The sequence below is a fragment of the Microplitis mediator genome, chromosome 5 (assembly GCF_029852145.1).
Source record: "Microplitis mediator isolate UGA2020A chromosome 5, iyMicMedi2.1, whole genome shotgun sequence".
Lineage (NCBI taxonomy): Eukaryota > Metazoa > Arthropoda > Insecta > Hymenoptera > Braconidae > Microplitis > Microplitis mediator.
This window is the reverse complement of record NC_079973.1, coordinates 24995000-25054186: the sequence shown is the minus strand read 5'-3', so window position 1 is coordinate 25054186 and position 59187 is coordinate 24995000. Positions and strand designations below refer to the sequence as shown.

The following is a 59187-nucleotide window of genomic DNA, read 5'->3' as shown; positions in this document are numbered from 1 at the left end:
CTTCAAAAATCAGGGTGTGCAATTTTTAAAATAATTTACTTCCTTCAAAAATTCAGTAAATCGTTTTTCCAATGAAATTTTTTCTCAAAATTTCGAAGAAAAAATACAAATTTCAAAATTTCTTCATACGAATAATTTAAACCCTAAAAAAAAAGTTACCAACCTCAACAATTTTTATCATCGGAACTCTTAAATGCCCGAATAAACTGACCTTCCAGGACATTCGGCCATTTATACCTGACGTCCAGCCACGTTCTTACATTCGCCGCGTATCTCCATCGCCCATGAGATTTTTATCTGCCAAAGATCCTTTCGAACTATCGATTATTTAATACAAGTGTAGGCCCACTAAGTTGACAATGCAGCTGCCCCATAAAAAAAATACATTTTTCAAATAAAACTAGAATTTTATTTATCGACAGCCTGAGCCGCGGATTACAGGATCCGGATCGTAGCAGCTCTGTCTCACGGTCCCGCACCAGGTTCATCTGTAAGCTGTCTTCTTAAAAAATAAAATAGTTAATCTCGCTAAAAAATAAGTGAAACTGGTATGACAAGAGGATTGATAATGAAGATAGGAAATAATTATTCCTTCCAACGAAACACGTTACACATTACACGTTGCAACCTCCTCACCTGTTCCTATTCATTTACAATAGCTTTTGGCTCGGCTCTTTCCCTTTTACACAACAATAATATATTTATTATACATTCTACAAATGTAAGGATACTTACTGTAGATAATCATTTTTTTTATGTACAAGTTAAAGAGAATAAAGTTAATGTACATTAAACAGTTTGTACATGAACACGAACATTGTATGGAGCAATAGATCCAACTTGGAGTTGTGTATTGGTGAAGGCTTTGATCTTGTGACGAGATCTTGCACGAGGTTCTGATCCCCATCTGTGTGCGACAAACGGTAGTACAGTACTGTATACTTATATATATATACATATATATAGGTTCATATATTTATGTGAGTGTGTGTACAAAAGTAAACGTAGTGTGGTGGCAAATAAAGCAGCTGCTTCGGAGCTACTGGTACTGCTGTTATATACCACACCATCGGTCTCATGACACGCGTCCATTGTCGGAGCTTCATGGCAACCAAATGAAAAATCGTCCAGCACGTTCACCTGGTACTGTGCAGTACCTCTGCTGAGCAGACCTGGGACCAAAGCAGCAGCTTGGTAGATGCTCATACTCAAGTCTGCTTGGAGATCGAGAATAGAATTGTGTTGGAAGAGAGACGAAATGTGCTGTTGGTCTTGTATATATATGTATACTTTCTATCCAGTTTACGGGGATTGAAAAAGGATACTGTGGAATGATGAAAAAATATAAAGACGGCTGGTATGGAGCTCGTGAGACCCCCTTAGCTGCTATTGGATCTTGTATAATCGATCTTCGGGTTTGTCAACTCACTCTTGGACTATCAGCTTTTATTTATAATTATTGTCGGGGTTTATAGAAAAATTTATTTGCCTTCACTTTTTTTTGAGTTCTTCAGATTGTATAATAGTTTTTTTTCTTGAATCGTCATTAATAAAAATTTTCAATAGAACTTTTATTAAATTTCTAGTTAATTTAAAAAAAAATATATTAAAAGTTTTGAATATTTAAATTAAATTAAAATATATGAATAAATTTTGCTCAGAAAAAAATTGTATTGGACCGAAAAAAAAATGTTTAGATGAGAAGCTAATATAGATATTTATTGATGTGGGTGGTCAGGATATTAGCTCGAAGAAAAAAGGGCAAAATAAAATGAGCAACCCCTCAGAGAAATGGGGAATAGTGTCGGTATTGAGAAACCTCGTCGCTCTCGATTGAAGAGGGCACGCGTGTAAAAATTGGGGGCCGCGCGATCCCCGATTGAGAGTCTGCACACCTAGAGTAGCAGTAGCAGGAGCTGAGTTTCCGGTGTACCAAAAGCAGTCACCCTCGCCATGCCCAGGGGTCTGTCGCAGGGTTCCACTGACTTCTGAGTAGACTTAATGTACGTATAGGCGACCCGTATACACATTACACACAACAGTGTCGAGCCTGTTGCTGGCGTGCCATAACCAGCCGCACCCTTTTTCCAGAGCACAAACCACCGACATGCCGTAAGTCCTCATGTAGATTACGCAAGAGCCACAGCAAGGTGGCATACGGACTCAACTCAACCCCTTTTCATTTCGTCACAAGTCTAATCGTCCACCTCATCCACGAACACACACATTTCCACAAACGCACACAGACACACGCACACATTAGTCTGTACTCGATTGCACCTGGAATTATTATTATTATGATTATGCAGAAAAACGCACAATTTTTCTTGCCTTCTTTGAACCCTCACAGAAATATATATTTATATACATATAGATATTAAATATATTTCTGAATAGAGGAAAAGAGAAATTTAAAAAGAAGATCACGGGATATTAGTCGTGAAAAAGACTCTTGACTTTTTACTTTTTAATCTTTGTAATTTTTGCTTGAATAAATAAAAGTTAAGAAAAAAAATAAATTCACGTTTTTATGAAAATTTTTTCTCTGGAATGATAAAAAAAAATTTTTTACACTGCTGACAACGATTTTGGTGGAATAAAAAATAGTGATACAGGATTTACATTTTGACTCGATATAAATTTGTTGGAGTTAAGTTATTGTTATAGGCGAGATAAATTAAACGACGCGAGATGATGGATAATTTATTTAATAAAAATTTAAAACTTGGGATAAAGTAACATCTGTAGCTATAATTCAGCGTCTTTTGTTACCGGTAATAAAGTGTGCCGTTGGATTTACTTTTTAAAATTAAAATAATTAGGGCGTTTCTGCTTTCGTCTTTCTGACCTGAGATGACCGAATTTTATTTTCGGTTCCACCACATGTTAGCCATGCTTTTCATTTATATTTTTTTCATCACCTTCTGGTGATTTAATGGACTAATAATTTATTTTTCCATTAAATTAATTTTTAGAATAAATAATTCATGTTTATTAAACAAAATTTCACAGAAATTTTGCAAGTTTCAAATAAATTTTGAATTTTCCAATGCGAAAAATTTTAGTTACTCATAAGCTTTCGGATTATTGTACCCTGGTAAAATATTTGGCCGAAATCACGCCGAAATTATAGAATTTTTTTCAAAGAGGCCTAATTTCGACCGAAATGACGCTGAAGCCATCGAGTTTTGTTGAAAAAGGCCGAAAATTGTCTGAAAAACCGCCGAAATTTGAGTATTCTTCAAAAACAGACTAAAAATTCGCTAATTAATTGAGTCGCTCTATTTCCGGTCTTTTGTAGACTTAATTATCGGTCAAATTTCGGCCTTGCGTTCACTTCCTAGGCCTTTGTTGGCCACTTTTCGCCCGAAAAAAATTTTATTTTGAATTTGGCTTGAAATTTTTTACCGGAAGGAATTATTTGCACATTTCAAACAAAAATAAAAAAAAATGATCAAACGTGACATCTTTTCCAACGACAAAACAACTTATCACCATCCCCAACTACTTGGGAATATTACACCGATGTTATATGTTGTAAGATCGACTTATCGCGATCGATAGTTATAACGTTAGTTGTTCGCAGTCTCCAAGGTATCGGTGATGCTCGTTCGTAACATCTGCCGTAGTCTCGGGGGTAAAATTTAAGCGTTACGAGAATTTCTACTATTACATTGTAGATGTAACACGTTCATTTCATTTCATTTCATTTATTCTTATTATCGATCGCATCTACACCGTCATCACCATCATCGCCATCATCGCTATCACATAATCTCCATTACGCAGCCTGTATTCTTAACTTAGCAAATAGAATTATTCATTTTTATTGCCCACATAAAGATAAAGATAAGGATAAAATAAAAGTAATAATAAAAATCACTCTCAATGGTGCTTTGATGTCCGGCAGATTTGTGGCGAGGGAAAGGTCAGCGGGCAGCGTAATTCCAATTAAGATTGAGGACGAAAGGAGTTAAAGTTCGCAGCCGGACTCGCCGTTGGTGTCAGTGTCGGACAGGGACAGGGACAGGGACAAGGACTCGAGCTTCTAGTGACACGGGGTCGGTTGGGTCTTTCTTGGCGGGTTAGATTGTGAATGGATGGTCATGGAAGTGTGTTACAGCAGACTCTGGGTCTTGTGAGGGTGTCGATTCGAGGCAAAGGCCAAGGGCGCTGGACGATAATAGGGGATGATCACCCTGTAACACGGATAGTGTGGTGATGCTAAGGGCTTTAACATCATCACACTGTCCGCCTTTACATCTACCACATTATTGCCCCATTTTCTGTAAATATATACCCCTTATGTAACATATATAAATTGATACATATTTATTTATATTTTATTGATTACAAGAACATTTTTAAATTCAATAAATATGATTATTAATTATGAGGGGAGGGCTGGGAAAAATGAGGTATCCAAAAAAATTTTTTTTCGATGGTTCGAAATTTTGATTTATTATTTGGAAATTATTTTTAAATAATTCTTTTTAGTTCAAATGGTTTATTTTTCTGCAATTCCATTTTGTCTGCGGAGGAAAAAAAAATATTTTTATTAAAAATTAAAAATTTTCCCTGAATTTGGTTTTTGCGTCACTATATTTTGTCTGACCCTCTGCTAAATAATTGAGTTTTATGACGACAATATATATAATATTAACAATTATAGTCAGATCAATTACATCAAATTGAATAAAAACTAATCACTTAATAACAACAATTGTTTATTAAATAAATAATATTGATAATAAACCAGATGGAACTGGAAGTAACAGGAATTTGTGGTTGATTTGGTGAACCCAGAGAGAAATTTATTTGGTGTTAATAAAATTCATTGTTATTTATTAAGCGTTCATCAAAGTTACGTTCAAATCAAATTTCATTAGCATTCAATAAACCAATTTTTTATGTGTGGTTAATTTGCTGTTAATTATTTACATCTCATACAAATTTATCAATTGCTGATAATTAAAATAATCAAAAATTTCAAAATATGCGCTTTTATTGATACTTTCAATAAATAAGTATTTCGGTATACTGTAGTAAGAATGACAGACGAGATGGATAAAAAGAAAGTGCGTAGGTGGTTCAGTGACAGCTTGAATTATCCCTCAAGGCCAAAAAATTCATAGTGTGCCACGTGCCACGTGCCGTGTTTTCCGCGCCAACAAGGACACACGTTGCTCTTACACGTTTTCCTCTTTTCCTCTTTCACTCATCCACTCATTGGCCCCAGCCCCACCCGGTTACCTATATACTTACTCTCCATTTCAGCTGCCGGTACCGAATTTTCCGGAGCTTTTCCGCTCACTATTTTTCTTCCTCAAGGTTACCTCGCTTAAGCACACAGCAAACGAGTGGCTTTCGCCGACCGGTGGTTTAGTTTAGGTAACAAGAATTAAACACAACTTGGAAGGATATCCACAGCCGAGTGCGAGGGTCAAAAATGACCTATGCTACGCGGAAATTAACCCATTTATATAAATGTAAATATAAACAAAAAAAAATAAAAATTTTTATGAAAATAATTTTTTTTACAAACTATTAATTCAAAATTATAAAGTAAATATTTACTCAGGTTTACAAAATTTTATTTTTTCCTGTAGGTATGGGAAAATTTTTTATTTATTTTGCTTTTCTTTTTATTGGGAAATAAAAAAATTTAGTATGAGGTCAGAGTTACCTTTAACTGAACTAAAGGTCCTGGAGGTATACAAGGATCAGTTGCCGAGTCATTTTGTCCTTCACAGTTGGGAAATGGCCAGCAATTGATACTTTATTTCCAGGACAACAGAGAAGAGTCAGATGGGCATCATTTCCCGAGACGATTTGTGTTAAAGTGCATGAATATAAATCTATTGTAAATAATTCTTATGCGTGTCCTGCTGGGTATCCAAGTATCTGAGGCTTCTTATCCATTTATACACGTCACAGTTTAAATAAATTGTTTAAATTTTCTTGCTGTCGCATCAGAGGTCTTGCCAAGCTCTATTTTGGCAATCAGAGCCCCAGGGTTTTATATTTACGGTACGCTCCTGCAACGCTGCCATACAGAAAAGAATTGTCGGCTTATATCGATCGCTCAGATATTAAGTATATATCGATCCAAATTTTTCACACCCTCGGTACACAATTATCACCTCTGTTTATTTTTAAAAAAATACTCAGCTAAAACTTCAAACATTTAAATCGGCAATTTGTAAAAAAATTTTTAAATTAAAAAAGGGCTCATGCAAATTCATGAGAAAAAATTATTCAAATAAATTCTTGAATCGATTGCTAGAATAAAATAAAATTATTATTCCCAAACTTTTACCACTCAATATTTCACCTCCCAAATCTCCTTAGACATTATCATATATACAATATTACATAATAAATATATCCACAATACTACATGAATTCGAATACTACATAAAAGTAAGCTTTCGTAAAATATTTTCTCCATACTCGAAACCCAGGTTCTCTTCCTTCTTAAATAAAAAAAAAAAAAAAATGTGTACAGTAACATAAAGTAAAAAAACCATTCAATATTTTACGTTAAAAAAAAAAAAAATAAAATTCCGCAAACGACGCAACTGCGTAGTAAATCAAGTAGTTCTAAGTCACTCATAATGATTTTTTTTTCCGAGGCGTACGCACACCCGCGCTATCCACCCCCTCCTCCCCCTTTTCCCTTCCCCGGCACTTTTATTCTGTCTTTGTCTAAATTTCTCGATGGGGTAAAAAGAAAGTAAAGGAGTCAGTCACGTTCAACGCATTGAAATATATACATATATATATATACATATATATATATAACATGAGGCCACACATCTTGCATATCATAACATACTCTCATAACTTTTTAAACTTTAAAAAAAAAAAGAAGGAAAGAAATCCTCTGAAAGTAAACGTACACACATAAATACGCCATTTTGACTATTGCGTACGTGCGTAAAGAAACTTGCTTACACAATAGTATATGTACTCTTTCACCCTTATATTGCGTGTATATGTATATAAAATATCTTCCCCTTAGTTACTCTCTCTTCATCAGTTTACTTGTGTAGTAGTGCAGATACACAAGCAAGCTCAAGTCTCCTTCTCTCTCCCTCTCTTTCTCCCTCTCTCTCTTACTATTACTGGTGTTCGTCACACAACGCGCTGGGATTCTGCGATCAATGCGTAGCCACGAGGTTACCATGGTAACCAGTGCGCGTAACGCAACCTCGTGCGCCAAGTTAAGAGAAAACGTTTGGGTTTGGGTTGGCTCCAGCATCATGCGTGTACGCAATAAAAAAAATACATTACACTCAGCCTCATTTAAAATAAAATCTTTACTCTCTCTTTCTATGCAAGAGAAACTTAAGCCCTTTTTTGCAAAACCGTTTCCTGTTTCTTGTATTTTTTAAATTTATTGCAAGTTTTAAAAGCTTGTGCGCGCGCACTTTTGAATTTAATATGAGTGCCATGAAATCATCCCCTAACTTTCGTGGCTGGTGTAAGACTCCGATGGTCGCTTCCACGATACTTTACACTACTTCTAACATATAATACTATACACTAATATAAGATCACAGGGTTTGTACTGCACGAGACGGTGCTTTTAATGTACAGAGGAACCGGATAGGTTCTATCGATCGCCCGCCAATTTACACATCTCGACACTTAAATTTATGCTGTTATTTTTCTTCAGGACTTTACTTATTAATTTTTATCATGTTTAAGCCTCTGACGTAAATTAAAGCTTAATAAAAAAAAAAAAATAATTAATGTAATTCTAAATATTAATTTTAGATTTCAGAAAAATGTCAAAATTTATTCACCTTAGGAATTTGTATAAAAATTATTAAATATATATATTTATGTATATGTATATATTTTGAGGGCATATAGAAGCAGAGAGCAAGCATCAGTTTTGGAGTGAATGTCAAGAACAAATGTCATGGGCGACACAGGGCGCGTGGGCAGCGGTTTCGACGGCGATCGATGCCCCGCAAATTTCTACTACGGAAAGACCACGTGGACTTTTAGTAGGGTGTTTTTATTTTGTGGTAGCCGCCGTGGATAGTAAACAATCCGCAGTCGCCAATCAAAATTTATTTATTTATTCAATACTTTTACTTGTTCTATTTTCGTACAAATTTTCTAAAAATAAAGATAGCTCGTCAATTGCTTGATTATTTCTAATTATTACTAATTACCAATTTATTTATGTAGTTATTTTTATATTTATGAAGAACTAAGCACAATGGGATGTCTGACCAAGTAATTGTTTTTTCGTAAATTTGCTCACCGTCTGCACAATCCATTTGTGTCTATTTTGACTGAAACCGTTGGTATTTTTGAATAATTTAAATTTTTGAAAATTATCTCCACCTAATTATGACCGGAAGCCTGATAAAAATTATTTTTGACTAAAAATTAAATTAAATTTTTAGAATCTCTTCGAAATTCCCAATAATCAGGAAGTAATTAAAAATTTTTTGTGTTCAACAAATTGTCGGTGCCCATTTTTTTTTTTCAAATTTAAAATTTATTTAAACTGTTCACTGCTGAGTATTTCAATGGCTGGCAAGTTGTATGTGGGTTTTAAAAACGTAACGGTGTTGGTGTCGACAGAGATCGGTGGCGGGTTGACAAACACGGTCTCGAACCCAAGCCTCGTTCGAGCATCAGAGCATCAGAATCAGTTGTGACAAAGTCACAAGCAGTAATTATGAACGATAGTAGGTAGGGTAAAGAGAGGATATAATTGTGATTGATGGAAAGACGGAAGGAGAGGAAGGGGCTGCAAAGAGTGAGGGGCAGGAGATGACTTCCTTTTAATCTCAGCACAGGGACCAACTCTGTTACGAGCTATAGCTGAGTAATATAACCCTTTGCCCTGGTGTCGTCTGACGCTGACGGTTTATACGCGAGCGATTCTATTATACTCGGATCGACGCTTTACCCAGACACTTTGCTGGCCGATCCGATAAATATTAACTTTTTATTATTATCTCCAATGAATTTATCTGTTTTATATTTTTTTGGCTTAAATTTATTCTCGACTTGAAACAATCTATGAAAATTTACTTTTAAACCAAATGATTGATGGGGAATCAATTTAGATCCCTTATTGTTTTTATCATTGCGTAATAATAAATAAAAAAAAAACAATTGCGTAGATAGGAAATATATATTCGGCGCAATATATTATACTATCGTACTCCCTCTTTTCTGACCCTCACGCAAAGTTGAGTTAAATTTTCCTCGCAACGGCTTTTTTCCTGCTCTCATTTCTCTTATCCTCTTGTGATGTCCTTGAACGGGGATTCCAAGAGATCGACGCAGTTTCACTGTCATTCACGGCTTAACCCAAATATTAAACTGCCTAACGCTATTCCCGTCCTTATCTCTCCTCAATTCCATCTCTGCTCCGACAATTTACTTTTTCATAGATACAACTCAGATTTATTGTCTTCAATTTTTCCTCGGCTACTAAAGAGCATTTGAGAACTGATCCCTCCAGGTGTACCGGTTATTCTACCCCCGAATAATTTACAATAAATAGAATGTAAAATATTTAATCAATCGGTTCAATGTCTTAATTAAAAATATATTTTCCATAAGTATTATTGAATGCCTTGACAAGGAGCCCAGATTGGTCTGAAATAAAAAAAAAACTCGACAATTCTTAAGAAATTAATTTCACGTGAGTTACTCTTTGTTTGAGTAACAAGTGCTCGAGCTCGTAGCGACTTAAAGTCTCACTAAAAAAAAGTTCTTGTATCCGAGAAAGCTCCAGGAACTTATTTTACAAGAGGTCGAAGTGAACGCGCTCGCGCACAAGGGCACTCGACAAATACGCTCTTACACTGTAAGAACAAGCAAAAGTCCTCACTACATCACGTCCTACATCTTTATATATATGTATATATATATTTATTCGTCCTCTCGACTTAAGGCGAACACACCAGCACTTGCAGGATGTAATTGTGCAGGTATATATACCAAGTGCGTAACTTGCTAGAGCCTATTAGTACGATAGAGTAGAGCACAAAATATCTCAGGATTCACTCTCGTTCTCTCTCTTCATCTATATATATATATATATATATATATATATATATATATATATATATATATATGTAGTGAGTGAAGTAGAGTATTGCGTAGGGGTGCGCGAACGCATATAATGGAAGCCCTTCAAGCTCTTCCTCACCCTCTGACTCCCTTGTCCACCGAGTATATTCACCCATATGCATATATATACTAACAAACCCCGCTATATATGTATATATAGAGTTACATGCATTGTGCAATATCGGCTGTATGCACGTGCACATTTTCTCTATCAGTGTTCTAACGACGATAGCGCTGGCGATGAGTGTACATCATACGTTTTTTCACTTACTCCGGTATGCGTATTTACCCTCGTACCCAGAAATCCACCCCTCTGACAGGTGGGGGAGGTCTTATGAACTGATGAATGCAAACACGCATAAGCACAAGTGCATGCTATGTGTAAGTAAATCAGGTATGAGTGCCATTGCTTCCATGGAAAAACCCGCGCAATCTCAACTCTTGGATTTCATTGGCTAAATTTTTAAAATCGATTATTATTTATGTTATTCCTAATTAGAATTTTTTAACAAAAAAATTAACGTAGATCGGCTGAATATTTAAACTTTTCTGCAAATTTACTTTTTTTAATTCTTGTATAAATATTTTTTAATGGCCTACGAATTATTTGTACTTATGAATCATTCGTATAATATCGAATATCAAAATTCGATTGAAATTCGAACCTGTAGTTACTATTTAATTCGAATATTACGAGCGCGCCCTTAAAAATAATTTTCAAGGGAGCCGGGAATTGGATAGTCGACAATAGATTTATATAAGAAATATATAAATAATTAATTTAAATTAAAATTATTAATTGAAGTATGTGATTGTTGAGAATGCATCGATAAAAAAATCGTTCATAAAAACCACTGCCGGAGAAATGAATACTTATTATATATATTTTTTTAACGTCAAGTATTAATCGTCCTATTTTCCAAGCCTTTGATGATGATGCTCATTGGTTTGTTCACCTCATTCTTAAGCACTGTAGTATCTGCGGCATCCCCTGTACTGCGCTGTGTTATAGTTCTCCAAGTCCTCGGCTGCGTGGGGATGAAAAAGATTGTGCGAGTGAAGTGGCATCACTGAGACCCGGACTCAAGCACAGAGCGTCCATCTAGTGGAAAACTGACGAGAGGGTCGCCAAAGTAAAGCACGGCCACGGAATCGCAGAGGTGACCGATGCGTAATAAATAAAAAGCCGGGGGTTTTTCACCACCAACACATACATATATAACATATATTGTTCGAGTTATGTGTCACTCGTATCCTCTTTTTTATCTTCTAAGTGAATTTTATCGTTCACCGAGTTTTTCCGTACGAGAAGATTTAACCCGATTTTTTTTTCAATGTATTCTATTTTTAATTTCAATGCATAAAAAATTTTCACATATCATTCATTGATTTATTAATTAGCATAAAAAAAGTTTATTTATAAATAAATTTTGCCGTAAAAAATTTTTTTTCGAGTGTTTTTACTACAATTGGTTTTTTGTTTTTACGCGATAGTTAAGAAAAAAATATTTTATGTAAGCGGTTGTACAAAAATAGCCAAAGACACCACTGGCGCCATCTCTCGTCGCGGTGGAAAATTAAATCTAAATTCCTCTTGAGTCAGCAGCTGCTCGCATTATCAAGTGAGCTAATAATCTATCGCTATATTTTTTATACCCAGCGAGTTTATGAAGGAAAAGTTAAAAGAAAATGAAAAAACTAATAATGAATAATATAGAAAAATAAAATGATTGATGACACATCAGTTTAGGGATTGACTTGAGTTGAGGGGGTGACTCATTACAAATTATGACTGTTTTTGTTGGTGTAAAGTTGCCGAGTCAGCCCGGTGCTCTAATGTTACAATTATGATTATGATTATGAGTATTACGGTGATAAATATTAACAATAGGGCGAACGGTAAAATAATTTAAGTAATAGCAGACTTATTGCAAGAAAGCAACCGGTTTAGTGTCATCAGTCATGCATTATTCATCTTCCGCTCGACACCTTTCTCTTGGGCCCAGATATCCGCGAGTCATTGCACTGTCTACACTTTACGGGAACACGTTCTACCGGAAATGCATTTTTTTTTAAACTTTTGGATGGACGAAATGTCGTTACGCAATATGAGTTTTAAATAATTATTTTTTTTAGTCAGAAATGTGCGGAGGCAACTTCTTTGACAAACTAGACCATCATTAGACATCTGACGCACACGGAGTCAATTGCAAATTGTTTGAAACGGGGGTAAATTCAAATTAAATTTGAAATTTTCTATTACGCACGTAATTGTTTTGGAGCCGGAATTATTTCTACTAAATTTTGGACTCCGGAGTCCGCGGAGTTTAATTCAATTCCGGGTTTTCGTGAAAATAATTATTTGAAAATTAATTTTGGTTGAGTATAAACAGAGTAAAATTAAAAATTAGGAGTAATTTGACATGAGCATCCATGAGGAATCCAAAAAACGTCCGTGTAAAGACGGTCACCGGAGCCCTCTAATGCCACTAAACGTTTCTGTACATATTGCTGTTCACATTTACTCGAGTATCCATCTGGTAAACTGCAAATTCCATCACACGTTGTGGATCTGAAATTTTTTGGATAAATATTTGATTTTCTTGGCAAGAAAGCTGAGGGAGTGGAATCTTTATTTGTTTAAAACTTACGAGCAAATTTCACTTTTCACTAATTGTGAATAATTGTCACGTGTTTGCGGAATATTGACGATGTACATCCAGTTTCCTTGATTGTTTAATCCAGCCCGTGGCGTAACGTAATGCGAATCGGTGGGACAGAGTGTTATTGTACGGGGATCCGTTTGTCGTTTCTTGTAGTTTTTTTTTTCCAATTCTAAGAAGGGATTTTCGCGACGCGAGCGTCCTGGGTTTTCACCACTTTGACGAACATGCCTGCAATTTAAATTTATTTAGTAAGCAAATTGTTAACTTTCATACATGAATTCAAACAACTCTGGTATTTAATTTTAAATTTAACAATTTTCATTTAAACTAAGAGTTATTTTATTAAAAAAAAAAATAATATTTCAATTATTTGAAACCATACATTTGTATTATTACTGTTCTCAGCTTCCCTATTCTATCTCGTCAGTCATCATATAGCTGAGGGTATTCGCGTATTTTGGGCAGAAAATATTTCATGTTCAGAGAAGTTTCAAAATTCCACTAATTCGCAGATGAAATGAATCGTACAGAAAAAAAAAACATTTTAAAAAACCGGTAACTATTTTTATGGATCAAAATAATTAGCGATGTCTATTTAATTGCCAAAATTTTTTTTTTGTATTTTTTAAGAAGTTGAAAAATTTTTGAATGGTCGAAACTTGAAATCGATTAAAAATTTTGATAATCATAAATACAGACTTCAAAAAAATTTTTTTTCTGTTGATCAAATCAAAATTTGACTTGCGATGTCATGCAAAAAAATTTTCTCACTATTTTTGGTTACTTGACTTTTGTTTTGATTTTCCAATCTAATAATTCCCGAAATCGACAAACATTTGAAAAATAAATTACCTAGATGATAGCCATGGATTTTGATTAAATTCATAAGGATTTGATTGCCTAGAATTTTCCGTTTCCTCTTTTTCCAAGACATCCGCCGTGAACTGGTTCTGTGACGCAGATGGCGCCGGATATGCATATCTGAGAAAAATTTTTAAAATCAAACCCGAAAAATGAACTAAAAGACGAAAAATTTCTTACCCCTTCTCTGAAGAGTTTTTCATCTGATAATTGGACACCTGCGTCGAAAACGGATACTGCGGCAATAGCGTTACTGGCTGATAAAAATTTTGACTTTCCGGTTTCGGGTATTCGTATCCCCCATAACCAGGCTTCAATTTATTGGTATTAAAATCGTACTGCGACTCATCTTTCAGTATCGTCGCAAAATTGTACATACACTTCTCGACCAAAAATTTAATAAGCTGCCTAAGCAAAAAAAAAATTTATTTATTAACAAACAAATATCAACAAAAATTTATTTATTGCCATGCACAGGCCATTAATATGCAAATAAATTTTTTGTAACAAAAGATTGGTAAAAGTTCGAGAAAGTATCCATTAGCAAGTTATAAATCTTTTGCATAAACATTAGATAAGTAAATATAAAAAAACCCATTTCATAATTCAGTCACACGGAGCATAAACATGTGGAATAAAAATATATATATAAATAAATGTGAGCTAAAAAGTGAATTGTCAAATATTATTACCACTAAAATTTGAATTAAGCTACACATATATATAAAAATATATAAATACATGTTATTGAGCTTGTCTTTTATAACTTTCTCTGGACACATATAAGACAGAGTAACGTCAGAAGGTCATATTTCACATGTTTAATTCATAATCCACGCCTGTTTTCTAATTCGCGCTGTTATTTATAAGCACACATGTTATGCTATATATATGTATATATATTACCATCGTATTTTTTTCACAACTTGTCTACTTCTATATCCTATTTTATTTATAAACCAACATAAAAAATGAAAAAAAAAAAATAATGAACATAAAAATTTAAAATTACATGACCTCCAATTCAAGTATTTTTATTTATTCGCAACACAAAACCATAATAAAATATTTTACCTTTCTTTTTATTGCGCTCACCTCTTATTATATTAAACACAATGAGCATATACTTAAATCTGCGTACAAAAACTTTGCAAACTTATTGAATGCCCGAAAAAAGTGAGTCAAGTTCAAAAAGCAAATTATGAAAAAAAATAAAAATTAATTAGTTAGTGGTAAGAGAGGTAATTAAAAATTTCTTTGTGCTGGTCAGGTGGAAAGACTGACCTACTTAAATTGTCTAATTGTTTAATTGCGGAATAAATGAACCGAGAGCGAGTAATTTATAATTATTAAAAGTAAATTCTTACTGAGGATAATGATCGAGAGTTTCGCAGAAGGTTTGTCCAGGCTTGGCGCAGCGAGGCGTGTGCCCGGGCGGTGCAGGCACGAAGGGCTCGTAACGAGGCTGATAGGGGCAACCGTAAGAGCCACAGGGTTGCCGCCAGTTACCCCTCGCGACATTCGCCACCAGCATCTGTAATACGGGACAGCGATGAAGAAAAGTTGCGTGATTGCGCTCAGCTGAGCATAAATTTCGAGTGACGGTCCAAGATCGTTATACGGCTTTGCTCTGGCTTTGCGATCACCACAAATTAAAGACTTACATTTCAATTATTTTCATTTGTCGAATAAATTACTGTTATTTCAATGGATTATATTTATCTTGCTCATCAATAAACGCATTTTTATTTCATTTAATTATACTTATTATTACCCAGTACACTCACTCTCTAATTAAACTTACAATTTTACCCTCAAAATTAGACCTCAAAATATTTCAATTAAAAATTTTTTTTTCTGTTTAAAATTTTAATTTATTCAGAAATTTTTTTGTGAAAAAACTGACGATTATTTGAGTTCAAATTTAGAGCAAATAAATTTTTGATTTCAAATGTATCTGAAGATCGGAACGTTTTTTCGCGCAACGAAAACGAAAAAAATTTATGTAATTTGACTGCTGAAAAGTGATTTAAGGGTAATTGCCGTGATTAGGGGTGGCTGAAATTTTCAGCTGACATACTAGTACTTATGTGAACCATCTTAGAAATCTAGATCCAGTAGTTTTTTTACTTTTCATTTCGTTCTTTTATTTTCATTCCGAAAAACGTTGCGATCTTCAGGTACATGATTTCAAATAAAAAAAATTTCAATTTTTAATTGAAATAAAATTTTTTAAAAAATATCGATAAATTACACCTATTATTTTTTACAACCATAATTATCAGATTATTAAACTCAATGATGTAAAGATGATTTGAAGTTAATTTTAAAAACCGATTGCCATTAAAACGCATGCCATAAAAAATATCTACTCTCTCTAAACAAAATAACAAAACTGTCTACAGACCGCAGGCCTTTTAAAATACCCGGAGTCTATCGCGTTGGAAACGATTAAAACGTCCTGTCAAACAATCACCTCTACTTATAATGACAACAAAAACAGCAGCTACAACATACAGCAGTATTTAATAAAAAAAAAATGAAACCGTAAATACACTTTTCTCTACTTTCAAAAAAATATTAATTATCTAATCATTAATCATAAATCATAAATTATAAATACGTAACGTCGCGCTCCGCTGGCTTTATATCACTCTTACAATAACTTCGTACAATCTTCATCATTACTAAAAATCATAAAACAATAAAATCCTTACCATAAATATCAACACCGACTCTAAAAGTCCCATCATAGTTTTCAAAATAAATTATTATTTTTAACAACAAACTATCAAATAAATAATAATCATAATTTATTGCACATTATTCAGCAACTTGTCACTTAACAGGAAGTTAAAAGACATCAAGGATCAATAAATTAACATACTACTAATTACTCACTTATTTTTATTTTATTTTACACGCAAAATATTTTTTAAAAATTATTTTGATGACAAAAATTTTCTACCGGTTTTTTATTAAAACTCATTACTAGGCTATGGAAGTATCAATTTTTGAAAAAAATTTTTTTTCGCGTAATTTTAGCAGACACGTGGTTTTGAGCTCAGAGAGTGAGAATAAAATCGACTCGCGCTCAAGAGGAAGAGGATAAGACTGGAGGTTTTTCGATTCTACGATCGCGGATAGACATATACTAAATGTTTAGTTACATGAGAGGTGTACGAGCATGTATATATATAAAATAAAAATTAGGAGGGGCTAATAAATATAATACAATATACTTTCACTGATCAATCTAGCTAATGTATGTTTTTTTTTTTGTCTTTAGTTACTTGAATATTTAACGAGTCATAAATGCCCTCGTATTTTTAAAATCGCCTGAGGCTCATACTAGTGATGCGTGACCTTGTTTTATTTATTTATTTAATTATTTTTTTTTAGACGAACCGACTTAATGATTCAATGAGTGAAAAAAATCTTTAGACTTTGAAAAACTAAAAAAAAAAAAAATAAATAGTAAATGATAAAAAATAGCGATTTTTTCAAACATGACATAAGTAATAAGTAACGTGATGATGACTGTATAGAAATATTTGATTATCAAGTTACAGATTTTTATGTGACAGCTGTGCATGCAACTGCTAGATCTTGTTTAGATATAATACTTTACTGGTATAGTTGGGAGCAAATGAATGGCAAATGATTTATTTAAGATTTTGTTTGAATTCTTGACATTGGATACGGCTTTGATTTAATATTTACTGAAAAAATAGCTTTATGTAATGGAGGATTTATAGTTATAGCTGAGATCAAACTTGGGAGATGGGATTTAAATGGAAATAACTTTTTGTTGAAAGAATAATTAAGATAAATCTTTTTATGATGTAAAGTTACTGGACTGTTAGTTTGTCACTTGTTACTTTTACATTCGAATTTATTTGAATACAATGCAAGACAAATGTATTTATAAATCTGATTAATTTTTATCGGTGATCTTTAGTTCTTGCTGTTGAAGATTCAAACGGTTGGTAGTTTTAATAAAACCCAGGAGTGGAAATTTTTTTTTGATAATTTAATTTATAAAACTTTTTTTTGAATCTTTTAACGAATGATTTTTAAAAAAAATATACGAATTGTAAAAATGACAATTAGTTTTTTTCATCAGAAATAAAAAAAATCCAGATGACCCATTTTGCCTCATGTCCACTTTGCCTCCTCGTAGTTAAAAAAAATTTGAATCTATTGTTCGTTTTAAATTTCATTTCATAAAAAATTTTAATGGCCCATCTTGCCCATACCTTTTTCAAACAGTCGAAAAAATCGTCGCAGGAAAATTTTAACTATAATTAAAACCTATGGAAGCTTTGAAAAATTTTATCAATAGAAAAGAAATTATTAATAGATCGGAACAAATTTTTTTTTGGATTTCCAAAATTTTGAATCGGTCTCTACTTCAAAACTTGTTGATTAATTTTACTCATAATTAAATTGATTTGAAATATTTATTCAAAAAATAAGTAGACAAATTTTCTTTACAATCAGAAAATAATTTTGAACTGTATCAACATAAATATATTCATATATATGCACAATATATATACATATTTTGTAACTAAAAAATATTTAAATATAAATAAAAAAATTATATCAAACACAACATTACAAAAATATTTCAACAACATATTTTTATAAATATCTATAAAAAATATATATAACAATAGAGCACTATTTGTACTCAACAGAAAATTCTTCATAAAAAAAATTTTAATTATTATACTTGTAATTTAATTTCGCACGATATACTTTCGCCAAATAGTCTCTGACCTTCGCGACTGGCTCGGTGGCCAAAATTTTCGTCTTACCGAAATCAAAATAATGTTTGCACCCAAAAGCGTGGCGGGTTAGCGGGGTTTCGACACTGATCGCGTACGGATAGTTCAATTGGAACCAATGCTTCCGTAAAACAGTATTCAGTAGATATTTAGTGTGGCTAACAAACACAAAATTGCACTCGCAACAAGGAATCGAGTAGACAACGCACGATTTGTTGTAAATTGTCAGCCGATCTTTGTGCCCACAAAACAGCCACGACAAATTATTATTATTTTTGAATGTTAGCCTAATATCAAATTTACGTAATGCGATTTCCAGAGACTCGGACAAATGTTTAACGTAAGGTAAGCAAATGTATTTTTTGTCAAAGTTGTCTATTTTTTTGTCAAAATAGTTGTTCCTTATTACGCTACTTGAATTTCTACAAGTATAATTATTTTCTTCAGTAATTCTACCCTTTCGGTGCATGAGTGACACGACGCGTTTACTGACAATAGTCTTAATTAATTTCATTGGGTAATTATTGTTCAATAGTGATTGTCTTACGTAAGCTAAGTTTTTGTTGTGATATTTGTTATCAGATAACAGTATCGCCTTGTCGACCAAATTTCGTATCACGCCGATTTTTTGCATCAAATGGTGATGAGACAGATAATTCAAGTACCTTCCGGAAGATGTCGGTTTCTTGTACCAGTCGAATTCAATGCCGCCGGTTTCGTTGCGTATCAAAGTCAGTTCTAAAAAATTTATCCGCGAATCAGACTCGCGCTCGACCGTAAACTGCAGCCGATTGTGGTAACCGTTAAAGACCTTGAGTATCAACTCAACTTTATCTTTTGGTAAAAATACCAATATGTCGTCGACAAACCTCGTGTATAGATAGACATGAGGCGCCAATTCACTTAAACACTCATCTTCCAAATCCTCCATGACCATATCCGCGGCTATCGGGGACAAAGGCGAGCCCATTGCGGCGCCAAATATTTGTTGGTAGTAATTGTTGTTGAACAAAAATGACGATGAGGTGAAACATAACTCGACTGCTTCGATGAATGAGTTGCAGTCGATGTCTGTGTAGCGTTTTATTATGGACCAACGTTTTTTTATGCCTTCTTTTACTAATTGGAGAGGCACGTTTGTGAATAATGAGACTACGTCCATTGAAATCATTATATAGTCAGCTGGTAATTTTGAATTGATGATATTTCTTTTCAATTCTAGACTATTTTGCGTTGTAAATTTATTTTTTTTTAAAGCTTTGGTACTTGCGCCAGGTGACGGATGTTTCAGAGTTTTTGCAAGTATTTTCTGTAAATATTGTGCTAGTTTGTAAGTGGGGGTGTTTAGGAAGGAGACAATGATACGAAATGGGACGTTCGGTTTGTGGATTTTCGGAAGTCCATATGCGCGGGCTATTACACCGTCTCTTGATTGCAGATGATATTTGTCGTGAGATGAAATCAATCCGTCTTTGAACCAAATTTTCACTAGTTTATTAACGCGTGACTGAAGATAACTCGTTGGGTCGCATTGTATCGGACGGTATGTATAAGTATCATTCAGCAGAATCATCATTTTGGAAATATAAAACTCCCGGTCTACTACGACGGTTACGTTCCCCTTGTCTGCTTTGAGAAAAATAATCTCTGGGTTTTCTTTGATGAATTTCGACGTCACGCGAATTTTCCACGACAGCTCACAGGTAGCGTTGCCGGTACGACAATAATTCTTTATTACTTCTGTGTAAGCGGAACGCACGTCGATTTTCTCCTCGTCGGATAAGTTGATAATTTCGAGTTCCAAAATGGTCATCAAACGCTCCAATGGAAACCGGTTGTTACGGCAGGGAATCCCGAAGTTCTTACCCAGGCATGCTAAGTCCAGAACTTCTTTGGGAATTTTCTGGTTGGTCAGGTTGATCAGCCATTTTGATCGGCAGCCATCTTGTCTAGATAATTTCAGACCGTTGTCATTTTCTTGTGGAATTTTCGGGTGTGCGTACTCGAGTGAATTTCTCAGTGTCTGCACTAAATTTTTTTTAATCCACGTTGTTTCGCACGGTGGCATTTTTTTTTTTTTTAATTCACTGGAAAATTTTAATTAAAAAAAATTCTAGTGACAAGTGATAAAAAAAATTTATAAGTATAAATAATAAAATAACTTACACGATAATTTGTAAACCACTTCACATTATTATAAATAAATTTATATAATAAATATATATATTAATTGTTTTCTACTGACAACTTGCAGAACAATCGACGCCATTAACTAAAAGAATGTGGACTAATAAAATTAAATGACAACAAAGTAATGAATATTAATACTGTAGATATATAATCGTTTGTTTACATTTTCAAATACTTTGTATGCGCACTCACGGAAACTCAACAGCTGTCGGTAAGGTCGCAGTGAAACAAACAAAAATTTGGGGTTATGGAGGAACAAAGGAAAAATGAATGAAACAATGATCAATTGATATTTAAAAATTATTTATTACGTTACATCATCAAAAATACTTAAGACTAAAAAAATTGTGGTAATTTCAGTTTGAATTTTAACTTTTAATTAAAATACTATTGAATACTCGGAAAAAATAGTTTTAAGATACGTAATAATTAAATGAAGTAAATATTTAAGGAAGAACTTAAATTAAATCCCATTGCCATTTATAAAAAGTTATTCATCTTGTTGTTGATGCAAACGAGATATTTAAGGTGCCTTAGATTAAAACTATCTAGTCTAATAACTATTTTAAAATACAATGGAGGGTAAGAAAAATATTATCAAATTAGCTAATAAACTCTTTAAATTCTTCATCGAAAGTTTTCAACTTTCTCACACGAAAATTCGTATTTTCTTTAATACAAATAACAAATAGCCTTTAATATTTTATTATTGATAAATTTACCAGCTTAGAATGGTAATTTTTTTAAAAATTATTTTTTACTGTCAATTTATCATCAGTCTAATAAATCGTTCCCGACAAATTTTTAATTGTTTATTATTTTTTAATGCCATTTGACGATCGGGAATGTTTGGATTTCTTGAACAATAAATTAAATCGTCTATATTTATAGTTATAATTACCAATACGTAATTACAATAAATAATTGAGGTATTCCTTCAACTTAAATTTCAGCAAACAAATTATTAGTTCATTTGTAGAAATCGCGCAACAGGATTCCCAAATTATGTTGCCGCGGGCACATTTCAGTCGATGAACTGATGAAATTAAAAATGAATTGCATTCGTTATAAAATTTTTCATTTAATGGTCTCGTAAGTCGAGTCTGTTTTTATTTAAAAAACAAAAATAATAAAAGTATTGACTTTTAAGTCATAGATGAAGGAATACCTTTGGAAAAGTAAATTAAATGAATAACTTACTTATATATATGAATGTTAATCATAAAAAAAAAGAATATAGTTTAATAACAAATATATATATTAATAATTTTACATCTGCGGCAGCTGGTCGATGGGCGTAACAAATTTGAAATCTTCTGGAAACAATTTAGCCGCGTAGGGGTACATCAATTTGTAGGATTGTCTGATAGTGACATCGGCGACTCCGGCGATGTCACCGATTTCCTTTTGTGACTTTTTGTCTTCCGAAGCTTGAGAGGCCATGTAAATAGCCGCCGCGGCGACGGAAATCGGCGATCTGCCGGGTACAATATCGATCTCGACGGCTTTCTTCGCGATGTACGTCGCGGCTTTCTGTACCGAGTTGGGCAACTGGAGATTAGCACAGAAACGCGACATGAAGTCCCCGGTGGTTATCAACTCGACGCTGGTCTCGAGCGCTTTGAGAATGAGTTTGAAACATCTGCCGATTTCTTTCTTACTTATTTTACTGACCGCGCAAATTTCTTTGAATGTCCGGGGGACTCCGGCCTGACGACACGCGATGTACAGGCAGGCCGAGGCAATCGCGTCGTTCGAACGTCCTTTTAAATTTTTACCGTCGTGCACTTGCTTGAAAAGCGCCTCTGCGCGATCTACTATTACTTTCTGCAGGTTTATGCGGTCCGCCATTCCGTTTATTTCGCGGAAGGCGTTTATTAACGCACGGTCAGAGCTGCTCATCTGGAAAAAATTTAATTTATTATTGTAAATCGGCTATTGGTTACTGATTGGTCATAAGAAGGGACAAGATTTTTGCCTAGATTTCGAAATGAATGATTCAAATGTTTAATATTACGGCGAAAATATTGGTCTTATAGAAAAACTTTTGAAATAAAAGTCGTAGGAAATTTATTTTTATAAAAAAAATGTCTCTTATGATTTTTTTATACGATCAGTATTTTCACCGTAATTTCAAAATTGAGATTCATAATGAACTATTCAAATTTTTATTAATTACGAAAATCTTAATTTTGAAATTACGGTGAAAATACTGATTGTATAAAAAAACTTTTCAAACAAAAGTTGTAGGAAATTTATTTTTATAAAAAAAATGTCTCTTATGTTTTTTTTATACGATCAATATTTTCACCGTAATTTCAAAATTGAGATTCATAATGAACTATTCGAATTTTTATTAATTACGAAAATCTTAATTTTGAAATTACGGTGAAAATACTGATTGTATAAAAAAACTTTTCAAACAAAAGTTGTAGGAAATTTATTTTTATAAAAAAAATGTCTCTTATGTTTTTAGTCATAAGACATAAGTGATCGTTACTACGTACTGTGCGTCTATTTTGGTAACGTGGAGCTCCGAATGAGTCAAATGATGCGGCGCCAGTTCCTGGACCAATCATCGTTGATAAATCGGAGCCACTCAACAGTGGATTTTCAGGACCACCAACACGAGATGGATCTACTCCTGATTTTTCATTGCTGAATGTTCTCCATTCAGAACCGACATCAATAACTCTTGAAAAATAAATTTTTCTTTGTTAATTAGGAAATATCAGACTTCAAATCATAGGAACACAAAATGCTATTGTATACCCGATCAGGGACCTAGTACTCGATCATTTCATGAATTTCAATATTTATATTTCGGAAAATTGAGTAGATAGGATAGAGGTACCGTTTTTGGTCACTTTAGAGTCAGTTTTGGACACGTGAAAAATTTAAATAAATTAATTCGTAAAAGACACAACAAGATAATTAATTTTTCAAATACTTTTGTCCCACTATTAAAATGGAAATTTTATATTACTCTTTTTTATTAATTAAAATGAAGTATTAAATGTCCAAAAATGGAGCAGTGGCCACAAATGGTACCTCTACCCTATAGAAATACAAAAAATACATGAGTGATCGTGTACTATGTCTCTTACCTCATATATATTTTTTTTGTACGGATAAGATATGAGTGAAAGAATAAATTAAAAAAAAAAGTAATTTAATGTGATTATGAAATTCCTGGAAAAAAAGTTTATCTAGAAGATTTAAAAAATTTATCAGTGTATAGTCGGTTGATTTGAAAGAGTTTAGACTTTTTGATAAAACAAGAAAATTAATTAATAATTAATTCTACGTGTAGTAGACATCCTCGAATTTCGAAATCAAAATAAAAAAATCAATATTAATATAGAGCTGTAAAAATTATATAGATTGACGTGTGGGATAAATGATTTTATCAAAACTTTATCGAGAGATCATGTGAATAAAAATGGACTTTGCTCAGCGTGAATTCTAAAGCCCATTGAATTCTGGAAAACGGAACAGGAAACGAGGAAGGCAGATATTAATAGTCAGTAGGACGAAAATATATCTAAGACCAAATGAATGTTAATTATATCCGGTTGGTCTTAATCTAGAGTAATTTCCTAGTATTAAGCAGTGAAAATATTTAAACTTATTTTTACCTGTCGCCAACTACTAGGCCGCATTTAGAACATATCATATCACCAGCGCGATAATCTTCGATCAGAGGATCATCCGGATGCTCGTAACAGCAAACTTTATTAGTTTCATTCCTGAAATACATCATATATTTTTATTTCACTCATAATAACAATAATATAATAATTGACAATATAATAAATGGACCTTTAATTAATTTTATCGATTAATTTTCAATTTTGTATGAGTGTGAATGTAGCAGACATCAGATAAATTCGAAATTATAAATAAATGGAGTAAATAATTAATGATCCTGAAGTTAGCAGACAATTGACAATTTTTGAATTTTTGTTTTTTAACAAATCAATTGCAAAAAAATAAAATAAAAATATGCACATGTAGAAAATTAAAAAAGCTGCAGGTGGAATTTTTTTAATATTTTATTTTTTTTTTTTAAATTCAAAATTTATTAGACGTCGGCTAACTTCAGTATCATAATAATTAATAAAATTAAATTTAAAAAAAAATACGCATTTGAAAATTTTCCAAATTAATAAGTGCATGTTTTCGAAATATTTTTTTAAAAATTATTTACTCTATTTATTTATAATCACACTCAAAATTTTGGCTCTTTTTTTATGCCTGAATTTTTTTTTATCAAATTTAAAAAAATCTTACTGGCAATAAAATTTTTATTACCAATAAAATAATTAATTAAAAAAATAAAAGAAATAAAAACTAACAATTTGATAAAAAAAAAAAAATGTAAGTAATGAAAATTAATTGCCAATTATTATTATTATAGACATAAAATTTAACAATAGAGACAAGTAATTAGAAATGTCATTTAAAAATTACAAACAAAACATAACCTATTTTTTAAAATACAAATATTTAAATATTAGCATGTAAGTAATAAAATTAAAGGTGTTTTTATTATATATTTAAATTATGAAAGTATAATAATAAGTGCCGTTAATTTATTGAAGGCTAAAGTAATTAATCCTGTTTTCGGAGAGTAAAATATTGTTTAATTACAACAAAGGTCCAATAATTAAATGGGTTAGTGATGAAATACTTTAACCTTGAATTCATTGGTTTGTTACAGTAATTTACGTCAATTAAAGCAGTAATTAATTATTGGAGATGTTAAATTTATATCTAATTCATGTGAATATCAGTTTTGATAATAATAATAATAAGAATAGTCTTTTATTTATTTACCTTGAGCTAGCCATATTTTACGAACTGTTCACTGTTAGTTTTTCTAAGAAAATGGTGATAATATGGATGGACAGGTTAGTATATACTGTAGTATACTGTCATATATATTTCATATGACATATAGATACGTTCAGGAGAGTCGGTAATCAAGGTCTCGAATGCTGGTTATCAGTAATGTAGATACCAGTGTATTTTCTGTCGTTTGAAAAAACGCGGGCTTTGATTTAAATTCAAATGTTGAAATTTTATGACAAAGAAAATCAAGAGGCAAAAATAAAAAATTGCTAAATTTAAGTTAACAATCGGTGACATGATTTCTAATAATTGACTTAAATGTAACAAAAAGTCATCGATTTTTTTTTCGTATCGCTTGGAAAGTCGCAGATATTGCGAAATTTTTTTTTTTTTTTTAATTAACGAATAAAATTACGGGAAAAAGTTTAGAATGCATGTCAATTTTAAAAAAATTTTTTCTACTTATGCTGTAGAAAATTTGCGGAGTAAATTCGGAGTAAAATTCAATTTGAAGTGGAGTTTATTTTAATATATATGATCACTCCAAAAATCACTCTGCTGAAAAGACGAGCTTCCTGTTTACTCTGTATGCGGAGTAATTTTTTTTAACTCCAGAACTCCGCGTGACAGAGTGAACTTTGATTGAAACAAAACCCGCAATCACTCCGAATTCACTCGCAAATTTTTACAATGTACAAGTTTATTAAAATATTTTATTAAAAAATATATAAATAGGAAACTCCAGTAGCCATCTTAGTCAAGATCTTGAAATCACAGTATATACACATATTATATTTCGCTGTATTCTTCTTGACTTGCTCAAGATTTGCTCGAGAATTGATCAATATTGGAAATCATTTTACTAGGAAATATCCCTGATTAAAAAAAATGATTAAAAATTATTTAAAATGATTTGTTTTTTAATCATTGTAAATACTTTTTAATCCTTCAAATCATTTCTAATCCTGTCTCTTATGGACATTTAACGTGTGAAATCATTTTTAATCATTTTTTTTAATCAGGGATCATTGACAAAACGTAAACTTTAAAAATTTCGTGATAAAATGACTTCCAGTAAAATAAATTACAAGTATTATTTCATTCCGATTGATAAAATAGATATCAAATTTTATCTCTTATTTTATAATCTCATAAACGTCAAATTCGCCTTAGATGATTTTTTTTTCGCTATCGCGATTAGTTATTGATATAAGTATATATTTCCAATAAATACAGTTATCTTGAATTGTTTACTTACAAGATAAAAAACATGTGTATTTAATCACTACGTCAGTGTTAACAAATTTTTACGACATTGAAATCGTGGTGAAATTTCAGAGAAATTAAATCATTATCTACGTAAACAATTTTCCGCAATCGGATACTACAGTAATTTTTTTTTTTTTTTTAAATATAACGCAATATCTATACAAATTTATAATTTTAATCTCTAGACTTACAAAAATAATTTTTGCATAAACTAAAAACGATTTTAATTTCCGAACTTTAATTTATGAACATAAGTATAAATATAAATATTTATAATTATACAGACAGAGATAAGAATTTAAAAATAATTGATTTAAATAATCAAACAATAGTATAAATCTAAACAAGTAATAACCAGTTAATTCCCACAAAATAATTTTTTTGTCTCAATAAAACACAATTACTATTTACTTATCAGTTAATTTATCTTATTCGCGTGCCGGCGCATGCGAACTTTGTTCATACATTGTTTACAAAAGTTTTATAAATAATATATTTTTAATCATTATTTTAAATTTATTACAAAGTAATTCGAACAGCTGATAATTCCGTCTATTTCCAATCACTGTTTATTTTTCCTGATTAAAAATCTCAAGTTATGAGAATATCGCCGTAAAAATAATAGATTAATATTACAGGATAAAAAAAACATATATATAAAAATAATAGATTATGTTCGCTAAGTTCTGGGGTCAATATGTCTCATCTATCGATATCGTCATTATTTGGGGTCATTAATTTATATGAGGAAGGGATAATCACACGTTTGTGTATATATATTTCAAACAAGTGATACATTTAAAGGACTATTAGAAATTAATAACCGAACTGGAGCTCGTAATTTGCTCTGTGATATTTTTCTCTGTATTACATAAAATTTTTAATTAGCTCTTTACTTCAGTGCTTTATTAATTGATATATAATATATATATATATATATATATATATATTCGTTCAAAATGAGTAAATTAGGTGCATTAGCTGACGATTCGTTATCAATAATGGGGAGAAAAAATATTTATTTGAATAATCGCGAGTTAAAAAAAAACTATGGTTTAATTAATAATAAAAAAAATTCACATGCTTGGAATAATTTACAATTAAATCTTGTTTCTAAACATGACGATACGTAAGTAAAAAATTTTATTAATTAGTGAAATTATTTTTGAATTAAAAATTAATATTTAAATCGATGCGAATAATTTGTAGGAATGAATTAATTGATGATACTGAAGTTAGCAGACGTCTAATAATTTTTGGATTTTATTTCAGGCGGTAAATTATAAAAAAAAAAAATTTTGAAAAAATTGCACCTGTAGTTTTGTAAATTTTCTACATGTGCATATTTTTAGTTTTCGTTTTTTTCCAACCAATCCGAAAATTTTTAATTGTCTGCTAACTTCAGTATCATATTAATTATACGTTTTTTAGTTTCATAAAAATGTTATTTATTTTTAGGGATAACTATGAAATAGGAGCATACGGTTACGGTAAAAATAATGTAAAGCTGCTTTACGTAAAACGCGAAGACAAATATCGACACGAAATTCATGAATATGAAGTCGATACTCATCTGCGACTGGGATCACAAAAAGACTATTTGGAGGGCGACAATCGGGACATAATAGCCACCGACAGTCAGAAAAACACGGTCTACATACTCGCTAAAAAATACGGAATAAAATCCCCCGAAGAATTCGGAATATTGCTGTGCGCTCATTTTCTGTACACTTACAAACATGTAGAGGAAGTGCACGTTAACATAGAGGAATATCCGTGGATGCGTCATAGCGTTAATGGAGTCCCCCACAACCACGCTTTCATTTTCAATCCTCAAGTCATAAGACACTGTCAGGTTACACAACTCCGAAATGGTAAAACTTTTGTTTATTTTAAATTTTTAAATAGTTTAGATAGTGGATGACCGAGATTTCACTTTTATTATATTTTATTTTATTGTTTCTTTGTTTACTCTATTTTTAGAATCTCCGAAAATTCGTGGCGGCCTAAAAGATCTCCGTGTTCTAAAAACAACGCAGAGTTCGTTTATCGACTTTATACAAGACGACTATCGAACACTGCCCGATGCAAATGACAGAATATTTAGCACAGTAGTATCAGCTTCTTGGGATTTCTCGACTGCCAAAGACGTTGATTTCGACCGAGTCTGGACCACCGTCAAAAATTGCATTCTAGAAAATTTTGCCGGCCCCCCTTCAACTGGAATTTCTTCACCCAGCGTTCAAAATACTCTTTATTTAGCTGAGAGATGTGTGTTAGATAAAATTGACCAGGTAAATAAAAACATAAGTGCTTACTATTTATCACAATGAATTATATATAAGTAAAAGTAACTTATTTATCTATTTGTTTGAATAACAACAGATTAAAAGCATTGAAATGCGTATGCCGAACAAACATTACTTAGATCTTGACATGAGCAAGTTTCCCAAACTGGTTGAAGGAGAGAACAAAGAAGTCTATCTGCCAGTTGACAAGCCTGCGGGAATTATTTACGCACAACTGAATAGAAAAGACGTTACCTCGAGGTTATAGTGGATTGAGTAAAAAAACTATAGATCGAATTATAATACGAAGAAAATAAACCCAAGACATGTAAAAATAAAAACCCACGTTTCCGGAGTCATATCATGGAAATACCTGTTTTTACAAATATTATATATAAGTTTTCAAGTATTTAATATATATTTAAAATACGCCTTAGGTAATAACGGATGTTTGTACTCTTTTTTATGGTATTGACAAAATATTAATATATATACATTTTTTTATTAGTGCGTGCAGTATTTTTTTTTTTTTAGTATATTTTGTACAGAAAAAAATCAATTGTTAATAATAATGAAGTGATGAGACTGTTATTAATTAAATTATCATTTTCCTCTATTGATACTTGAGCAGGCATCCGAAATATGGAGTTATGTAAGATCAAAATTATTTTCATTAAATGCCGACAGTAGGTTTATTTTATTTTATTCAAGGCGTCTGCGGGTTAGTAGCGAATCGGCTGCAATTATGTAATTAAACAGTAAAGGAACAATGATTGTTTCACTTTTTGTCTGGTGTTTATTTAGACTTCGATACATCGATTAGGGACTCTACATATTTTTTTTTTAATTTTTAGATTATTTGTAAGCCTTTGAAATATTGCGCTCACACGATCGTAATTTTTTTTTAACTGAGAATTTTTTTGAAAACATTTTACTACTGAGTCATTTTACTAGCAGAGATTGAAAATCAAATGGAGGATTTATTTAATTGCGGATTGAATCAATACCCGGGAGTTTCATCACGAGTTAACACTAGTCTTATTTGAAAAAATATTATTATCATATTTTTACAGAGAATTAAATTTTTTATGACCAATAATTTGATTAGAAAAATAAGCGACAAAAATTGACGAAATTTTGGGTCGCTTGAAAATTTTTTTAAAGGAAATCTTAATTTTAAACGTTTTTCCTTTACTTTTATTTTGATATTTCATATGTTATTCGTGACGATGCTTAAAAAACTAGAAATATTTTTCTAATTGTACATAGTTATTAATAAAATGTATAAAAATTATTTATATGCATTAAAAATTTTATTAAATACTCAATTCTTCTTTTGTAACCATATTGTCCTCTCTCGAAATGTTTATTAATTTTCTCAATATATATTACCAGTATTTCAAATCAAAAAAACAAAAAATTATTTTCACAAGCTCAAAAAATTATTTCAGATCAACCGAAAAAAAAATTTTTCTTAATGTTCGAATTCCTGTTTAGAATACAAACGAGAGGAAAAATAAAAAAGTGAATCACAACTTGACACTAAAAAATCCCTACCTAAAACTCATTATACATTATGTCCCAATTCATATGGAATTTGTTTTTTTGTCCATGCCCGATTTCTACATACATCCTTTGACACGCCCGTTTTAACACGACGACTCATCACTCTACAAACATCATCACACGTCTAAGTCAAAGTGAAACTTGGAAATATTTGACTTCCACAAATAACGAGATGTCATAAGAGCGCGTTACTTGCACTTACAGACTCAGTGCCGTTTTTTCAGTCCCCGTGTTCAGATCGGCGGCTTTTTTTTTCACCATGACAACAAAAAGAACGATCTCAGTATACTCAGTCCTCACTTTGCTGTCAATATTACCGACATATTTTATTAATCCAACCTCGGGAGTTAAGTTATCGAGGCTGGAAAATTTTGACACTTGTGGCGGAGAATTTTCCGGCTATCAGTATTCAATAACGAGTCCAAATTACCCCCATAATTATTCAGAAAATCAAGATTGTGTTTACAAGTTACACGGAAGTCCATTTGCTAAGTGCGATCAAATATTTCACATCCAGTTTTTAAATTTCACATTACGGTCGTCAAAAAATTGCGAGCTGGATTATCTGACAATCGAAGATCGCAGTATATTTTGCGGAAGTGTCGCCGGTGTAAGAAGTTATCCAAGTAAAAATAATACCCTGACAATTCGTTTTCACAGTGACAGTGGCTCCGACAAAGGATTCAAGATATTGATAACGACTTTACCGTGTTCTAATTTTCAAAATCAGTTGACAACTCAATCACCTGAATCAGTAACAAAACATCCAAATATTGATTACGAAAAAGTTTATCCAGTTTATCGGCCAAATAATGTTTTTACTTCCGAAGACGTTAAGCCTAATAAACAGTTGTCTTCTGACAGCTCAAAAATTAATAATGACCAAAATAATTATTTTGAAAGTTCGCCAAAAATAACGGCTTATTTTTACGAACCTCCAAATTTTGATTCTGAGCCGCTTGATTCATTTGCCAAGTTATCAGAAAATAACAAAAGTAATAACAACAATGTAAGTTTGAAACCTTCGACAGAAATTTTGCTTCCAAAATCCGAAAGTGCTTATTATTCAAACATACAGAATTTGACATCTACAAAGACAAAGTTAATAAAGTCTAAGAGTACGAATGTTGTTGATAACAAGAGCAGGAATAATGAAAAATTAATAGTAGTGTATAATTCATATGGTGTGCCGGCAGGGAAACCCTACGCTCCATTACCCGGTTACTCGCCAGCTCAAATTCAAACGGGTGAAGTGTCAGAAAACGAAAGGTATAATATTGATTGTGATGGTAAGATAAATATTCCAACTAGAATCCCATTACCTGAACAGACATTTGATGATCCTCCAGTGTTTGATATCAATTATCCATCAAGTGTTGCTTTACCAGGAATAAATTCATATCCTGCGACTACTTACGGCGCTCCTGGATCACCAATTCCACCACCGCCAGCTTATAATCCACCATTTATTCCAAGTGACAATGATTACAATAATAATGAAAATAACAACGGCTTAGTCGACCCACTTTTGATTCCACCGAGGCCTAATTTCGATGGCAATATTAATTTTAATAATAATAATAATTTTATCCCATCACCAAATATTGAAAGCTCACCAGAATTTCGTCAATGCTGCGATAATCAATACAACTTTCAAAAATTTCTGATCGTTAGTCCAGGATTTCCGTCACTATCTGACTCAGCGAATTACTACGATTGCTTTTACAAAATAAATCCTCTTCCGAATGCATGCAGACTTCGATTAAACTTCAAGTACTTTAATTACGGGAACGATGATCCGTTTTGTTCTAATGGATACGTAGAAATTGACGGACGGAAATATTGCGGCTGTAAAACAGGATTATCTTTAGTGACCAAGGTAATCAATTGCACGCCAAAATTAATTCGCGTCCGTTACTCCGGCTATCCGCGGACGAAATTCAGCGGATTCGTTATCGAAGTGACACAAGAACTTTCTCCAGCTTACAATTATCCATATCTATCACGGAGCAAAAAATCTGCTGAAAATTTGACAAAAACCGAGATTTTGAACATTACTGCAGAAAACAGTGCGGCAGGTCGAGTTAAACGTGAACTAGGATACTCGTATCCAAAGCCAAACATAGTTTTCAATGACCGTATTCCAAATCATGGAGGAATAGGTAATGTTATTAATGGTTTCGTGTCAAACGCGGCCTGTCAGACTTTGAATTTTGTAAGCTGGACGTTGGCTAGTAAGGAAGTTAATTTACGTGGTGCTAGATGTTTCTGGAATAATGGAAATGGACAAGCGCCTGGTTTAATAGTGTATCCTGGTAATGTAAATAATGGTTATTTACCACCAAATAATTTACCTGGGATTACAAATCCAAACTATCCATCATCAAATCCAAATTATCCGTCATCAAATCCAAATTATCCATCATCAAATCCAAATTATCCATCATCAAATCCAAACTACCCATCATCAAATCCAGGATATTTACCACCAATACCAAACTATCCAAATATAAATGAAAATATTGATGTACCACCAGTTTCGGTAATTCCAAATCCTGGATTACCGCCAACGAATTCACCAAATTATCCAAATTCAGGAATCGGAATTCCTTCAGGCAGCTGTAAATTAGTCAGCGTAAAAGAAGGCATAATATCATCTCCATTCTATCCATCAGCTTACCAAAATAATCTGAACGCCTGTTACCGATTTGTCCGCGCGCCAAACCAGTGCAAGCTCCAATTATCCATTTTGGACTTCGATTTGGAAAACAGCCTCGGCTGCACCAAGGACTTTGTGATCTTTGGCAACCAATTCACCCGATACTGCGGGCGGTCCGTAGCTGGTAGCAAAAGTAAGAGCTAATAACCTAATCCACAATTATGTGACCAAGTTACCTAATTAATAAATTAATCGTAATTATAATTTCTTTCAGCGTTATTAAATTTCCCACGCAATGACATTATCGACATAAGATTTGTTACGGATTCATATGGCACAGGAAGGGGTTTCAATATTGCGTTCACACAAGTTCTGTGTACAGTTGGATAATCAATCGATTAAAAAATTAATTAATTAATTAATTAACACACTTTGTATACTCAATTATTAATGATATTAACCAGGTTTCAATTAGAGATGTGCGAATAATTCGTACTCCCAAATTACTTGTGTAATTAATGTTCGATTTTTAAAAAATTCCCACATCCCTAATTTCGAATATCGAATTTTTATTTTTTCTAATTTATTTTTTTTATTTCCAGTAAATTAATATACGCTAATTAAAATAATATTTTATACTAAAATTATATGTTATCTTTAAAAAGAAAAAAAAATTGATCAATAAAAAAAGTCCAATAATGCCACTACAATTTATTGATTAATTAAACATCATTAGACTTGATTTTTTTTTTATATCTTGACAATTATCAAATAATTATTTTAGATTGAATTAATAATAATTATTGGCACATTTACAGAGGTACAGATTATTATTTGTTATTATGAGTATTATTCATTACAGCAGTTTTATTATTTATTAATTTTTAATTGTCTGTATATAGAGAATAATAATAAATATTTTTAAAATAAAATAATTTTAGACACACATTTTTTTTTATTGATAGAGGAGTGCAATATTTGCTATAGGTAACGATACAAAAATATTTTTCATTGCACTTATAACTAAAAAAATTTTTATTTAACATAATGAGTATTTTAAGTGAAATAAAATTGATTTGTCTCGCAGTGGTATCAGGTACTTTAATAAATAAATGTCGTACAGTAAATAAATAAATAAATAATTTGAGCTGCAATGCGGTAGAGGTTTAAGTTCTTGGTATTTTTATTTAATAAAATAATTACTTTCTACGACCGAGGAATCGAATATTAGTGAAGACTTTGCCGACAGGTCGCCGAGTTTTGCAGAAGTTAACAGTCCGTGATTTATTTCCCTGACGTACATCGTGCAGAGCGACTAATAATTGCAAAACATCTTCTCGTGAAGGAGTGCAGAGACGTACTGACTCGTAATCAAATGAATTTCCAGATCTACGTTTTGTAAAAGAGAAAATTAATTTAATTTTCATTCGTTTATTTTAACGGATAAATTTATTGTTTTGTTTGACAATGAATTACCTCAAGTGTTGACGCTTCCATGGATAGCGGCGATAGTATCTCGATCTCTTGTCAACAGAATGCATCATGTCAAGTTCACTTGAGTCTTCACTCTCTTCGTCGAGCATCGGGTCCTCGACAATCACTAACGGTGTTTCCCATTTCGGCTGGGTTAGAAGTGACGAAAGATATTTTGACAGTTGACTTATCATCACTTCGTCCGGTTCATTTAGTAGTGAGTCATCTGAGGTAATGGAAAAAAAAAATATTTTTTTTTTTTATTTATTTAAAATTCATTACTTATTTTAAGCAGCATTAATATTATTTTTATTAAATGGAAAAAAAATTTATTAATTGCATTGAATTTTTTTCGCTTATGACCAAATTTAAATAAATTTTTTTTCAGTATTCAAATTTCGTAATTAATAGACACTTATGATCAAGAGCTTTTTAATTAGACACGGTTTTTTTTATTTTTTGTCTCTAGTTTTCTAAAATGAAGACATACTTTCGAAGCTTCCATTGAATTTTTGAACCAGTAAAATAATAAAAACGTATTATGGAAATCTATTGACCTTAAGCTTTAATTTGATGCCCGACATGAAACTTTCCCGAAATATTTTTTTTCATTTCAAATAAATCCCATTTTTTTTCCACAAAAATTCGAATTTTTCGGGTTCAAATAAATTTATTTCTGTTCAATGTGAAAGTTTCTAATTAATTTCAGATTTAAAATGCGATGGTCAGAATAAATTTGTAGTATTTCATATATATTAAAAATAACTATACCGCAGTAGTTATTAAAAATGAATACCCTATTAAAATATGACGGTAAGTGATTCAAAGACTCGTTATCAAAGCACATTATTGACGTAAACATAAATATAGAATTGATGTAACGGAATATTCTTAAAAGATGTCACAAAAATTACACATCAACAAACAATGATATCAAAGGGAGCATCGAATGTCTTCATAAATTTGCTTTTTACGTGATTTCAAAGCTCTTATTGTCTGTTTAACATCATTTTAATGAGTGCCATCGAAGTAACGTCAATTCAAGTTTCCTCTATAGTATTTCTACGTTTATCGTTTTTTATCCAACAACGTCTATATATATCCTCATTTTTTTTATTACTATCTTTGACATTTGACCTATGTCTTTACAATACCGTAATAAATGTAAGAGAACACACATAAAAACAATAATATTTTTTCGCGTGGGATTTTTTCATTGCACTGTAAAATATTTCTTAATGTCATTCGTTCCGCTGCTCGTAACAAATGAATGAAAAAAAAAATTGGAAATATTTTTTTATTGTTACTAAATTAAAAAATGAAAGTAGAAATAAAACAATGAAATTGTTTATTACCAAAGTAATCAAACAGCGAGTCATCGATCGACTCAGTATGAGTGGGAATGTCCCGGAAATTTTGTTCAACTTTGTAATTAAATTTGTTCCAGCTTGAATGGTCTTTTAAATTTTCTAAAGCCCTTTGTTTAAGTTTTAAGGACAAATCATTGCTGTTATTTATAAAACCGGTGTTTTGGTTTCTATTTATAGATGGTGATAGTATTCCATTTTGTTGATATTCCACTGATTCGCTTAATGATACCCCTACATTTATCAGTGTCGCAACCAGAGGAAAAAGAAGGTACATCTGGAAAACAAAAGTCGGTAAAAATTGATTAATTTATTGTTTGTACTCAGAAGAGGGTTAGTTGGGTTGTTATTTTCTGATTTGTGTGGTGATGATTTATCAGAGGGTCAAATTACAGGATTTCATGTCATGATTAACCAGCAATTAAAAATTAGAGAGGGTGCAAGATAACGATCAAGTGATTACTCTATTTCAAACATTCTACTATTCCCGTTGATAAACTTTGATCTAAATTTATCTCTGTATGCCTATTGCTATTTAATTAATCACTATGAGGTATTTGATTTCAACTTTGTCAATATTTAATTTGAATTTAAATTTTGAAATTTATTCAACTGAATTTGAATTCAAGTTTAAATTTGATAAATTTGGTTTTGTTAACTTTTCAATTGCAAGTAAATTTTTGATTTCGAAAACATGAAAGGAAAAAGTTTATTAAAATAATGAAGTTTTTTAAATTTGCAAAGTAATTTACAATTTTTGAATTTAGTATTTTGAAAATTGGAGCCAAGGAGATCTAGATCTTAGATCCAAATAATGGGATTATAAAATCTTTGGGGATCTATGAAGATAAAAAAACTGAGGAAAGGTCAAAGACCGATTTAAAATTTTGAAATTTTATTTCAAATAGAATTTTTGAATCTAAAAAAAGAAAGTTGATAAATTTGAAGATCTTATAAATTTATATTGAACTAAGAAGTTTTTAGTAAGCATGTAAAAATCGATGTAGATCGAAACTTTTGAGAAATTAGATTTACGTGAATGAAAAAAATTCTTCAGACCGATAAAAAATCTGTTTGAAAGAAAAAAAAAGAAAATTGACACTAGCGAAAAAAAAGCAAAACTGGTTTGTTTAAGCTGTAGACTATTGTGTGAACTTGTGATAAAAATTATCGGATTTCCAACACAACGAACGGAAACTTGTTGCTCGAGTGCTACTTCATTCATGATTGATCTCTAACCATAATTCCTATCTAACCCTAACCCATATCTCTACCCATAATTATTCGTTTGTGTTAAGATTAAAATTACAATTCCAGTCAATTTTTGAATTTTTTATAACCATAAGTTCAGTAATTATCCTCTTAAAAAATTACAAAAATTTTTAAATAATTAAAAACGTAATTAATGTTAGTTATACAAACTGATGTTCACATGCTCTATTAGACTAAGGGTCGGCATTTTCATCAGAACTAATGAATGGTCTACTGATCCTAGGCTGGTCCTGATTTATTCAAAATTAATAGGGAACCTGAACTGTTTCCGGTGCACTGACCCTCACACAAAAGTTATTGAACTCGCACATCAATATCATGTAAAGAAAAACAAATAAACCATGCGATGATTATATTTAATTACATAAAATTAACTTGGAAAATAAAAAGACATTAGTCTCCAATTAAAGACCAACGCTAGACTGTAAAAAGTTTGCAGAGTGAACGCGGATTTAATCCGAAGTGAATGTTTTCTTATTTATTTCATCCCCTTGAAGTTAAATTCACTCCATAGGGAAGTTTACTTCAACATCAAAACTCCGGAAAATCGCGGATTTTATTTAAATCTGCATCCGCCGATTAAATAAAATGAAAAATCATTTTCTCCACATTCACTCCGCAAATTTTTTTCAGTGTATAATTAAATGTGGAAAATTCGATATTATGAACATAAATTTTTTCCCTCGTACATATAAATATATATGATTAAATATGAATTTATATTTCATATATTTATATATGCTCAGAAAAATTTTTAGTTGCTGCAATCCTCAACATTTATCTGAGTGTATGATATATATTGATGTATAATTAAATATCAAGTTTGATGAAACTATAAATGATTATATATCATTTTATTTTTATTTTCAAGGCAAGTATTCAAAAATATATTATTACCTTGTATATATATTAAAGACAAGATGAAACTGCTGACACAAAAGTTAAAAAAAAAATCAGAGACACTAGTTAATTTAGTCGATTATAAAAGTCTGTATATTAGTTAATTTTTTAAAAATAAACAATTTTTGCCACCAAACAATGAGGACCCGTTCTAAAACGATAACTGATTGCGTTGGGGTATGTGGAGTTTCTGACGCTCTATAAGCATTGCGACGCTTTATATAGGATGTCCATACAACCCTGGAGAGGGGGTTGAAACGGAGATAACCACCGTAGATACTGTACTCATTGCGTAAATATATATATATATAAAAATTTGCGTAATTTTCGGCCGCTTTTCTCAAAGCGAGATTAACATTTTTCAACCCACGACAAAAAAAATTACAATAAATTTACTCACACATTAGTTTAACGAGCCATAATTATTCATAATAAATATTTATATTTTTAACGACGTGAATCCATAAATTTTAATTTTCATAATAAATTTATTCGTTGAATTAAATATTTTCTTAATTGATGACCAAGGTTTTAAAAAAATTAATAATTATTGTTAATCTCCGTAATAAAAAATTTATAAAATTACTTCTATCCTTATGTTTTTGAAATATCAAACCGACTGTAAAAAAAAGGCGGGGCTGGGGCTTATTAGAAACGACTGTAATTTCTATCGATGAAATTTCTGAAACATCAAGAAATTTGAGTTCAAACAAGAAATAAAAATTAAAGTTCAACGAAAACAAGGAAAAAATGAATTTTTTATCAATTAAAATTCAATCATTGCTGATACATAATTATCACAAGTTATCGGTATACCGATATTTATTATAATAACAAGTTCATTTGTGTTTAAGATACAAAGTAATCCGTCAACAAGTTAATCCAGACCCACTTTGATTGCCTCTATCAATTTTTTTTTTTTTACATGAGTGATTTCCAACCCGACTAATATTTATTTTATTGTGCGTATTTATTATTGTATATTTATTCCACACACTATAAAAAATTTTCGGAGTAAACGCGGATTTAATCTGAAGTGAAATCCTTGGAGTGAATTTGAATTTAAATAAAATTAATATTCACTCCGAATTTACCTCCTATTGTTTACGGTGTGTATTTGTGTGTGTGGGTGTGGGTGTGTGCAATGCCACCTAATATATATTTCTCATTTTATATTTACAGATAACTAATCGTAGTTTGAAATTAAAGAGTTCAAAGGTCAAAGTAATAACGCACTGATTTATTGGTAATTAAAAAACTAAATTAGGAGTAATATATTTTACAAATTAGATCATTTGCGTGATGATATATATTTATTAATATAAATAACATATCATAAGTATATAACATATATCATTTTTAATTAATATATAAAATTTTATTTAAAAATATTTTATTTTTTATGATTATCATAAAATTATTTGTGCAAGTATTGAATAAATTAACGCAACAATTATTTTCCAGAGCGATTTAAAATTTTGTAAATCACTATTATTTTTATTACATCAATACATAGAATTGTCGATAAATTAACATGACAGCTTAACATATGAATCATTGATTGATATTATTATCATTATTATTAAATTGATATTCGTTTTAAAATTATCATAGAAGATATGAAATTGAATATAAAATATGAATATGATTTATTTGAACTGTACATCATTTACACCTACGGTATTTTGCTTATTATAACTGCTGGGCGGTAATTGGCGTACTGTTCCTATCCGCGACAATCACGCCGACGTTTCAATTAATTTATAATAATTGTGATAACGTTATCACTTTAATTATTTTATTTCTCAAATATATATATATACTTATAGGTAACTTTTATTAAAATCATAAATTAATTTAATTGTATATATATATATATTTATTGGTTTAAACCTGTTGATTTAATTGCGTACAATATATAACAAAATCGAAAAATATATAAAATACGATTTTAACTCAAAACTGGGGTAAAATGAACCCCCATAAAATCCGTGTCCGAGGGAGAGACGGAGGTTCCAAGAATTTAAAAAAAAAATTTCTTTTTTGTTAAAAAATGGATAAAATTAATCAGCTGAGATAAAATGGTCATTCAAATTTTTTTTTGCAAAATAAATCAATTGTAAATATTTTCCAATCGTTTAATTAAAATTACATTAATTTTTTACAGGAGTCTCTTAAAATTAAAAACAAAATTAACCATTAAATTTCGTAAAAGAAATTTTTCACAAAAAATTTTCTGCTGACCATCTTACCCACTCTTTGTAAAAAGTAAAAAAATACAAAAAATTTTTTAAAAATTCTGGGCCAGTTTACCGCCGCCTCGAATTTTTTTCAAAATTTTTCCATTGCGTAAATTTTATTTAATTTGATTAATTAATGACACTGCTAATTTAATCTTGATGTTTCTGTTTACTCCGGGTGTCGTCTAATTGGTTTATGGTTGCTGACGAGCTTGACACTTTATTAACTTCGGTACGTATGTCCACGTACGAATACAGAATACCAAGAATATCATGAGCCTTCGCGTACATTTCTTCTACTTTCTGTTGAAAATAAAATAACTAGTTTCATTATAACATTTATTTTCATCGCTCTGAGCGACATCTTGTAACTTTATTTACTGAAATTTAAACCTTAATTAACTATATGAAGGCAGAAAGTAAAAGTTAAAATATATAATAGTAAATATTATTATCATTGTCACCAAAGAAAATAAAATGAAATAATTAAATAAATGGTGTACGGAAACAGTGTTGACATAAAGACCACCAACGCAAGATTAAACTAAATTAACCATCCATTAATTTAAATTACATCGTACAAATAGTTCAACACTTTGACGTAAATGTACCTGAGTCTTACGAAGTTCTTTTATTGCATCGGTTTCGTAATGAAGCCGATCGTAGTCCTTTTGCGTCAATGTGTAACCGTCTTCAATATCTTTTACGGCTTCCAATTCATGTTTAGCTTCCAAAACTTCCTCTTCACTCAGCGGTACCTTGATAATTAAAAATAATTTACGTCAGAACTTTTTTTTTAAATTAATTGACAAATGTCCGGATTAGAATTTTTTTTCACCAATTCAGGAATACCGTCGACGTAAACACGTTTCATATAAATTTCTTTGTCATCTTCATCCGAGTTTTTATCGGAATTTTCGTCTGGATAGAGAATGTGGTACAAAGACGATGCTATTTTACGCTTTTTGGATGAATGCTATAAGACAATTCAGTTACGATCAATGAAGGGAAAAAACGTCTAGGTCATGTATATTTATTAATATTAATTGGTAGAGCTCGTATAGAATACATGGAACGTCAATATTTACCTTGTTACGTTTCTGTTCTACTATCGCGTCACAGTAGAGATACAATTGGAATAATGGATACTGACGTATTTCTGCAGGAGCTTCATTCACTGATATCAAACGATTCAATATCATCATTTTCGTCCGCATCAGCTCATTATTCTAAACGTCAAATGAGTAAATTAATTAGACATTAAAATTTTTTTTTTAATTACACACAGCAAAAAACGAATCGTCAAAGTGTAAAAAAAACATGAGTGTTAATGTAGCAGACATAAGACAAATTTAAAATTATATATAAATATATAAAATAATTAATAAAATTAAATTTAAAAAAAATGCACATTTGAAAAATTAAAAAATTTAAAAGTGAATTTTTTTTAAATATTATTTTATATATTTATTTATAATTTTAAATTTGTTTGATGTCTGCTACATTAACACTCATAAAAAAAACTTGTGTTAAAATTCTGAGTGTTGAATTTTTAACATTTTTGTGTGTCAATTTAACACACAGTAATTATCTTTTTTGAACTGTCGCAATCGATTGATTTTTTAACACTTAAAAATGTCATTTTATTCGAAAGTAACACTTTTTATATGTTAATATCAAATTAACACACAAAATATGTTAAAAATAATGTCGACAATCACAAAAGAATTCTTGGAAAATTTTTACTTTCAACATATACGTGTGTAACTTTTTTTGAGACACACAAAATGTTAAAATAACATATAGATAAGTGTAAAACGTTTGTTTTACACACGATATGTGTTGATTTTGACGAATCCTTTTTTACTGTGCAACAATAATGTAAGTGACATTTTAAAATGTATGAAAGTAAAATCATTTTTTTTTTCAAAAACAGAACCGAGTAAATTCCGAACGATCCAATTTAATAATCAAGTATGAGCCAAATTTTCAAAGACGACTTTTTTTTTTATTTTTTATCAAAACTTCTTGTATGTAAGAAAAAAAAATGGCGTCAGCTAGACGCGTCAGTGAAATAAAAAATTGAGTTCATTGAACATGTAAGCGAAAAAAAAACTGTAGTCTTTTCTAATACGAATCAATCAAGTTATTACAGAGCCATGAACGTGTTAAACTGTGCAATTTGTGCCTGGCTATTTTTGTTAATTGACTAGTGTCATCATCGAGCCATGATACCTATTATTTATATAATTTTTTTATTGTTTGCTGTCTATAAAAATAAACAACTTGGGTTCAATAAAATTGTCACTTATTCTTCAAATAGAAAATTGGAATTCAAAAAAAAAAGTCTGTTGTAATTTTAACGTATCGCGTCCGAAGGAATTGAAATGAAATGCTCAACAAAAGCATCAGTTGCATGTTTAAATTAAATTTGTAAATTGTCTGAACACTATAAGCAATTTATAGCGATATCATGTGATTACATTATCGCCTACCATCAGATATTGTATTACAATTGGTGATATTCGTGCATAAAAAATAATCTCTATACATTTATTTGTCTATCATAAGGAGAAATGGGTGACGGAAAATTATATCCTGTGTGTGTTGTTTATTTTATTTATTGGGTAGATAAATAACCCCAAAGTTACTGATAAGCATGAGATGATAGTTGTGTTATAAGTTGAAGCTTTCAAGTAAAAATGTCGATTTTTAGTCGCGCGACCGATTCATCCAGCCTTCGTGCTGATAACGACACGCGATTCCGATACTATATTGCATTGAATTGTTATATTATGTATTATATAGTTTGTCTATATATTTATATATGTACTTTAAAACAAAGTTTCATCGGGCACATACTCGCGAGTCGAGATTGCGCGGTGTAACAAAATGACGGTTGTAGTCAAGGCCTAGTAGATGGGGCACAAAACGCGAGAAAATGGCCCCGACTCATGCGATTTTTAAATTTTTATTTTATTTACTTATTTTATAAATTCAAATATTCGGATTTTTTACTTTATTTATCTACTGCATAGTTTTTATATAACCGATTATCGATTTATAGAATATGAGTAATTTATTATATTTACTCTTAAATTTGACCTCGAAAAATATGTCGTTATTTGAATTTTAATGTTATTTTTATATTCGCCGATTTTTGATTTATTTTATATGAATTTCTAGGATATTTTTATTGAGATTTTAATTTATTAACTTCGTAGATGGGGTTAAAAGCATGAAGCGTTAATGGCTTTGCAAAATTAATTTTTGGCTGAAATTAAAATCCCTAAAGCCCACAAAGGCTAAAATTTTTTGTGGCATTCAATTATAAGTTGAGAGAATTGGAAATGTATTCCTCCATAAATATCGAATTTTTTTACCGGGTATTAAGTTTTTTTTTTGTCAGAAATTAAAGACAGCGATCTCAATAAAATTGATTGACAATTTTTTTAAGAAGACTCAGGTCTTTTTTTTCTGTCTCTTTCAAGTGAGTGAACGGACACTTTGCCCACATTTTTCTCTTGAACAAAACGAAAATTTTGAAAATATAAAAACGCAGATTTCTAGATCATAGACCAGTACATCGATTCTCGTTTTCTATTTTGCCCTATAGTTTCTATTTAAGAGAATTATTTGGACAAAAATAACTACGAGCTCTTCTTAAATAAATATTTTTCCAAACTTCGATCTTAATTATTTTCAAAATAAAAAAATTACAATTTGAAATTCCGAGATATTAATAAAGATAAAATTTATTTAAAAAATTCTTACAGAATTTATTTAAAATAACTTTTCAAAAGTTTTTATAAAATTTACTTAAAAATAAATTTAAATAATTTATTTAATTGACTAGAAGTTAAAAAAAAAATTTTAATAATTTAATAGACGATATTTACCTTTCTCTCTTCAATGCGATTGAGTTGTTTGCTCTCAAAATCCTGTCGTAATTTAGCCATCAGTCTGAGCATATACTTACGATCAGTCAATCGCACCACATTACTTCCCATCAACAATTCCAGCCGAGACCTGACCTGCGGACTGCTGAAGCTATAAAACAAACCACAGTAAAATTTACTCCCATTTAATTAAAAATCCGGAATAAAAATAAAAAAAATAATTAAACATTTTATAAAATAACACAAAGTACACGTATCTCTGCACATTGTTATAGACAGTATAAATCTATATATATATATTTATGTTATCAATAGTCTTGATCGGATGAACTGCCGAGTTTGACTGAACTGTATAAGGGTCGGATGTAAATTCAACTAAAATAAGGTTTCGTGACTTGCAGTGAGGTTGCATTTGTGCTCCACATCACAACTTCTTGAAGAAATTTCCGAGCGCCAGTGAATGAGAGGGAGAGCGAGAGAGAGAGAATGACTGATATGAATATAAAAAAAAATAAAATAAAATAAAAGACGATTTTGTGTTGGCGGATCTTGGGAATACTTCCAAGGCCACTAATGTCTGGATAAATTTTCAAGTTTAATTGCTTTTGATGCCTCAATTAAACATCTAAATTATCGAGAGGCACTAACTAACTAAAATTTAGTAATTACGTCTTTTAAATTTTGAGTTATGGCACTTGAGACTTAACTTTTCCGTAGTATTTTTTTTTTTTGGTCTAGTTCATGTGTGATGTTGAGTTATAAATTTTTTTTTATATTTTAGATTAACAAGTTTAACAGTATGAGAGATAATTAAAGTTAGTGATTGGATGTCATGTTGAAGTTCATCGTGAGATAAAATAGTGAACAGGCTGATTTGTATAATTGACGTTTTAAATTTATCACATGTCCGTAACAGAAATTATTTAAGTGGGAGATAAAATTTTTTATTTATTACTCGCGTGATTAAGAGTTAATTTTTATCAATTGATTTGGCAATTAAAATTTTTTTTTCGCAATTGATGCCCGACACTTTTTTAATTATTCGAATAATTTATTTTAGTAAATTTTTTGTGATTTATTTAACTGAGGGTGATAATAATTTTCTTCTTTTTATTTAAGTCAGAACGTACCACCAGGTAAGACATAAAAATTCGTGGAGATCGACCATGATGCAAACGTTGATATGAACTTCGTATAACTGAATTTTATATTTTCGTTTACCTGACAGTACGATTGTCATGTAAGGTCGCATACAAAATAGCTGTTCGACAAACATCAGCAATGACAACTCTAGTTACAGGAGTACGAACAATGTAGAGCGGAAAATGTCAGGCTTACGAGAGTAATAAAAATAAATGGATAAATTTTTGTATATTTATGGCTGTGGTGGTGGTGGTGGTAAACTAGGTGGAACCAACTGAAAAGAGGCACGGTGTCTCTCACCGGATCATAGTTCCGAGTGTGACAAACTACGAAAAAATATTTATACTGATGTGATGTATCGTAAGTGTATGTCAGTAGGAAAGTTTTCCGAATTTTCCGTATAGGGAACTTGCGAATTCGGACGATTTTCAAGTTTGAATTTAACTTTTCTAAATTAAAAAAAATTTTCAATCAAAATCACTAGTCGCGTTAAAATTTTAATTATAAAAAAAAATTAAATTTTTTAACAGGATCCATCCCGGGTCAAAAATAAAACTTGATTTAGACTTGGTTTACTAAGTCGAAATTTGGAGCCGTTTTTCGCAAGACAAACTCGACTTTTTTTACGGAGGTATGAAATATATTAAGTTTTCGCCTTGGTTTAGACTTAACTGGCTTACTTAGTCACGATTTAAGACGAAAAAGTCAAGATCAAGTCGAAATTGACTTGGTTTAGACTTATTCGACTTAAATTATAAGTCGAAAAAATCAGAACTAAGGTGAAATAATTTTTATATATTAAGGCGAAAGTAAGGCGAATAAATAACTTTTTTTCGACTTGGTTTAGCAAGTCGAAAGTAATGTGAATGACTATTGTGCTCAAAGTTAAGACGAATAAGTTGAAACTAAGATGAAAAAAGTTCAAAAAGTTTAAAAAAATTAAATTTAAGTCGAAAAAGTCGAGATCATATAAAAAAATCGTCGGCAAATCGATAACTTCAAAAGAAAATAAGGCGAAGCGAGCCTGAATCAAGTTTTATTTTTGACCCGGGATTTCACCCCACATTGTGAATTTTTTTCTATGACTGGGTCATATCGATACCCAGTATGCATTTGAAGACAAAAAAAGTGTTTCTAATTTAAAATTTTTCAATTCCAAAAAAAATAAACTCAAAATTTCAAATTTCCCAACTTTGAAAATTCCTCGTTTTTTTTTGTTTTTTTTTTTTTGACAGCGATCATTGATAAAAATAATAATAATAACTACTATTGTCATCCATTAACGAGCTTAGCCTATTAATTAAAGTGCGATTTAATTATACATGAGGAGTAAAAGGTCCAATTAAAATTGATAAATCAATTAAAATTTGTATTTGAACTTGAAACGGAATTATAATTAATGGATTTATGACTGAAATATCCTAATAAATAATTATATAATATAATAATTAATGATATGTGATAGATTATAATAAAATGAAGGGCATTAATTAATGATAAAAAGTAATTAAAACAGTACAAGGTTTAAATGAGTTAAACATCTAAATGGATGTACGCAATTTATGTAAATTAATTTATGTTTCGAGAAGCGCACAGATAGCTGTGAATAGTGGAGTATGATCGAGGGTAAGTGCCATAGGGGAATTGAATATCGATTGCACGTGTGGGTATCGCATCTGGTAATGACGACAGTTACTTTCTAGGTATGGGAATTGCACCTGTGGAATATGTCTACTCTATAAAACCAACTTTTGCAATAAGCATCACTCAGTGGGACATATTATTTATTTGTAGTTCCATTATTTCATTTTTCATGCTCTGTAACTTTGGTACGTAGGAGGAAAAATTGTATTTTTTCATTTAAAATTTATGGATATATATTTTTACATTGAGTTTTCAATTTCATATTTATCAAGCTCAGGAAAAAATACTTTAGATCCCAATATTTTTTTTATCGGTCTCAAAATTTTTTCGAAATCGAAAATTTTGAATTCGATAATTTGCTTTTCGTAAAAATTCAAGAGTAAACTCGGAGTGATTACGGATTTCATTTAAATCTGAATTCACTCCACCACTTGGAATTTCGAAGTTTCAGAAAAAAATCACTTTGCATACGGAGTTAGTAGGGAGTTTACTTTTCCAGTGGAGTGATTTTGAAGTGATCTGAATTTTATTTAAGCCCGCATTCACTTCGATTCGGAGTTTCAATTTAAAGTAAACACTCCTTCGGAGTGAATTTTACTCCGAAGAATTGAGTAAATGCACAATCATCCAATCCGTATTCAGTCCGAATTCACTCCAGATTTAATCTGTGTTCACTCCGTAAATTTTTTGCAGTCTATATATTTTAATATTTTGAAAAAATCAAATTTTGACTAATGCCAATCGATGATACCGCTTTTGAGTGATAGTGAAATGTGCGTGGTCGTAGTTTACAATACGCTGAATAATTAATTTTAATATTGAATTTATGACACTCAACAAGTGACATTGATACTTGTTATATATATGATTATGATATAAAATACAAGCGTTTATTTCTGACACTAAATTCATGATGAAATAAAAAATACCATAAATTACTCTCCACTACAAGTTTTGAGGAAAAATTTTTAAAATCTATTTTTAAGGCTCGGGGAAAAGTAACGCCTAGAATAAGTTGAAATGGAAGTTTGTAAAGAATTCAATATTAAGTTATTGTAAAAGTTGTTCACCCCGCGGTTGAAATAGAAGTTTAATTATTATATATTTATTGTGGTATGGTCAGTGGTGAAAAAACTCAAACGAAATCATTGAATGGAGTAAAAATACTACAAGTCATTAAATATTACTATGACAGAATTATATTTGTATATTTATTATAATGTATTGAATATATTTGTTAGGGGCGGAAGTAAATTAAGGTCAAAAGCGGAAGTCCTGGTTTATGAACAATTTAAGACCAATGAACTTACAATAATGAATATAATAATTGACAGAGTAGATTTTAGTGATGTAAAAAAACAATTTAACTTTAGTTCATCAATATTCTTATCGGTTAAATAAAATGGATTAAAATAGTTTTAATTGGGATTTATTTACTCATTTCTTGTCTTTTATTTGGAAAAGAGTTTTTTTATCGTCTGTTGGGAATATATATGACGTACAATTCGAAAAATCTAGAAAAATAGAACCCGAATAGAAGAGTAGTAAAATTTACTGAAAGAGTTAAGTGACATTTACTAGCTTTTCATACATAATAAAATTTCATGTGCCGTAACTGCTATCAAGTGTTTTTGTGGACTACATATATGTATATGTTATTTTTCATGTCACGAAAATTGTCACTTTCGATACTAGTTCCACATCTATTTTATTGAAGACTTAAAAAAAAATCATTATTTAAAAAAATTTTTTTTCTCTGAATTAAAAAAATTTTTTGATACTCTATTTAATTTAAATAAGAATTAATTTTTTTTTTATATGAAACAAAATGATTATCAAATTTCTCAATAAAACGAGATTGTAAGAACATACTTATAAGCAAAACAGGTTGTTAGGTCTGATTAGAAAAAAAATTAATTTTCTGACCCGTCATTCATAAGCTCATTCTTCCCCTAGTTCGTTGAGTTGTTCCCCGACTCATAAGAAAATACTTATTAATGCAATCATTATCAGAGAGTAAATCACCCAGAAATAAGGAGATAATTTTTCGGAGGGTTGAACTCTGGTATAAATGAACATCGTTTAAGTTTTTTCTCTGATTATAATGCACTGGTTTACTCATCATATGAAGTCAGTGACTTTAGAAATATGTTGATAATTTTTAAGAGACGCTCAGTGATTTATTGGCTTTTTTCTGATAACTAATGACCTCGAGTCATTAAACTCTTTGCAAGAGGTTCGAAATATAAAATAATTTCAGTTCATACGTATTCTGATGTAGTTATTGTCCTAAGATAAAATATCTAATTTTTTTTTATGTTTGTAAGGTAAAGCAGCATTTTTTTGCACAGTAGATGTCTGACTAAACATCTGATGTTTCTACTTATCATTTTTTTTCGCAATTTGCCATCTGATATTCAGATTATCCTTATCAACTCTTATTTAAAGTTTCAATCTCAGTGAATATCAATTTGCTTCGTTTATTTAAGTGATAATTTGAAAGCGGGGTAAAATGGAGTATCCTAATTTTGAAATTTTTTAAATTTCTAATCGTTTCAAATCGTAATTTATTATGAAGACATTTTCTACTAAATTCTTTTTTGTCTGATTTTGTTAAAAATATATAAAAAAATTTTTTGTTTAATTTCCCCATTCCGCCCAAAATTTATAAAGAGAGTGAAAAGTTTCGCGTACTCAGAATCCAACCAATTATTTTTTTGTCCTTATGTCGCCTGATTTTTCTATAAAAAATAAATAAATTTTGAAAAAATGACTGAATTTCTCATTTTCTTCAATTTCCATTAAAAATCAAACGAAAATTTAAACCATTTTTTAAAAGTACAATAAGTACACAAATACTCTAAATAATACCTGCAGTCAATCGACGAGCCATAGCCAAAACTACTACTGTCATCACTTTCACTAAAATTCGATTTAAATTTCTGTTTTCTTCTCGCACGTTCCCGCTGCTGCTTAACTTTATGCGCCATCGTGTCCAGCCAATCCTCAATGTCATCATTAAAAGGGCTCACCGTCCCACTGTCCTTAATGTTGCCCACAAGTAATTCAACAGTTGCCCAAAATCCCTCTCCAAATGTCTGACTCATTTTTTTTACCCCAAAAATAATTTTATTCAAATTTATTGGTCCTTACACTTTTAAAACTTTTATAACGATAAAAAACAATTAAGTACTGGTAATAAGTACTCTGTTACTTTATTTCACAGTAATGATATTGAAAGAAAAAGAAAGCGCGGGTAGTCGCGCGAGAATCAGCTTACGAGTCAGTAAGACAACAAGTTTTAAATTTCGTTGAACTGCTTTTACTACTACTACTACTACGACTACTACTACTACTACCGCCATTACAACTACCACAGCAACTACTACTACAAAAGTAGTTATAAATAAGCACACACACAAACAAAGTAATCAGAAGTGAGACTTTAGAAACAGGTAACTCCCTCGACAGGCAATTCACAGCAAATAAGGCTACAATCCAGTCACTAAACTACAACTACTGTTTTATTAATACTATTACGCACATATATACATATATGTGTACAGTAAACACTCTAATGTTATAGACATGATACAGACAGAGACAACTCGACATGACAACCAGTCGCGGGCACGCGATACTGCTTGTCATTCTTTACAATCTCTGCGTGCAGAAATATATCTATGCTGTGAATTACTATTTTTATTATTTAGATATATAATCAATATCCATTTGTCTATACAAATGTATATATATATGCATATAAAAGTGGTTGAACAGCACCCAAGTGCTAGAAAATCGCGTGGCAAAATTTCGATACCAGAAGACGGAGACTAATAAAAATATGTTTTTAATATTTTCAGTGTTTGCTTGCCATGAGTCACTTCAGACGGTTATAAGAGCAGTTGTAAAATGAGTATGGTAATTTTTTTTTCCTTTCAAATAATTTATGGAGCCGCGATTATGAATTTTGATTTTCGATATTCTGCCGAAGACCGGGTTAAGTAGGGTCGCTAAAAAATTAGCGGGTGATTGTGAATAGCGAAGTCTATTTAAAAAAAAAAAGATGACTTGTAAGTAATGAGATGTTGAGTAATTAATTTACTAATTAATTTAAGGTGGGTGGGTTATTAAAATAATATAATTAACAAATTTCAATGGCAACAAAGTAATATCTTAAATAATTTCTTATATAAGTACTTAGAAGCTCTTGAAACACTTGGGAGCTAGTTTCAATAAAAAAAGTTGGCGTGATTAATTCAAAGCCAAGAAACTTTAAAAATGTTTATTTTATATACAGAGCGCATAGTATAGACTATAGGTAGGGAATACCGAGAGCATCGATTTCCACAGTAGAGGTATGAATAATATTTCGTGCTAAAGTTCCTACTCGGTGCGCCTCTTCACTCGTACTTTCCGTTTTCGTCTCGGTTACGTCGTAGTTTTAGTTCCCGTATATGTATTTTCCGTTTACATTCAACCCGCGAATCCAATGAGCACGAGAGAATTTAACTGTTAATAGTATGACTAAACTCTTATATATATATATTAACAGTTCCATACAAATAAATGCCTTCATGACCGTGATATCGCGCAATTTTCTGTCAGCTGATTGGCGTGTTTTAAAATTAATCAAAATGTAATTGTAAAACTTGAATACCTTGTAATGAAATTAATAATTTGTAATGATATATCCATTTTACAAACTTCATAATCAATTTACGATAAATTTTTTGAAAAAAAATAAAAAATTCATTGAAAAAAATTTTTATTTAAAATTACTTACGCATATTTTATGGGTTTTTTCTCCCACCATTTTAATGGTCTGTCATATAAATCGATACTCGAATTAAATATTAATTTATTTTTATTTATATTTTTTTTGTTATTTAATTTTTTGGCTGTAAATTTAACTTTCGACATTTCTAAAAATTATAAAGTACTTTTTATTTTATTTTCACTTAAAAATAATATTAATTATAACATTAAAGTTAAAAAATTAATTTTTGATTGATCAAAAATTAAAACAAAAATAGATGAACATGTGAAAAAATAAACGTCGGTACGTCAGATGTTTTTTTTTTGACAGCTGGATAGATCAGGTCATGTCGATCAAAGATTCGTGACTTTGTAGACATTAATATTTGACAGCGAATGAGAGTCTTTGTTGTTTCTGCTGATGAATTTTTTCCATTCGTCAAAATTTTTTTTATCATGCGGTCCCCACTCAGGAGTTGGACTTATGCCGGCCTCGAATCTTTCTCTGAAGGTTCCCTGATGGCAGGAAATAATTAACTAGTTTCGTACTAATACATATATTCACTTTGATCTCAACTAATATTGAACTAACTTCAAGTTTTGACTTTTAAATCGATTTAATTCATATACTAAATTTAAAACTAATCATTAATTCGTTATTTTTTGTTGCGAAATACTGCGGAAAATTTACAAAATTAATTTATAAATAAATAATTACCTTGGCAGTAATAAAATGATAGATTGCGTATCCAGGAATGCAGAGCATGCTGGTCATACAAGAGCACCAGCCAATTAAAACTGCCCATTCTGGGTACGGGACACCCCGATACGTAATTCGAGTATTAAATATTATTGTTGTTATAAAAATGAACTGAAAGAATATCAATTATATGTTTAATCGTTGAGAAGAATGAAAAATAAAAGGGATTTATTTGTATGTTGTCTAAATTTAGTGACACGTGTTAAGTTATAAGTTTGTGGTATATATTTTTAGGAGAAATTTCTGACCGGACTACGTTAGGTGACGTATATTCTAGACGGGAAATTGATATTGTTTTTATTGGCTTACAGATAGAATGATTGGCGTGACATATTTCCAGGCGAATGGCCACCATGGATGGATTTTTTTTCCCAACATAAATTCGAGATCTCGGACGAAATTGTCGCAACCTAATAAATAATTAAAAATTTGTTTATTATTTTTTTATAGACAACATGATAAATTTTTTAAAAACTTTGAATTTAAATATTATTTTAAGCTTATAAATTATTGAGGAATTATTCGAAAAAATTTCAAAACTTCTGCTCTATTAAATTTCAAATACTGATTTTTGTTTCGGAGTTAAAAAATTTTTTGAACTTTACTATGTTACTGTATGTAAAAAAATTTAAACAATAATAACAATTAATTACCATAAATCCATCCGACAATAATAACCTCCGCAAGACAAATAGATATCACCGAAATCGAAGCCGCATACCAGTCAAAAACCTGCAGCAGATACATGCCGCCCTAAAAAACAATTATCAGAACATCTTATTTATTTATTTGGATCCAATAAAAAACAATAAAAAGTATTCAAATAATTACATTCGTTACAAACATTATTGAGCCAAGAAATAAAACGAACAGCGAGGACAGCGTAACCAAAAGTTTGTGCTTACGTAATGTGGGATATGCGTCTGTGATACTCGATATTATTGCTTCTATTTGTACGAACTGGAAATAATAAATAGTAATACACATATAAGTACTATGTCTTATAGCTAATCTAGTATCTTAATTAATTACTTAGTTAATTTTCTTACACAACTGTCCATTCCAAGGAAATATAACATTGAGAAAAATAAAATTGACCAAAGTTGAGGGATCGGTAGCATCGTCAGTGCTTCTGGATAAGTTTCAAATGCCAATGAAGGACCACCTGTGGCAACTTCCTGAATTGGTAGCCCAGTACTGTAAGACATGAATCCCAAAACAGAAAACACGACGAATCCAGCGAATATACTCGTACCACAATTCAAAATCGGTATCCAAACGGAATCACTTGAATACAAAAAAAAAATTAGTACATTTCTGAAGTTTTTTTTTTTTAAGGATACTCTTCAAAAGTAAATTTTCACTAATTCCGTTTTAGAGAGTAAGTGCCATGTTCATGGAAATTAAATCAAATTTGGCGGCAGTAGAGCTTCGCGTTCGAGGTGTGTAATTTGTTTAAAAAATTAAAGCATAATTTTTGTTAGTATTTAAAATAAAATAAATAATTATTTTAACTTACTATCGATTATCATTTTTAAATTGATTATAACTGGCCATATTAACAATTCCACCCCATCCGGGACCAAGAGAAAAAAATATCTGTATTGCAGCATCAGCCCACACCTTTTAAATAATTATAAATTTATATATTCACTGTTTATCAGTTATAAATTCATTAATTACCCGTAAGTTAGTTAATTCAGACCACTTGGGAGTAATATAAAATAATATTCCGTCTATAGCTCCCGGTAATGTGACCCCTCTAATTAATAGTATGAATAAAATAACAAACGGAAACGTTGCTGTAAAATACACAACCTGAAATATTAAATGTGAATCAACATGTATATTAAATTAGTTTAAAATATATATACATATATATAAGTATTGATATTATTATACCTTCCCCACACTTTTAACGCCATTACATATGCAGAGGAAGACGATAATCCATGAAACAACGTTACAAGTAAACAATGGCCACACTATTCCACCCATTTCATGGACTCCGGATGATATTTGTAATATATGTAAGCTGAAAAATCAATTTTACCGGTTGATAATATTCTAAAAATTTATAGACAATTAATTTATGAGGAATTACTTGAAAAACTCTTCGGCGGGAGTCTTAACTTTTTTCAGGATCCCGCTGACACTGGATGTGTTTCTAAACTGGGCATCATTTATCTATGAACACGTTGATTAATTAATAATTGTTAAGCACAATAATAATAATTATTAGTTGAAAATAAATAAAAAATACTTTTATGCAACTTGGTGTATTCCAAGGATTATCACAATCTTCCCAAGGCAGTTTACTTCTTAAGGACATCATTAAAAACATTATTGGATAGGATATTACAACATTGTAGTACATTGTGCATATAATATTTACAACAACAACAGCAAAACCAGCTCCTGTATTATTTTAAATTAATTTAAAAGAATTTTTTTTTAATGGTAGTCCCAATTATCGACACATTATTTTATTTTTGAATTTACTACTTTCTTCAGTATAATTTTTGAAAGTTATTAATATATATAAGACCTCGGGTAAAAAAAAAATTTTCTCGGCTGAAGTAAGGCCAAGGTAACGAACACGAGGCTGAAAAATGGCCGATAATTGGGTCTAAAAATAACCCGACTCAACTTATTGGCCAAATATCAGCCAATTTTCAGCCCTTTCGGCCTCTTCCAATAAAATTCTACGACTTTGGTGTGATTTCGGCCAAATTTTGCCTTTCCGACCTTTTGCCGAATTATTTCTGGCGAAATATTTCTACCCGTGATCGTAAATGTATATTTACTTTACAAAAGACTTTCCGGGAAAAGTTTTTTCCCAAGTAAATAAAAAAAAAAATCGTAACTTTTGAAAATCAAAATTCCATAAAAGTTAAATGACCTTTTAATTATATTTTATGAGTCAACAATTGGGTTTTTTTTTTCATTACACTGTAAAAAATTTTTGAGCAAACGCGAATTGAATCCAGAGTGAATTTCAATCGAAGAGGAGTTTATTTAAAAATTAAATCTCCGGATCAGAGTGGATGCGGCTTTAAATAGAATTCAATCCCGATTTTTTTTACAGTACAATATATTCATTACTTATTATTGTCTTTAAAGATTACCTTTAAAAATAGGGCTAATACGGAACACAGTTATGCAACCAGTTCCCGCAAATTGTCCTAAGGAGGATTCCATAAAAAACAATGGAATACCACAAGTGAAGAGCATCAATAGATAAGGCACAAGGAAGGCACCTACATAAGGGGAATTTAATTGGATTATAGTTTTGATCCATATACACTAATGCAAAAAATTAAAGGAGCAGAAAAATTTTATAAATTTTTTAGTGATTTTTGGAAGGCTATAACTTGGTGAAAAAAAATCGTATCGAAAATTAAAAAAAAGTATTTTATAGCTTGAAATCTCTAGTTTAGGTGTATTTTTTTCAAAATTTCTTAAAAGCTCCGATTATTGCGCAAACATGAGAAATACCGCGAGCCAAAAAATTTCTAAATTTTTTTTTTTTTCCGAAGAGCCCACGGACCGCGGAAAAATTCTTTCAACTAAACGAGTGCATACATCGTTTAGCAAATTTATTCAGCTTCAATTTGGTTTTTTTTTTAACCTCGTAGGACGATTTGTCGCAGAGATATCAGCCTTCAAACAGAAAATGATCCTTTTGGCTTTGATCTTCGATATTTCAGGTACCAATGATCGCACAGAAAGTTGAAGGGCGGCGTTGAAAACTTGAATAAATTCCCTACAAGACCTTGCCATCATTTTTTGAAAAAAAAATTTTTTTTTATTTTTTACATCCATTAGAAGAAAGTACAAAAAAATGACTTTTTTTTGTTTTTTAGTAAATCAACCGCTACTCTGCAAATATCGATAAAAAAAATAATGTTGCCAGGGACTTTTTTAGCTTAATGTACCCCCAAGACCCCTGTAAATTTTTGAATTGATCTATTGAACCGTTTTTTGGGAATCATCGATCAAAGTTTAGCTAAACAATTAAAGGAGCAAGTTTTGTTCCTTTAATTGTGTAATCATAATCAAAATGAAAAAATTTTTTTTTTCTCGACTTTTCTCAAATTTTTGCGTTGGTAACTCAGCAAATGCAAGGAAATGACAAAAAAATTAAAAATTTTCAAAAAATGTCAAAAAAAAAATTTAGAACACAAAAAACAAGTTTCAATTTTTTTTTTTTCTTCGATTTTTTTTGACATTTTTTGGAAATTTTTAATTTTTTTTGTCATTTCCTTGCATTTGCTGAGTTACCAACGCAAAAATTTGAGAAAAGTCGAAAAAAAAAAATTTTTTCATTTTGATTATGATTACACAATTAAAGGAACAAAACTTGCTCCTTTAATTGTTTAGCTAAACTTTGATCGATGATTCCCAAAAAACGGTTCAATAGATCAATTCAAAAATTTACAGGGGTCTTGGGGGTACATTAAGCTAAAAAAGTCCCTGGCAACATTATTTTTTTTATCGATATTTGCAGAGTAGCGGTTGATTTACTAAAAAACAAAAAAAAGTCATTTTTTTGTACTTTCTTCTAATGGATGTAAAAAATAAAAAAAAATTTTTTTTTCAAAAAATGATGGCAAGGTCTTGTAGGGAATTTATTCAAGTTTTCAACGCCGCCCTTCAACTTTCTGTGCGATCATTGGTACCTGAAATATCGAAGATCAAAGCCAAAAGGATCATTTTCTGTTTGAAGGCTGATATCTCTGCGACAAATCGTCCTACGAGGTTAAAAAAAAAACCAAATTGAAGCTGAATAAATTTGCTAAACGATGTATGCACTCGTTTAGTTGAAAGAATTTTTCCGCGGTCCGTGGGCTCTTCGGAAAAAAAAAAAAATTTAGAAATTTTTTGGCTCGCGGTATTTCTCATGTTTGCGCAATAATCGGAGCTTTTAAGAAATTTTGAAAAAAATACACCTAAACTAGAGATTTCAAGCTATAAAATACTTTTTTTTAATTTTCGATACGATTTTTTTTCACCAAGTTATAGCCTTCCAAAAATCACTAAAAAATTTATAAAATTTTTCTGCTCCTTTAATTTTTTGCATTAGTGTATAAATACAACTGCTCTAAATATAAATACAATTTTTTTATTTTTCATTCAAGTTGTTATTATTGTTATTATTTTAAATGACAATTAATGTAATTTTGAGCAATGAAATCATGTGAGGAAAATTATTTAATAAAATAAATAAATAAATCATATCTAATAATATCTCCCCAACAGGAAATTGTTTGGTGGCTCTAATAATAACAACAATAGTAATTGAATGTTATGAATAACTCGTTACTTTCACCACGTGGTTATTAATATTTAGTTTGACATGACATGATAAATATAGACTCTATTGAAGAATTGACGTTATCAAAAATAACCATGTAGCTGATTTTCTTAAATGATTTATTTTATAAAAAATTTATGATAAAGTAATAGGATTAAAAATAGTAGTACATAGATTTCACATATGTAGAATTTACATATGTAATTGTAATAATATATCAAAGGCGGATTTACGTAAGCGTAATTTATCAATTTACAAATTTAGATCAAATGGTTTTTAAGAATAGACGTTTCTTTAAAATTTTAAATAACGTTATATATTAAATAATTTAAAAAAATTATAATTTACCTCCGCCATTACGATAACATAAGTATGGAAATCTCCAAACATTTCCCAAGCCGATGGCATATCCAGCGCATGATAGCAAAAATTCGGTTTTACTTGCCCACGTGCCGCGAATTGGTTCGGCCTTTTCTTCACGCACTTTAACTTCATTATTCCTTGCAGACATTTTTTATATTTTATTTTCAAAGAAATTCAATAGTATGTAAAAAAATTACACTACTCTTTTAATTCGAAGGCGGATAAAAAATAACTGTTTGATAAATTCATTGCGATTCACTTTTTTTAAAGATTTTTATTTATTTTATTGATGATTTTTTTTTAAATGAAGTTTTTGGTGAATTTGTGTCAGAAAAAAAAAAGTTTAGTTTATAGTTTGAGCAAAAATTGATGATAAGTTTTGATTTGATTCAATTTGATGGAAAAAATTGAGACATTACTGGGAAAGAGAAACAACTAAATAAGATACTTGCGAGCTGTCACGACTGACAATGCTCTTTGTCATATGAATCTCGGACATCAAGTTCCTCAAACTAGTCCCCAGTTACGGCTATGCAGTATGTAGTATATATAATATTAAATAAAGAGTATGGAGCATTAGCAGACAAATAGGATGTGATAAAAACGGTTATTATGTTGATGGCCCTGCCGTTACTGCTGGTTCTACTGCTAGCTGACAGATATTTTGATCACTGAATGAATTGATGTGATAGTGTAATTGTCTTCGTTGGAAAAATTTACCAAGGGGACAATCTAAAGGATTTAATTTATTATCTTGATCTCGACTCATTTTTATCTTAAATTATTTACATT

General features: G+C 30.7%; 8 protein-coding genes across 12 annotated transcripts; 2 read left to right on the top strand and 6 right to left on the bottom strand.

Annotated features, from left to right (window-relative positions):
* Nucleotides 1–10898: 10898 nt before the first annotated feature.
* LOC130667979 (protein spaetzle 5) lies at nt 10899–16885 on the bottom strand. Of its 2 annotated transcripts, none has more exons than XM_057469940.1 (6): nt 15305–15458; nt 15008–15174; nt 13821–14048; nt 13632–13760; nt 12765–13007; nt 10899–12685 (listed from the first exon to the last, which is right to left on the bottom strand). In XM_057469940.1, the coding sequence occupies exons 2-6, from the start codon at nt 15172–15174 to the stop codon at nt 12514–12516; spliced, it is 939 nt and encodes a 312-aa protein (XP_057325923.1). In that variant the 5' UTR covers nt 15305–15458; the 3' UTR covers nt 10899–12513. The 2 variants fall into 2 exon arrangements, with proteins under 2 accessions (XP_057325923.1, XP_057325922.1); XM_057469939.1 differs by lacking the exon at nt 15305–15458 and adding an exon at nt 16358–16885 and having other exon boundaries at nt 10900–12685.
* A 1220-nt stretch (nt 16886–18105) lies between these two features.
* Nucleotides 18106–20747, bottom strand: LOC130667978 (uncharacterized). The gene is made up of 2 exons (XM_057469938.1): nt 20600–20747; nt 18106–20520 (listed from the first exon to the last, which is right to left on the bottom strand). Exon 2 carries the CDS (start codon nt 20499–20501, stop codon nt 18366–18368), a length of 2136 nt encoding a protein of 711 aa, XP_057325921.1. The 5' UTR covers nt 20502–20520; nt 20600–20747; the 3' UTR covers nt 18106–18365.
* A 206-nt stretch (nt 20748–20953) lies between these two features.
* Nucleotides 20954–25570, bottom strand: LOC130667980 (transcription initiation factor IIB). Its single transcript, XM_057469941.1, has 4 exons — nt 25463–25570; nt 24262–24372; nt 23131–23317; nt 20954–22525 (listed from the first exon to the last, which is right to left on the bottom strand). Exons 1-4 carry the CDS (start codon nt 25474–25476, stop codon nt 21893–21895), a joined length of 945 nt encoding a protein of 314 aa, XP_057325924.1. The 5' UTR covers nt 25477–25570; the 3' UTR covers nt 20954–21892.
* Nucleotides 25571–27571: 2001 nt separating this feature from the next.
* On the top strand, nt 27572–30297 carry LOC130668481 (uricase). Its single transcript, XM_057470799.1, has 4 exons — nt 27572–27875; nt 28205–28620; nt 28730–29040; nt 29132–30297. The coding sequence occupies exons 1-4, from the start codon at nt 27706–27708 to the stop codon at nt 29300–29302; spliced, it is 1068 nt and encodes a 355-aa protein (XP_057326782.1). The 5' UTR covers nt 27572–27705; the 3' UTR covers nt 29303–30297.
* Nucleotides 30298–30791: 494 nt separating this feature from the next.
* Nucleotides 30792–34005, top strand: LOC130668386 (uncharacterized). Its single transcript, XM_057470655.1, has 2 exons — nt 30792–33452; nt 33534–34005. Exons 1-2 carry the CDS (start codon nt 30860–30862, stop codon nt 33647–33649), a joined length of 2709 nt encoding a protein of 902 aa, XP_057326638.1. The 5' UTR covers nt 30792–30859; the 3' UTR covers nt 33650–34005.
* Nucleotides 34006–34455: 450 nt separating this feature from the next.
* Nucleotides 34456–38452, bottom strand: LOC130668387 (uncharacterized). 3 transcript variants are annotated; one of them, XM_057470657.1, is made up of 4 exons: nt 38269–38452; nt 36088–36376; nt 34736–34958; nt 34456–34648 (listed from the first exon to the last, which is right to left on the bottom strand). In XM_057470657.1, the coding sequence occupies exons 2-4, from the start codon at nt 36374–36376 to the stop codon at nt 34459–34461; spliced, it is 702 nt and encodes a 233-aa protein (XP_057326640.1). In that variant the 5' UTR covers nt 38269–38452; the 3' UTR covers nt 34456–34458. The 3 variants fall into 3 exon arrangements, with proteins under 3 accessions (XP_057326640.1, XP_057326639.1, XP_057326641.1); XM_057470656.1 differs by lacking the exon at nt 38269–38452 and adding an exon at nt 37532–37824; XM_057470658.1 differs by lacking the exon at nt 38269–38452 and adding an exon at nt 37522–37817.
* A 1248-nt stretch (nt 38453–39700) lies between these two features.
* On the bottom strand, nt 39701–52122 carry LOC130668324 (uncharacterized). 2 transcript variants are annotated; one of them, XM_057470556.1, is made up of 6 exons: nt 50069–50681; nt 44411–44561; nt 41600–41740; nt 41350–41487; nt 41123–41269; nt 39701–40814 (listed from the first exon to the last, which is right to left on the bottom strand). In XM_057470556.1, exons 1-6 carry the CDS (start codon nt 50302–50304, stop codon nt 40662–40664), a joined length of 966 nt encoding a protein of 321 aa, XP_057326539.1. In that variant the 5' UTR covers nt 50305–50681; the 3' UTR covers nt 39701–40661. The 2 variants fall into 2 exon arrangements, with proteins under 2 accessions (XP_057326539.1, XP_057326540.1); XM_057470557.1 differs by lacking the exon at nt 50069–50681 and adding an exon at nt 51984–52122 and having other exon boundaries at nt 39703–40814.
* Nucleotides 52123–52157: 35 nt separating this feature from the next.
* Nucleotides 52158–58903, bottom strand: LOC130668323 (sodium- and chloride-dependent glycine transporter 1-like). The gene is made up of 13 exons (XM_057470555.1): nt 58381–58903; nt 55844–55975; nt 54979–55133; nt 54820–54902; nt 54618–54750; nt 54399–54533; nt 54235–54338; nt 53765–54002; nt 53547–53675; nt 53369–53468; nt 53025–53125; nt 52674–52826; nt 52158–52471 (listed from the first exon to the last, which is right to left on the bottom strand). The coding sequence occupies exons 1-13, from the start codon at nt 58541–58543 to the stop codon at nt 52310–52312; spliced, it is 1788 nt and encodes a 595-aa protein (XP_057326538.1). The 5' UTR covers nt 58544–58903; the 3' UTR covers nt 52158–52309.
* Nucleotides 58904–59187: the final 284 nt, after the last annotated feature.

Bases quoted from the DNA above. Each gene is read 5' to 3' on its own strand.
- LOC130668387 (XM_057470656.1), bottom strand. From the start codon at position 37,564: ATGAAAATGCCGACCCTTAGTCTAATAGAGCAT. The intron at 34,959-36,087 runs GTAATAAACAAT...CCATTACCTCAG, and splicing joins CTCGCTGTTTGATTACTTTG to ATGACTCACTACTAAATGAA. The intron at 34,649-34,735 runs GTAATTCATTGT...TACAAAACGTAG, and splicing joins TGGAAGCGTCAACACTTGAG to ATCTGGAAATTCATTTGATT.
- LOC130668324 (XM_057470556.1), bottom strand. From the start codon at position 50,304: ATGAGTCAGACATTTGGAGAGGGATTTTGGGCAACTGTTGAATTACTT. The intron at 44,562-50,068 runs GTATTATTTAGA...TTTGTTTTATAG, and splicing joins GGCTCGTCGATTGACTGCAG to CTTCAGCAGTCCGCAGGTCA. The intron at 41,488-41,599 runs GTAAATATTGAC...ATTGTCTTATAG, and splicing joins TAGAACAGAAACGTAACAAG to CATTCATCCAAAAAGCGTAA.
- LOC130668481 (XM_057470799.1), top strand. From the start codon at position 27,706: ATGAGTAAATTAGGTGCATTAGCTGACGATTCGTTATCAATAATGGGG. The intron at 27,876-28,204 runs GTAAGTAAAAAA...ATTTATTTTTAG, and splicing joins GTTTCTAAACATGACGATAC to GGATAACTATGAAATAGGAG. The intron at 29,041-29,131 runs GTAAATAAAAAC...GAATAACAACAG, and splicing joins TGTTAGATAAAATTGACCAG to ATTAAAAGCATTGAAATGCG.
- LOC130667979 (XM_057469939.1), bottom strand. From the start codon at position 16,393: ATGATGGGACTTTTAGAGTCGGTGTTGATATTTATG. The intron at 13,008-13,631 runs GTAATTTATTTT...TTTAAATTGCAG, and splicing joins AATCCATGGCTATCATCTAG to GCATGTTCGTCAAAGTGGTG. The intron at 12,686-12,764 runs GTAAGTTTTAAA...AAAAAATTTCAG, and splicing joins GTGAAAAGTGAAATTTGCTC to ATCCACAACGTGTGATGGAA.
- LOC130667978 (XM_057469938.1), bottom strand. From the start codon at position 20,501: ATGCCACCGTGCGAAACAACGTGGATTAAAAAAAATTTAGTGCAGACA.
- LOC130667980 (XM_057469941.1), bottom strand. The intron at 23,318-24,261 runs GTAAAAATAAGT...TTATTTTTCAAG, and splicing joins GGCCTAGTAGTTGGCGACAG to AGTTATTGATGTCGGTTCTG. The intron at 22,526-23,130 runs GTACGTAGTAAC...AATTTTTTCCAG, and splicing joins GTTACCAAAATAGACGCACA to ATGAGCAGCTCTGACCGTGC.
- LOC130668323 (XM_057470555.1), bottom strand. From the start codon at position 58,543: ATGTCTGCAAGGAATAATGAAGTTAAAGTGCGTGAAGAAAAGGCCGAA. The intron at 54,751-54,819 runs GTAATTCCTCAT...TTGATTTTTCAG, and splicing joins CCCGCCGAAGAGTTTTTCAA to CTTACATATATTACAAATAT. The intron at 54,339-54,398 runs GTAATTAATGAA...ATTATTTAAAAG, and splicing joins CTGAATTAACTAACTTACGG to GTGTGGGCTGATGCTGCAAT.
- LOC130668386 (XM_057470655.1), top strand. From the start codon at position 30,860: ATGACAACAAAAAGAACGATCTCAGTATACTCAGTCCTCACTTTGCTG. The intron at 33,453-33,533 runs GTAAGAGCTAAT...AATTTCTTTCAG, and splicing joins GTCCGTAGCTGGTAGCAAAA to CGTTATTAAATTTCCCACGC.